Raw genomic sequence first — 72,089 nt, 5'->3', positions numbered from 1 at the left:
TCCAAAGGCATCCTTAGTTATCCTTTATCTCTTAGTAGTGTTTGACAGTAACTTTTCCATCTTTCTCAATATTTTTGCTAAAACAACATGTCTCTTTCTGATGTTCTGATGCTTTCCTCTCTTTGGCCTCTTTTCTTTTTTCTTTTGAGACAGAGTCTCACTTTGTTGCCTAGGCTGGAGTACAGCGGTGTGATCTTGGCTCACCGCAATGTCCGCTTCCCAGGTTCAAGCGATTTTCCTGCCTCTGCCTCCCTAGTAGCTGGGATTACAGGCACCCGCCACCATACCCGGCTAATTTTTGTATTTTTTTTTAGTAGAGATGAAATGTCACCATGTTGGCCAGGCTGGTCTTGAACTCCTCACCTCGGGTGACCTGCCTGCCTAGGCCTCCCAAAGTGCTGGGATTACAGGCATGAGCCACCACACTTGACCTCTTCAACCTCTTTTCTAATCCATAACTATGGTCATGTCTCCTGAATTTCATTCTTAGAGCTCTTTTTTCCAGCCACTTCTGTCTTAGTTGTCTGTCAGCTCCATGGCTTCAAAGATAGTCCCCAAAGGAAGAGGTTCCAATCCATAGGGATAGCCTCGATCTCTCTTCTGAGCCCTAGTCTGACATTTCTAATCACTTGTCCACTTCAAACTCAGTATGCCTGAAATCCAACCTGCCTTGCCTCTCAAACCAATTTCCCATCCTGAATTCTCTTTTTCTCTCTTTTCTACTGTTTTCTTAATCATTATGCTTGAGATCTCACGTTCATCTTGTACCCCTTTGTATGCCTCATTTACCATCTTGTTGTCATCAAACCTTCTAAATTAATCTGCCAGAAATACTGCCCCTTTTATTCTGTTTCCACAACTGATATTTAAGTCATTATCACACCACATCTGACCTACTGCAATACTAATGATTTTGGAGACATTTCTTCCTTTTGAGTAGTTTCGGTAGAGTACCTAACACTGATGTAAGCACCTTCTACACGACATTGACACATATTTATTTCTCATAACAACACTATAAGGTAGGTCCTATTATTAGATCCATTCTACAGGTCATAAAACTGAGGCACAGAGAAAACCGAGGCACATGCCAGAGGTCACACAGCTAGTAAGTGACACCAGAATTATGAACCCCAGCAGCCTGGTTCTAGCACTTGTGCTCTTAACCATTAAGTTAAACTGCCTCAAGCTGGTGCTTGGCTGCGGGTGACATCACGTTTGTCATCTTCATTATTATTGCTCTTTCGTACAAGCCGGAACAATCCTTCACTGTCTCTTGTAAGTTTAATTTGAAGTGTGCCTGTCTTATTTTCCCAAGTTGATTGAAAGCTCTCTGAGGGCAGAAACCAAGATATCTTATTCTTCTCTGAACCTTGTTGTAAACAGCAGGAATTTCAGTTTGGTGAAATTCATTGATTGAATTGTTTGAAATATGATGTCAGTAGCCTCCCAATGGGCCTCTCAGATTTCACACTCGCAGTTAATTCTTGTTGCACACAGAATGGTCTATTTAAAATGGAAAACACATTTAGTTAATTCTCTGTTCAAGCCGCTCCAGTGGATTACTGTAAAATCCAAAATTTTTACCATGTAAGGCTCCACATCATTGGGCTCATTTTTAAGTTTCAGTTCATCACTCAGCTACCCTGGCCTTCTGCACTGGTAACTACTCTGTGTACTCCCCGACCCCCGCCTGCTTTCACACTTGCTCCGCCCCTTGCCTGGAGGCTCCTCCTACCAATTTCCTCCTCTTCTTCATTTTCTTTATTCAGTTCAATGTTCAGTCTTCTGTCTAAAAATAGCATCCTCCTCCCATCACTCTCTACTTGTGCTGTGATTCATAGCTTATCTGATAGTATCAATCTCTATGTGACATTATAGTTTATAGTTATTTGGTTTTCTTTTCCTTTTTATTTGTTTATTTATTTTGAGATGAAGTCTTGCTCTGTCACCCAGGGTGGAGTGCAGTAGCGTGATCTTGGCTCACTACAGCCTCTGCCTCCTGGGGTGCAAGTGACTCTCCTGCCTCAGCCTCCTGCGTAGCTGGGACTACTGCTGTGCACCATCACCCCTGGCTAATTTTTTGTATTTTTAGTAGAGATGGAGTTTTGCAATGTTGGCCAGTCTGGTCTCAAACTCCTGACCCCAGGTGATCCACCCACCTCGCCCTCCCAAAGTGTTGGGATTACAGGCATGAGCCAATGGGCCCGGCCAGTTGAATTCTTTTTTTGCAGTGTAAACTCCAATAAGGCAAAGACCTGTCTGTCTTGTTGAACATATTATCCCCAGAGCCAAGAACAGTGCCTGGCACAGAGCAAGCCTCAACAAATATTTGCTGCATGAATGAATGAATTGGGGGGAAATAAAGGGTTTGAAATTATGGCCATTGGGTCCATTCAGGTCTCTTCCTACTTTAACCAGCAGGGGGCTCTAGGCTCTAGAATTCAGAGGCGTAGACCGGCACCTTCACAGTGGTTTACCTGAAATCCCGCCTCCTAAAGCCAGAAAAATCCACCTCCTTCCTCCCCCGCCCCTGCGCCCAAGTAGGATTGTGCCAACCCAGGCAAATATTGAACCTTGTGTTAACAAAGTTTTTTTATAGGTGGCCCTTTACGACTTTCTTGGTTTTGGGTTTTGAAATGTGTAAGGTTTGCTGCTAGCAACTCCATATTTTTTTATTCACTCACAAAGACACATGGTCATAAATAAAACGCATGGAACGAGGGAGACAATAGCACAGCAGTAACGTCATTTTATGTAAGTACTTAAACACCGCAAATTAAATGGCTGACTGAATGAAGCCCATCAATTATCTTTTGTGTTTACATCTTTTTGAAAGGAATACATCTCTCTCTGCTTTTGTTTGTTTGTTTTTTGCTTGTTTTGTTCTGAACACCTTCTCAATTACCTGGCACTATAATATTTCTTATTGCGAACAGATGTCAGAAATACATTGGTAAATATAACATCTTCTTTTGGAAAATAAATCTCCCACTCCCTACTTAAAATACGTGGTTTTAAAGTTTGTATCAAGTTAGAAATTGAAAAATCCCTGCTGGAAGAAATTGCTAGTGCATTTGAATGGACTTATTGTCTCTGGTTCATTTCCTTTAGAGTAGATTCTGGCAGGAGTGCCAGCCTTATTGCCAAGACAAAAAGAACTATATATTACAGCTCCTGTTCTGCCAACACTAAGAAATCCAGTTTGGCGACACTTAACCATTGTTGACAAGGCCCAAGTATAGTCATAAAAACATTAATATGGCTTATATTCTGTTACTTATGTCTGTTTCTGTGCAAATGGTCCTTAATTTTGTACACAGAAAATTTGCCTCCCTCATCAGGCAGCAGTTTCCTGGAAAAACCACAGTAACCTTCTGTATATGAACCAGAGTAGATGGATTCCTGTAGAGGCAGGAGCAAAGAGGAGCCCATGGGAAAGGACAGCTCACGTCTGCAGAGAAGGCTGCCTATCAGTGTTTGTAACAAACAGACCCCGCATTGCATTAGTTTCCAAACAGGGAAATCTATTTCAGTCCAGATACTTTTATTTCTTTCTGGAAAAGAAATAATTGACATTGCCAACTCTAGGCAGGAGAGAATGAATTGCATGGCTCATAGGGACTGAAGAAGCAGATAAGAAAAGGTGTGTGCTGAGTCTGGTGACCTAACTCAGCAGCTTTTGGCTAAAGGGATTCCTTGGAATTCAGGGCTTCCTATCTAATTGTATTAAAAAAAAAAATGATACGCTTAGTCCATAGCTAATGTTTGCCCAGTGTGGGCAGAGTTCCTTACAAGTTAGTGTGTAGGTAACAATAACAACAACAAAATAGGCACAAGTCCTGACCTCAGAGAGCTTATGAAACTGTGCATTTATTAGGTTGGTGCAAAAGTAATCACAGTTTTTGCCCTTTTTTGGGGGGCAAAAACTGCGATTACTTTTGCATCAACCTAATAGAATATCACACACTTGAAAGAGGCTTAAGGTCATTATGAAGCATGCTACTAATGACTGTGACCCCAGACTCAACTACATCAGGAAGGCGTGGGTCTCGATCCCGTTTTTTTTTTTTGAAACAGAGTCTTACTCTGTCACCCAGGCTGGAGTGCAAGTGGTGCAATCTCGGCTCCATGCAACCTCTGCCTCCTGGGTTCAAGCTATTCTTGTGCCTCAGCCTCCTGAGTAGCTAGGATTACAGGCATGTGCCACCACATCCAGCTAATTTTTCTATTTTTAGTAGAGATGGGGTTTCACCATTTTGGACAGGCTGGTCTCGAACTCCTGACCTCAGGTGATCTGCCCTCTAAGGCCTCTCAAATTGCTGGGATCACAGGCGTGTGCCACCACATCTGGCCCCCTTGATCTGTTTTTAAAAACTGAAATTGGGCCGAAGCTTGGGTATATCTGGTCTGTAGAAAGCATACCAGAATTCTGTTGCATTCCAAAGTATTTAGGAACACGGCAGCCCTCCTGAGCACAAAGGCACTGCTCCCTAAGTGAGATCTGGAGGGGCCAGAGGGTAGGTTAGATCTGTGTATTTTAATAAGTATTAAATAGCCATTCACTCATTTTCCAAGGTGTTTACTGAGTACTTAGTATATGTGAGCCACAATGCGAGGGCCCTCGAGTTACTTCTGATTGAAAAGAGGATATGACATGTATATAAACTGCTAAAATCGGATGGACACAGGGATGAGGGTCTCGAGGGAGGTATGTATAAAATGGTGAGGAGTTCAGGGGAGAGTGAATGACTCGTAGATGAGAAGCCTGGGAAGGGTGTCAATGGCAGGTGCATTTTTTTTTTTTTTTTTCCGAGGCGGAGTCTTGCTCTGTCACCTAAGCTGGAGTGCAGTGGTGTGATCTCAGTTCACTGCAACCTCTGCCTCCTGGGTTCAAGCGATTCTCCTGCCTCAGCCTCCCAAGTAGCTGGGACTACAGGCACCCACCACGCCCAGCTAATTTTTTGTATTTTTAGTAGAGACAGGGTTTCACTGTGTTGGCCAGGCTGGTCTTGAACTCCTGACCTCGTGATCTGCCTGCCTTGGCCCCCCAAAGTGCTGGGATTACAAGAGTGAGCCACTGCACCCGGCCAGCAGGTGCATCTTATAGGACAAATAGGACTTGACCAATTTGGAGATGGGCATGAGCCTGGGCTCAGTCCAAAGCCGTAACAGGCTGTGAAACTTTGTTCCTCTGTCTTTGAGTATCAGATGCCCAGCTAGAACTCCACATTAATAAGTTAAACACAGGACATCAGTTGAACCTCCAGTCAAGCATCTTCCCACATTCCTAATCCTCTGCCTATCTAACTTCAGGAATATTTCTTCACATTATTTTAGTTCAAGGACTCAAAACTCATTTCTTCTAGTAGGAGTTAGTGAATAAATGGTGTCTATTTCCCAGATTCTTTTGTATCCTTCTTATAGACCATGACCACTCATGCTCACATGATCAGGGGCCTTTCCCCAGATGCAGCATGGCCCTGTTTTGAGCAGAATGATGGCCAAGGAGCTTTATGCTTCTGCACCGCCAGCTCACACAATGGTCCGTGTACTGCCCCATGGAAAGCCGGGGGTGGAAAGCTGTCTCTGTGTTCTGCTGCCAAAGCAGCAAGCTGATTCACACATCTTGAAGGCAAAGTGGTACATGGAAGGGAGCATATGAGACTTGATTTTGGCGATGAAACTTCCTGTCTGAACCGCTAAGTCTCCCAGCAGTGGTGTAAATGCCCCTGTGAGATGCAGGCTTCCCAGAGACACACCCAGGTTGTGAGTGGATTCAACATGGTCACAGGAGCTTCATTTACATAAAATAGTAAGACAGCAAGATCTGGGAGCATACAGAGACCACCAATCAGGAATGGAGGCTTGCTCCCAAGTCACTAAACATGGACTTGTCTCTGACATGGAAACAATATGATACACAGAGAGCTTTTGAGACTTAGAGGCACTCCAACAATGATACTTGAAAACTGGAAAAGAGTTTGACACAGATGGATGCTTTCCAAATGTCATAATGTCATTTTTTCATATGTCAAGGGTGACTTTACAGAGAGCTTCCTGCTACTGTCCCCCTACTGACTAATGCCCTCGATGGTCAGTATCTTCCAATAAATCAAGCTGTTCCCACACATCAACATAATGCTAACTTACTGGTTCTCCAGACCATATGGTTTTGTACCCATTTTACGTGTTTGGAATCTCTGCAGAATCCTGTTAAACCATTTGATGGGAAACAGAAACAGTGAACTTTGCTGACTGCCAGTGGACTTTAGCTATCACCAAACACCCTGACTCTTGCACGTTTTTCTGGTTATGTCTGCATTTATGAGAGTGCCATCCACGTTCACTGCCCATCAGCTGTGCTGCAGTAAGTCATTATTCCACCTGGGTTCTTCCAAAACCTGTTTCAAGATGTAGAGTCACAGATCTACCTGGGTTTGTCCCTTGGCAAATCTGTACCTACTGCTTTTTCATACCTTTGTTGAAGTCTCATCTCTACTTCGATTGATTTTCCTCTTGACCCAATGTTTGCTTCCTGTTCCCCAGGTGGGTTTTCCATGGGGACTGCTTCTAACCCCCAATCCCCCCACACTCCACCTGGGCTGAAACTACTGCCTCTTTCCCAATACATAGAAAGAGGTGTGGCTCCACCCTGCATTTCTGTAAGACTCGGCTAGTTACAAATTTAGAACCTTGGAAACAATGATAAAACATTCTTCAAGAGAAAATAATCCCCAGGTTTTGTTTCACTATCTGTGAGAGTATTCAGCACTACATCTGCTGAAGGGCATAACAAGCATATTTTTGTTTTAAAAATGGGTCTACTTTGATGCAGCACCCAAATTTAATTACCCTTAAAGCTTTTTAGGATCCCAGATGAAAGATGCTACTGCAGTGTAAAGTTCTAATATTATTTATTTCCCTAGTCATCAACATTAGTTGGTTTTTCCTTTCTTGAAACCTATTTATCATTTGTATAAATATAGTATTTGGGGAGCTTCCTGCATTAGATCATCTCCTGTCCTTTCAGTGCCCTTGATGCTCATTACGCTTTCCTGGTGAGGCTTGCTGAGACATTAATGCAGTGGCCTCTCCTGTTTTAATATTGCTAGAAGGGCTTTGATGTTACTTATTGCTATTGAGATGAAATTTGACAATTATTGTTCTTGTTTTTGCCTCATGTAAAATACGATCTTCTTTCTTATCAAGGTGACCAGACTTTTCTCCCGAAGTCAATACTGTCATTCACAAACATTTGTTGTTGCCTCCTATAATGCTAAACATTGACTAGGTTCTGGGGCTGCCAAGCAATTCCGGGGCCCTTAACCTTCTTCAAAAGCCAGCTCAGATTGTGTCTTCTCTGAGAAGTTACATCTGGCATGTCCTCCCCAGCCACCCACCTTGCCTAGTATGGTGGACAGCCTCTAAGGCACTCCCATGACCCTGTCTCCTGGTGTTCGCCCTTCATCTCCTCCCCTTAAGTGTAAGTAGCATGTGTGACTTGCTTCACACTAATAAAACATGGCAAAGGAGATGTCACTTCCATGGTTACATTACATAAGACTCTAATATCTACCTTGCTGAGAAACTCCCTTGCTGGCTTTGATGAGCAAGCAGTCATGTTGGGGAGGCCCATGTGGCAGGGAACTGGGGGTGGCCATTAGTTGACACCAGCAAGAAGAAACTGAGGCTCTAAGTCCACCACCAACAGGGAATTAAATGCATCCTACAATCTTGTAAGCTTAGAAGCAGATTCTTCCACAGTTAAGCCTTCAGATAAGGACCCAGCCCTGGCCAATACCTTGATTGAAGGCTTACAGAAGACCCAGTTACGTGGATGCCTACCCCCTGTGGATACCTACTCCCTGTGGATACTTGCAACTGTGGATAGTACCGTACTATGCTTTTTTGACCTGATAACCAAGACAGCTACTAAGTGCCTAGCAGATGGGAAGTGTATACAGTGTGGATACATTGGACAAAGGAATGATTCATGTCCTGGGCAGGATGCAGTGGCATGGTGCAAGATTTCATTATGCTCTTCAGAATGGTGCATAATTTAAAAGTTATGAGTTGTTTATTTCTGAAATTTTCCATTTAATATTTTTGAACCACAGTTGACTGTGAGTAACTGAAACTATGGAAAGTAAAACTGTGGATAAGTAAAACTGTATTGGTTTAAGCTGCTAAGTTTGTAGTAATATTGTTATACAGCAATATAAAACTAATATATGTAGCTAATTTCTGCCTTTTCTGTGGGCACCATGTATATTGTATATAGCTCAGTTATTGTATTTAGATTGAACTATAATCTTTTTTTGCATGTTCAGACTTCCCATATACAATAAGGACCATAATAATAACTACTGAAGCAGAGTAGAGATGTACATAGAATCTCTCAAATATGCAAAAAAAAAAAAAGGTAGTTTGCTTTTATTTTCTCTAACTGCTCTCATCTTAGTCTCAAGGCCACATTTTCATGTGAGCTGTGTGTGTGTGGGGAGGAGCTGTTTCTCTTCTTTAAAAGCTTTCCTCCTATCCTTTCTCCAGAGGTGTAGAGAAGGTTTACACATCCTCATGGCAGTAGGGGAGGATGGCTGGTTCAGGTGATGGTTATTGTGCTGTCGTCTGTGTTCATGCCCTCCTCCTCAGAATTGTGAATTAATCACCTCATTTCCAGGCATCCTGCTGGCATCTGCTGCTGAAGGCTGCAGCCAACATAACTCATGGCCTATCCTTTGGCCTGATCAGGAGCTGGTAGGCTTCTTTTTGCTGATTGAGCTCCACATTGACCCTTGCTGGCTGTGCGGATGCTCTAATCCTCTTCCATATTATCCATCCAATTCTGGCCTGGAATGTCCATTCTGTGGTCTCTGCTATGGATCACTTTCACACTAGCCTTGCCAGCCGTATGGCAGTCCTCTTGGCCCTCCGTAGTCAACTAGCTTCTGTGTCACTCAGTGGGAGAGCCCACTGGACCATCTGAATTCCCTTCATTCTACAAAGGAACTGGAGGAGACTTGGAACTCTTTGAGTCACATCTTGACAAAGGAATACCCTGTGAGATGGTCTTGTTCCACAGTTTCAGAGAAGTGGCACAAACTCCATTCACTTTCAGCTTCTCTCTTATTTTTGGATTATGTTCTTTTGGCCGGTGTAAGGCCCAAGGAGGAGGCAGTGCTGAGTCTCTGAGAGATTCAGGTAGCATCTTCTCTTTGCCTCCTTCTCTCCAAATCTCTCTCTATTACCACCGCCTCTCCAGGAAGGGCTTCAGATTCCTCATTCTCCCTGGTGGGAACTCACCCTTACGTCATTTCCTTCTGCTTTCTTTCCCTACCCTAGATGGGACTTGCCCTTTCTTCCCTGGGACACTAAGCCTCGTGGCTTAGCCTTGATGATACGCAGGCTTCAGGAAAAAAATTGCTTAACAATTAAGAGAGATGCATCAGAAGTGAATTGAAAACTATTTTCATTAAAAAATTATGCCATAAAGAAAAAGATGAATATATTTTACTCCACTGACTTTAAGAACTTATGTTCATCAAAAGATTCCATAAAGAGATTGAAAAGACAGGCCACAAATTGGGAAAGGTACTTGCACATGTACAACTGACAAAAGGTTAGTTTCCAGAATACACAGAGTGTGCCTAAGAATAGAGCCAAAAAAGACAAATGACCCAATAGAAAATTAGTTACAGGACACAAACAGGAATTCCCCAAAAGCATGAATGGTCAATAGACATATAAGAAGATTTTCAATCTTCCTAGTAATTAGGGAGATGAAAGTTAAAATCACAGTGAGATACTATCTATACCCATCAAATTGGCAGAAAATGTAGTCTGGTATCTAATGTTGGGCACAATGTAGACTCTCATATACGGGATTGGGAATGCAAACTAGTGCAACCACATCAGAAAACAAGTTGTCATTACCTAGGCAAAGTTGAATGTGTGCACATCCAGTAATTCCACTCAGAGATCTTGAGAAACTCTTGCATCGAAACCTGCAGGAGACCTGCAGAAGAATGTTCACAGCAAAGATTTGGAAACAATTGAAACGACCATCATCATGAGAATGAATTAATACTTAAGTTGTGCATATTTCTACCATACAATGCCATTCACCAGTGAAAGGAAATGAATGAACTAGAGCTGCACAGTCAATATGGATGAATCTCAAAAACGATTTGAGTGAACAAAGGAAAGTCACAGCATGAGGGAGAAAAAGCAAGCGTGAGTCCTTTTATCTAAAGATTGAAAGCAGGCAAAACCAAGCAACATTTTCTTTTTTTCCTTTTAAATTGAGACAGGGTATCATTCTGTTGCCCTGGTTGGAGTGCAGTGGTGTGATCTCAGCTCACTGCAACCTCTGTCTCCTGGGCTCAAACCATCCTCCCACTTCAGCTTCCTGAGTAGCTAGGACCACAGATGCACACCACCACACTTGGCTAATTTTTTGTATTTTTCATAGAAATGGGGTTTCACTGTGTTGCCCAGGCTGATCTAGAACTTCGGGCTCAAGTCATCCACTTGCCTTGGCCTCCCAAAGTGCTGGGATTGCAGGCATGAGCCACCATGCGTGGCCCAAGCAATATTTTCTTTAGGATACAGACATTAGAGCTAAAGAGAAAAAGAAAGTAATAAGATATAAAGATCACCTCTTTGTGGGGAAGAAAGGAGGGAGAGGTAATTAGGAATGGGCAACCCAAGGCTTCAAAGGTTGTGATAACTTTACATTTCTTAAGTCAGTCTATTTTATGTCTTCATTGTACAAGGCACTATAGTGGGGTTGTACATAATTATTTTTAATTCCAGCAATATTCATGAAAGCTAGGCTCTTTTTATTCCTCGGATGAGATCAGGTGCATTCAGGGTGGTATGGCTATAGACTTTTTAAATTCCTTTGAGATGATGAAACTAAGCTGCATGAGGGTTAAGTGATTTGAACAAGGGCCCACAGGAAGTAAGAGCAGACTAGAGAGGTTGAGCCCAGGTTTGTCCCAAGCCCACATTCTATACATTTGATCACTCTATGTCCCTGAAATACAACCTATATTTTACTAATTTCTGCATTCCTGTGCCCAACTCAGAGCCTGGCACATAGAAGGCATTCCTTAAACATTAGCAATATGCTGTTTCCTCATCCCTTGTTTTCTCTTCTAGATAGTTTTAACCATTTTACTTAGTTAGAAATTATTATGAGTGTTTTAGTCCATTTGTGTTGCTATAACAGAATACTACAAGGTGGATAATTTATAAGGAAAAGAAATGTATTTGGCGCACAGCTCTGGAGGCTGGGAAGTCCAAGGGCATGGTACCATAATCTGCTTGGCATCTGGTGAGGCTCTTGTTGCTGTGACATTCGATGGTGGAAGGCAGAAGGGCAAGAGAGCTCAAGAGTGAGCAAGAGGGGGCCAAACTTGCTTTTATAGCAAAGCCACTCTCATCATGACTAACCCATTCTCACCATAATGATATTAATCCACTCCTGAGAGCAGATCCCTCATGGCCTAATCACCTGTTGATGGTTCCATCTCCCAATACCACTACAATGACAATTTAAATTAAATTTAACAATTAAATTTCAACATGAGTTTTTAAAGGGATATTCAAACCATAACAATAGGATTGGGTTTTAGTATTTTTTTTCCCACATGTCTCAGTGGAGTTCTGGTTGTCAGATACCCAACTGTCTCTGACTAATTCAAGAAAAAAGGAATTTTTGCAAAGATGTTGAATATCTGTGCAGATAGAGTTGAATCATCAGGTCTTGGGAAGAGAAGCAGACAGCAGGAATGAAAGAACATTCTCTCTGTGGATCTTTCATTAAAGTGACTCATCCCTATCATTTTCACCTCTGTGTTTCCTTGTTTCTGGGAGGGTGAGTGGTTGACCTGTCTGGGTTATATGCTCATGCTTTGGATGAGAACAGACACTGTGCCTGCTCATCCTACCAAGACCACACAAGACCACATAGGATGGGGGAAGGACTAGCTCTCCAAAGGTAAGGTAGTTGCCTGTTACCCCTGAAAAGAGATACTCCTATTTCTCTGCTCACAGGACAGGCCATTGAGAGTTATTAGAAAAAACATTAATTCTTCACCACCACTCTTGGAGGAGGGGCTTAAAGCATTGGCAGCAGCATCTTCATGTTGGAAAGACACTTAGAAAGTTTTTTTTTTTAAATTAATAGACTTTATTTTTCAGGACAGATTTAGATTCAAGAAAAAATTGAGCAGATAGTACAGACAGGTCCCATGAAGCCCCACCATCCACTAGTTTCCCCTGTTATTAACATCTCACATTAGTGTGGTACATTTGTTAAAATTAACAAACCAATATTAACACATTATTATTAATTAAAATCCACAGTTTACATAAAGTTTTACTCTCTGTGTTGTACAATTCTACAGGTTTTGATAAAAGCATAATTCTTGTATCCTACAGAATAGTTTCATACCCTAAAAATTCTCTGTGCTTCACCTATTCATCTCTCTCCCCATCCCATTTGAATCCCTGGCACTAAAAATTAACTCAAAAGGGATCAGAGGCCTAAGTGTAAACACAAAACTATAAAACTCCTAGAAGATAACATAAGAATAACTCTAGATAACCTTGAGAATGGTGATGATTTTTTAGATACAAAATCAAAGGCATGATCCAAGAAAGAAAGAATTAATAATGTGAAGTTAATTGTAATTTAAAACTTCTATGGGCTGCGTGCAGTGGCTCATGCTTATAATCCCAGCACCCACTTTGGGAGGCAGAGGCAGGTGGATCACCTGAGGTCAGGAGTTCAAGACCAGCCTGGCCAACATGGTGAAACCCCATCTCTACTAAAAATACAAAAATTAGGGAGGCATGGTGGCACAGGCCTGTAATCCCAGCTACTTGGGAGGCTGAGGCAGGAAAATTGCTTGAGCCTGGGAGTTGGAGGTTGCAGTGAGCCGAGATCATGCCACTGCACTCCAGCCTGGGCAACAGAGTGAGACTCTGTCTCAAAAAAACAAAAACAAACAAACAAACAAAAAAATGTCTGCTCTGTGAAAGACATTGTCAAGAGAATTAAAAGACAGGTCATGTACTGGGAGAAAGTATTTGCATATTTTTGATAAAGGATTGGTATCCAAAATATGCAAAAGACTCTTAAAACTCAACAATAAGAAAACGAACAACTCGACTTAGAAAATGGGCAAAAGATCTGAACAGATACCTCACCAAAGAAGATAAACAGATGGCAAATTAGCACATGAAAAGACACTCAACATCATGTCATTAGGAAATTGAAAATTAAAATAACAATCAGGTATCATTACACAATTATTAGAGTGGTCAAAATCTAGAACACTGACAATATCGAATACTGGTGAGGATGTGGAGTAGTAGGAACTCTCATTGATTGCTGGTGAGAATGCAATATGGTGCAGTTATTTTGGAAGACAGTTTGACAATTTCTTATAAAACTAAACATTTTTATCATGCAACTCACCAGTTGTGCTCCTTGGTGTTACCCAAAGGAGCTGAAAACTTACATCCACACAAAAACTTGTGCATGGATATTTACAGCAACTTCATTCATACTTGCCTAAACTCGGAAGCAATCAAGATGTGCTTCAGTGGGTAAATGGACAAAAAAACTGTAGTACATCCAGACAATGGAATATTATTCTGTGCTAAAAAGATATGCGCTACTAAGGAGGTAAAAGGTCTTCTCTATGATGAAAACTAAAAAACACTGATGAAAGAAATCAAAGAGGGCACAAAAAAAGAAAAGATATCTCATGCTAGTGGATTAAAATAAATAATATTGTTAAAATGACCCTACTACCTAAAGCAATCTACAGATTTAATGTAATCCCTATGAAAATACCAATACTAATGACATTTTTTCATAGAAAAAGAAAAAAATTCTATAATTTATGTGGAACCACGAAAAATTCCAAATAGCCAAAGCAATCTGAGCAGAAAGAAAACTGGAGGCATCACACTGCTTGTCTTCAAAAAAATACTACAAAGCTATGGTAACCAAAACAGCATGGTATTGGCATAAAAGCAGGCAGATAGAGCAGTAGAACAGAATAGAGAATCTAGAAATAAATGCATCTATTTACAGCTCACAGATTTTTGACAAAGGAGTCAAGAACATACACTGGGGGAAAGAATATCCTCTTCAATAAATGGTGCTGGGAAAACTATATAAATAAATGCAGAAGAATGAAATGAGACCCCTGTCTGTCACCATGTACAAAAATCAACTCAAAAAGGATTAAAGACATAAATGTAAGACCTAAAACTATAAAATGACTGGAAGAAAACATGGGGGAAATGCTTCAGGACATTGATCTAAGCAAAGATTTTATGGGTGATACTTCATAAGCACAGGCAACAAAAACAAAAATAGACAAATAGGATTACATCAAGCTAAAAAACTACTATACAGCATAGGAAACAATTGATAGAAAGAAGAAACAAACCCGTATAGTGGGAGAAAATATTTGCAAACTATTCATCTCACAGGGCACTAATATCCAGAATATACAAGGAAATCAAACAACTCAACAGAAAAAAAAAAATAATTCAACTTAAAAAGTGGGCAAAAGATCTGAAAAGACATTTTGCAAAAGACTTGCAAACGGCCAACTAGTGTGTGAAAAACTTGCTCAACATCACTAATCATTAGGGAAATGCAGACCAAAACCACAATGAGATATTATTTCACCCCAGTTAGAATGGTTACTATCAAAAAGACAAAAATAACAAACGCAGGTGAGGATGCACAGAAAAGGAAACTTTTATACACTGTTGGTGGGAATGTAAATTAGTATAGCTATTATGGAAAACAGTATGGAGATTTCTCAAAAAATTAAAAATAGAACTACCATATGATTCAGTAATCCCATTGCTGGGAATTTATCTAAAGGAAAGGAAATCAGTATACCAAATAGGTATCTACACCCCATGCTTATAGTACAACTATTCATAATAGCCAAAATATGGAATCAACCTAAATGTCCATCAGCAGATGAATAAGTAGGGAGAATGTGGCATATATACACAATGGAATACTATTTAGCCATAAACATGAATAAAATCCTGTCATTTGAGTCAACGTGTATAAACCTGGAGGACATTATGTTAAGGGAAATAAGTCAGGCACAGAAATATAAATAATGCATGTTCTCACTTACATGTGCGAGCTAAAAAAGTTGATCTCATGGAAGCAGAGTAGAATTGTAACAAAATTACAGCTAGATAGGAGAAATAAGTTCTAGCATTCTGTAGCATTATAGGGTGAATATAGCTAACCGTAATTTATTGTATATTTTCAAAACACTGGCAGAGAAGGTTTTGAATGTTCCCAACACAAATAAATGATATATATTTGAGGCGATGTATTTGTGAATTACCTGGATTTGATCATTACACATTGTATACATGTATTGGAGTATCACTGTGTATCCCATAAATACGTACAAATACCTGTGTCAACTAAAAATAAAAGGGAAAAAATTAATAAAAAAAGAACAGAAAAAAAGAGAATGAGCTATCAAGCCATAAAAAGACATGGAGAAGCCTTAAATGGATATTACTAAGTGAAAGAAGCCAATCTGAAGAGACTACATACTGTATGAGTCCAACTGTGTGGCATTCAGGAAAAGGCACAACTCTAGGACCGTAAAAAGATCAGTGGTTGCTAGGGGTTGAGGGGAGAGGGATGAACAGGTGGAGCACCAGGCATGTGTAGGGCAGCAGAACTACCCTATACAAGTAGTTTGTGCATTTGTCAAAATTGCATATGGAGAATTTGGAAAGAATCAGAGTGAAAAAAAATAAATCTTAAAATGCACAGTATTTTGCTTCATTTCTATATGCTGAGGAAGACAGAAAGAACATTCTGAAGGGTCATGGGGAGAGAGAATAGTGACATGCTTGTGCCTTCTTCATGACCTCACCAATTATATCTCTGTATCTCAAGGTAGTTTACTAATATCACCTATTATATTACACCAATATAATTATATTCTAGTATATAACTTATTAGTAAATTATATAATGATTTAGTAGATGAAAATTTGAGACATAGATTTGGGGATACATAGATTTGACAAAGACTAGATTATGTTTAAATCAACAAAAGCTGGGTATAAAATGGAGAGTAGCCTGAATCTTTAGGATAATGATATTGTTAACTCTAATACATTCAACATTGAGAGTAATTTTTGAAAATACAACACATATAATAAACAAAAATATCCAAGAGAAGAATACTGAAGGTCACAAGATTTGCTGAATGCCAGATAGGAGAGGGTCTGGGTACAATAATGTACAATAATAATGGGTTCAATAAGGTGTTGTCTTCAGCAACAATACAAAGGCAAATTCAAATAGCTGAAAATGATCTGCTTTGAAAAAAGAAACCTAATCCCGAAGTACATGATTTAAAATATTAGAAGTCTTACTGCTCTCAAGGAATGGAAAAGGAAGAAAAAGTTAATCACAAAAGTGGCACTGAGTCATGCTGGTGGGCCATGTCCTGAAATTCTGTCCCTGCAGTGACTCTGAAGGGTGTTTTGTGTCAGGTCAAGCCTGGCCCTGGGCTCCCAGGTTACAGTTATTGACCTATTATTTATGAAATGATATAAATGTCTATTATTTATATTTTCACCTTGTGTCAGCTTTGGTCTAATGGTTTCTACTGATAATACCTTATATTGTACCCAAAGCTAGTATTTTCAAACTTTAAATCATGTCTTCTCATTTTAGAGTCCTGGAACTTAAAGAACAAATCTCTGTTCCATGCATCTGTTTCTTCTATGATTTTGAGATTAAAGGGCAAACTTTAGTCTTAAATACTCTCAGCTTTAAAATCCAAGCCCTCTCTCTCTGTCCCATGTATAGAAATTGCACCACCCGTTTAGACTGTTTCGATTTCTTCTCCCTGAATCTTTTCCGTGCCTTTTACATCTTTCTTGAGGTCTAACCATAGAACTCATAGAGTTTTTCAGGTAAAGATGCATCGTGACTTTGAATAAGGGTGGACTAATGCCATGCTTAAAAGTTTAATTCAGGGACTTAGTGTTCTGCAGCACTAACTGTGGGTCAGATGGATTGGACTGTGTTACCCAGGTGGTCTTTGACAGCAGGGTGACCTTGGGCAAGTCGTTTGACCTCCTTTGAGCCTCAGTTTCTTCTCCTGTTTTACATACCTCCCAGAGTAATCACAGGACCAAATAAGACAAAGTATAGACCAGTGTAAAGATACATATCTTTATTTTTTTCTGATTTAAAATTAATATGTGTGCCAGGTGTCGTGGTTCACACCTATAATTTCAGCACTTTGGGAGGCCAAGGCAGAAAGATGACTTGAGCCCAGGAGTTCGAGACTAGCCTGGGGAACATAGGGAGATTACCTCTACAAAAAAATTTTAAAAACTAGCCAGGCATGGTGACACATACCTGTAGTCTTAGCTACTTTGGAGGCCGAGGTGGGGGGATCACTTGAGCCTGGGAGGCTGAGGTTGCAGTGAGTCATGATCGCCTCACTGCACTCTATCTTGGTCAATAGAATGAGACCCTGTCTCAAGTTTTCTTAAATTAATATATGCTTGTAAAAAAAACAAAGTATAAAAGGAATATGAAATGAAAGGAAAATTTCTAAAAATAATGACTAGGGGGCCGGGTTCAGTGGCTCATAACTATAATCCCAGCACTTTAGGAGGCCAAAGCAGGTGGATCACTTGAGCCCAGGAGTTCGAGACCAGCCTGTGCAACATGGTGAAACTGCATCTCTACTAAAAATTTTTATATTTTTATAAATATAAAATATATAGCTATAATATATAATTATATAATTATATATTATATAATAATAAATATATATTATGTAATAATAAATATTATATAATATATAAATATAAAATATATTTTATAAAAAATATAAAATATAAAGTTGGGCATGGTAGCTTGTGCCTGTAGTCCCAGCTACTCATGTGGCTGAGGAACGGGAATTGCCTAAATCTGGGAGGCGGAGGTTGCAGTGTCCCGAGATCACACCATTGCACTCCAGCCTGGGTGACAAAGTAAGACTCTGTCTCAAAAAAATAAAAGAAATAATAATGACTAGGACTAACTTGGTTATACACAGATTTTTTTCTCTCAGACTAATAACATGTAATATGATTATTATTTATTTCTTACAAAAATGAGATCATTCAATTTTTTTCTTCTTTCATTTCATACATTGTGATTCTTTCCAGGTCAGTGCACAGAGAACTACACATTATTTCCATGCCTCCATAGGACCCTAATTGCATGGGTGCCCCATAAATTATGTAACCAATTTAACGGTGGTAGCTGTTTGAGCTTGTCTCCAATTTTTTTTTTTTTTTGAGACGGAATCTCACTCTGTCACCCAGGCTGGAGTGCTGTGGCCGGATCTCAGCTCACTGCAAGCTCCGCCTCCCGGGTTCGCGCCATTCTCCTGCCTCAGCCTCCCGGGTAGCTAGGACTACAGGCGCCGCCACGTCGCCCTGCTAGTTTTTTGTATTTTTTAGTAGAGACGGGGTTTCACCGTGTTAGCCAGGATGGTCTCGATCTCCTGACCTCGTGATCCGCCCGTCTCGGCCTCCCAAAGTGCTGGGATTACAGGCTTGAGCCACCGTGCCCGGCTGTCTCCAATTTTTTACCATTGGAAACAATGCTGCAACAAACAGTGTCATGCTACAGTATTTTTATATACTTGAGTGATTATTTCTATATATTCCTAGGAAAGAAATTGCTGGGTCAAATGTGTGTGCACTTAAATTTTGAAGGATATTGCTAATTTGGACAAGTGTTTTAAAGCCATGGGGGTTCTCCGGAAATACTAATTATTCAGCTGGATTCTAGAAAGCAAGCAGTGAATAGAGGTCAGAGAATAAGACTCGCAACGAGACTGGGAACAGAGTAGGTGCAGGCACAAGTCACTTATCCTATCTGTGACTCAATTTCTTTATCTGTAAAGTGGAGATAAGAACAGTTCCAATCTGGTAGGATTGTTGTGAGATTAAATGAGCTAATATATGGTAAGTGCTAAGAATCCTGAGCAGCATAGAGAAAGCACTATGTAATGAGAGATGTTGTTATTAGGATTATTTTGGGCCAGAACTGTAACCCTGGCATGGGCCGTTCATTGCCTCCCAGAGCAGGGCTGAACTCAGCAGATAGCCAGGTACCCTGGGGAGTCCTCCTGGCATGAACTCTCCACCTACCTTCTTCATTATTACTTATTTTGTTTTATTTATTTTATTTTTTTGAGACAGAGTCTTGCTCTGTTGCCCAAGCTGGAGTGCAGTGGCATGATCTCAACTCACTGCAAACTCCACCTCTCTGGTTCAAATGATTCCCATGCTTCAGCCTCCCAAGTCACCTTTCTTCTTTAGACATGATCTGATTCGTTTCTTCCTCTTCCATGACCCTGTGAAATCATTTTACAGTTTATCTGTGAGCTTGGCATGCGGGGAGCCAGAAAACCTTCTGTCACTGGCTTTTTTCAGACCCTTTAAAGATAAGTCCAGCTCTGATCCCCATGAAGGGAGAAGCAAACTACTGTTTACTGAACCCCTGCCATGTACTAGACTTTACCACACTTACAAAGATGTAGATATATGACTTCCTTGAATCCTCACTCTACCCCATGATGTCAGTATTACTATCACCAGTTGAGAGAGGAGTAATTGGAGGTATAGTGATCTTAATGAACTTGCCAAAGCCATGCAGTTAATAAGTGGCAGAATTGGAATTTGGTCCAGAACTGGCCTCAAAGTCTCTACTTGTTCCATGGTGCCTACCAGCTCTGAGCCGAGAGATGTCCTTAGCCATATCCATACTCTATATCCTGACTCAGAACCACTTCTCTGTCTATAACTTTTAACAGCCTTTGGTGGAGAATCTTGTCTCATATCCTTTGAAGTTGAAATGACCTTCAGAGCTATTTATTCCAGTAGATCACAGAAGCCTTAGTGTGATTGGCCCAATGGGCCCTTCCTTTTCCTTTTCTTTTCTTTTTTTTTTTTTTTTTTTAGAAGGAGTCTTGCTCTGTCGCCCAGGCTGGAATGCAGTGGCACAATCTTGGCTCACTGAAACCTCCGCCTCCTGGGTTCAAGTGATTCTCCTGCCTCAGCCTCCCGAGTGTCTGGGGCTACAGGTGTGCACCACCATGCCTGGCTTATTATTTTTTTTTTTTTTTTTGTATTTTTAGTAGAGACAGAGTTTCCCCACATTGGCCAGGCTAGTCTCGAACTCCTGACCTTACATGATCCTCCTGCCTCAGCCTCCCAAAGTGCTGGGATTATAGGCGTGAGCCACCGCACCTGCCCCCAATGGGCCCTTTCATAAGCATTCAAGGGTCTCAACTGTTTCCGTGTACAGCACCGTGCAGAAGGGAATGGCAATGTGGCTGCCCCAGTCTTCTTTGGACAAATGACCTTTGTCCTTTGTCACAGTGATCATTGTTGGAGTTGTTTACTTCCGCCTATTTAGATATAGGACTGTTCCACTTTCCTCTTAAGATCAAAGCAGAACATTCAGAATCCACTCTCCTTTACGTTACCCTGAGCAATTTTTTTACATTGTGATGATCAAATGGCATTGATGCACATCTCAGCTATTAGGTGTCTTTGATGCATTTAAAGGATTATTTTGTATCTTCTGTATTTAAAGGATATTTTTGTATCTTCCTCAATTCTTCTTTGCTCTTGAAGGAGCACACTTTCCCTTGCTTCCTGGGGATGAATTTCAATTGTTAAGCTGCCTGCCCCCTGGTCTTAGCAGCCTAATATAACTCTTGAGTCAAATGAGACATGACTGGTCTTTGCTTTGGGGGGTTTGGGTATGGTGATGTGCACAACTCTCTTTTCAGATCTTTTAATAAGCAGTGCTAATATAAGCTCAGAATTTTCCAGCGATTCTTTTTCAAACTCCTTCTTTTGGAGTATCTAAAGAAGTAGTTGGATATTCTTGATATTTCTCTCAAATGGAGCGAGGGCCTGGTGACGTTTTTCCCTTTCCTTTTCTATCCCGAACAGCAACTCCAATGTTCCTTTCATACTGAACTTCCTGCAGGCTTTCCTGTCTGTTACTTGGAACTGTGTCTAGGGTAATTTCTTTCCTTGTAGTTTCTAAAACTACCTGTACTTGGAAGCCGTCATTTATATCTTTCTTTTACATAGGACTAACTGACCTTGCCCATTGAGGAAACTGGCTGCAGCGATAGGTATAATTTGAAAGGGGCTGAGAAGGACTTCTCCCCAAAACCTACTATCCTGGGTTTTCATTCATTCGATAAATATCAATTAAGCATGTTATGTGTGCTTAATACAAACTGAGATGTAGTAATGAACAGGACAGACCAGATCCTCGCTTGCATGGAGCCTCCATTCCTGAGGATGTTTATTGGAGGGTGGGGCATGAGGGGAGATGGATAAGCAAGCAAGGGGGCCTAAAGGGTGCCAAGTGTGGTGAAGTCAATAAAAAGGGAGCTGTGGCAGGGCATGATGGGGAGGAGAAGGCTCTCTGAGGAGGTGATCTTTGGCTGACATTTAAATGATACAAAGAAGCCAGAACCTTTGGCAAGCCCAGGCAAAAGAAACAGCAAGTGCAAATGTCCTGGGGCAGGACGAGTTTGGTTGATTCGGAGACCTGAAAGGAAAACAGGGTGGCTGCAGCAGAGGCAGCAAGGGCAGGAAAGACAAGAAATGAGATCAGGGAGGTTGGGGGGCCAGATTGGGTAGCCACCTTGAGGTCAAGACGAGAAGTTCAGATTTTACGTCTACCACGCAATGCAAAGTCATTAGAGGAGAGTGCCACGATTTAATTTATGTTTTCGAGAGGCTTCTCTGGCTGCTGTGTAGAGAATAGATTATAAAAGGACAAGTTGGAAATCACAGACCAGTTGGGAGGATATTTCCATTCCTAATGTGAGATGATGGTGGCTTAGACTAGGAGATGGAGAGAGGCGTCTGGGTTTGGGAGATATTTTGGAGGCAGAGCAGACAGTCTTACTGATGGATTAGACATGCAGGGTAAGTCGAGGGAAAAATCATAACCATCACTTTGGTTTTTGGTTTGAGACTGAATGGACAGTGGATTTTATTTACTGAGATGGGGAACACGGGAGGAGGAACTGGCTGTATGTGTGTGGAGAGAGTGAAAGCTTTGTTTAGGTTGGAAGTGTCGAGCAGACATTAGGCTGGATGATCCTGCAGCTCAGAAGAGAAGCTCTGTGGATGCCTCACTTTACGTTCCCCCATACTGGGAGTAGGACTCTATTTAGAGTCTGCAGCAAGAGAGAAGAGGGATCACGGCGGATGGGAAGCAGGACTAGATTGCAGCTCCCACATGGATGGACGGAGCAGTGTGTGGAGACTCACATCGTGATTTTTTGCTCCAGAACTATTGTAAGAATAAACCAGGAAGGCTGAGAGGACCCACAAACTCTCTGAAGGAAGTGGGTTACTCCTGCAGGACTTGGGAGATACCCCAAATGCTGTGCTGATATCCACGGCTGAGAGACCTGCAGACGATTCACATCACAGGACTGTGCACACAACTCCCAGTACCAGCCTCTGGAGCCTGGTAGACCTGCTGCGTGGCTAGTTGCAGAAGAGAAATAACAATCACTACAGCTCCCAGGAAGCCACATCCTTAGGAAAAGTGGGAGAGTACTACACCAAGGGAATACTCTGTGGGACCAAAGAATCTAACAGCAGCCTTGAACTCTTCCCTCTGACGTAAAGTCCACAGCAGGAACACAGGGCCTGGACATGAAGATACTTCCTAAGTGCTTAATGGATTGAGTTGCTCTCATTAAAACATAAATATGCTCCCAAAGTGATAACTCATTGCATGTCTTTAGTCATCTCAATTAGTATGAATTTACGTGTTTATTTTATGACAGCTATTTGAAAGCTGATGTTTAAAAAGGGATAACAGAAAGACTTGCAGCACTGGGCTCCTTTGAGAGACAAGCTGAGCCTTGTGAGTATCCCAGGAAGGAGAGGAAGGATGATAAAGGGGAGTTAAGAAAAAACTGTGGCAAATGTAACTTTGCCTAGGGCTACTGTAATTCCTTCATTTCCAGGAATTATACATTTTTTAAATGTATACATTGAAATTATGCATTTTTCAAATGTACAATTACTGCTTGCCTTGTTTTTTAAAAAACAAACACCAAAAACAACAAGAAATGACTAATTTTGCAGAACATTTCCAATTCATTTTCTTTATTCTAGTAAGGCGTTCTACTGCATAAGTTGGATTATGATGTGTTTATAATGTATAGAATTTCTACCTACAGACAGATTCATAAAATGCTTTGCTACTTGGGAACATTTTTGTATAATACTACAGTTAAAACCTGATGAACTTGTCTTCTGTGAGCTGCTGGTGTATCCCATTTTTGAGAAAATAGTCTCTGATAAGCATTGAATACTCACTCTGTGACAGCACTCATTTCTGAGTTCCTTGGAATAGCAGCTGACCTGAATCTCAAAGTCTCTACAGGCTGGCCTTGTGGAGACTCCATGAAGCTTTGAATGAAAAAAAATAGATTTAAATTAAGGCCAATAACAATGAATGAAACTGTTCTTTGTAGTTTTGTTCTTTTGAATCAAAACTAAATAAAACAGCCTATAATTCCAGCACACTGGGAGGCCAAGGTGGGAGGATCACTTGAGCTCAAGAGTTCAAGATCAGCCTGGGCAACACAGTGAGACCTTGTCTCTACTAAAAATAAAAAAAAATTAGCCAGGCATGGTGGTGCGTGCCTGCGGTCCCAGTCACTCTGGAGGTTGAGGCAGGAGGATTGCTTGAACCCAGTAGACTGAGGCTGCAGTGAGCTATGATTGCATGACTGCATTCCAGACGAGGTGACAGAGCAAGACTATCTCAAAAACAAACAAACAAACAGAAAAATAAAATAAACCAGAAGCTTCCACGTTAGGCTTTTGGGTAACTCTACCCATCGGGCTGACTTCTCCTTGTGGTGGGAGTGAGTTTTCCTCCATGTTGGGTGCAATCATGGTTACATTGCTTCCATTTTCTAAGTAGAATTAAATCTAACTCTGTGTTTCTGTGGTAAGGAAGTAAAGAGAAGGAAGTTTTGAGGAGCCCGTTGATTTGTTCAAGGACAATTTAAAAATAAATGTAAAATCATGACTCTCAAATAAATATAAAAATGAACAATGTGAAAGATTTTACTTAACTCATTAATGAGGAAACAGGAAGATGTCACTACTGGCTGAAAGGAGAATTCAAACCATACGCTATATCGGCCATCAGGAATTCTGAAATGAAATTACAAATAGGCGCAAATCTGGTCAATATCCACAGGTCGATAATCAACTGTGTTCCACCAGAAAAAATTCGTTTGCATTTCAGTGGGCAAGAATCATCCACGTTACTACCTGTATCAGTTTCCTAGGGCTGCTGTAACTAAGTACCACAAACTGGGGGGCTTAAACAACAGAGAAGAATTGTCTCCTGGTTCTGGATGCTGGAAGTTCAAAATCAAGGTGTCAGCAGGGCCTGTTCCCTCTGCGATCTGGGCAGGATCCTTCCTTGTTTCTTTTGGCTTCTGGTGGTTGCCGGTAAACCCTGGCACTCCTTGGTGTGCAGCTGTGGCACTTTCACCCCTGCCTCCATTGTCCACATGGTGCTCTCCTGTCATGTCTCTGTACCTCTTCTTCTCTTCTTCTTCTTCTTTTTTATTTTTTTTGAGATGGAGTCTCACTGTGTTGATCAGGCTGGAGCGCAACGGCACAATCCTGACTCACCAAAACCTCCACCTCCTGAGTTCAAGCAATTTTCCTATCTCAGCCTCCTAAGTAGCTGGGATTACAGGCACCCGCCACCATGCCTCGCTAATTTTTGTGTTTTTGGTAGAGATGGGGTTTCACCTTGTTGACCATGCTAGTCTTGAACTCCTGACCTCAAGTGATCTGCCAGCCTTGGCCTCCCAAAGTGCTGTGATTACAGCATGAGCCACCACACCTGGCCTTCTTCTCTTCTTATAAGGACACCAGTCATGTTGAATTAAGCGTCCACTGTACTCCAGTATGCCCTCCTCTTAACTAATTATACCTGCAATGACCCTATTTTCAAATAAGGTCACTTTCTGAAGTACTGGGTGTTAGGACTTGGACGTATCTTTTGGGGGACACAATTCAACTCACAACACTACCTATTTTCTTTCTTTCTTTCTTTATTTTTTTTTTGAGACAGAGTCTTGCTGTTGCCCAGGCTGGAGTGCAGTGGCTCACTGCAATCTGCGCCTCCCAGGTTCAGGCAATTCTCCTGCCTCAGCCCCCCAAGTAGCTGGGACTACAGGAGCCCACCACCTCGCCCAGCTAATTTTTTGCATTTTAGTAGAGACAGGGTTTCACCGTGTTGCCCAGGCTGGTCATGAACTCCTGAGCTCAGGCAATCTGCCTGCCTCGACCTCCCAAAGTGCTGGGATTATAGGCATGAGCCACCATGCCCAACCAACACTACCTATTTTTTACAATACAAAATATTAATAGTAAAATAGCTCAAAGGTCAGGAAAGATGTGATAGACAAGATAACCCAGTACCATATATATATTTTTTTGCCCGTTTCAGTCCTTTAACGTTTTTCCTGACATTCTTCCTAAGGTTGCCCCCAAATTTGGCGATCTTTAGTCCACACTGGTCCCCACTGATATGCTTGCATAAAGGTTTACTGCTCTGGGCTAGCTGGGCACGGAGACTTGGTCGAGGCTCAAGGCCCCTGTGTTAAATTCAGGTGCTGACTCAAACTTGCCAGGTAACCAGGCACATGTTTTTGAGGTGCTACCCCAGCCCAGGTGCTGTGTGGGTAAAGCAAGTGTTTGGTCTTTTCCAAATGGACAAATTCCTCTCCCGTCTCAGCCTCAGGGGCATCTACTGCCTGCTCCGCCCTTCCAAAGCTCTGAGCATTCCTCACCACTCCTTTCCAATCTCCCAGGGTGCCTGTGGAAACTCTCAGTCTTTCTCCTCTGAGTTTCTCCTCCTCATGCATCCCTGCTACATATATTCAGGTCACCTCCATAGTGCAATTGTGGGATGGCTTTTGCCATTGGAAGAGTCAACAGCAACATGCACTTGGAGAGTGGAAAACAGACTGATGAATTCAAGGAAGGTTGATGTGGAAGGGAACAGGAGTTTCCATTTCCCTTTGGGTCGGGAGCAGAGGATCCTCTTCCCTGTGCATTCTGATGATGATGGTTTTATGATATTTCTGCTTAAATTGCTCCCCTCACAGTAAACTACCTCCCATTCTCTCTGCTCTGCTTCTCTTTCATCTGAGGAGCAATGGTGTCCAATTGGTAAGCACGGGAGTCCAGTTCCACCAATTCAGATGTTTTTTCAGACTTCTGCAGGAACACCTCTGGGCTCTGGCCATGGGTAGGGGCCAGTGATGCTGCTAAACATCCTGCAGTACACCAGACAGGCGCATGTTTTGCCCATTTCAGTCTTTTAACACTGAAATCAAGGTGTCAGCAGGCCCCCCCCCAACACCCGCCCCCTGCCACCAAGCCCCAACAAAGCATCATCAAGTCCAGAATGTCAATAGTGCTGAGGTTGAGGAACCTTACTTTAAAAGAAAGAAAAAATGAAAACTACATTTTAAAATGACAAAATAATACTTGCTCCTTATCAAAAAAATGGAAATACAGGTAAGCCAAAAAAAAAAATGCAAGCTTCTTGAATTCCCAGAAAATCACATTATTTACTAAGTTAAATAATTTTTTTCTTAAAGATATATTAAGAGTAAATTGAATCCTTTCTCATTCTTGGTAAAACTCAGAGGCAAAATATTTATTTCTGTTCATTTATAAAATTCAATGGATTGAAGCAAGTTGGCTCAAGGTTTTACAGGATATCAGGAAGAAAAAGCAAAGTTAGAAATAAGGACTAAATCTTTAATACACTGGACTGATTCCAGAGGTATTTCTAGACACGAAAATGCACCCAAAATGCAGAGAGGAGGACCTTGTCAGAGGTAGAGGGAACTTCTGAGCCTCCTCCCTTTCCGGCACCTCGCTGGAGGGTGAACACATTTTAGACAACGGTGCTTCAGTAGAAGGAGCTGGCGATAGTTGCTATTTTTAAAACAGAAGGCTTCTAAAATAGTAAGATGTTAAAATAATGATCTGTGAAAGGGGAGAAGCCCTTTTGTGGAGTTGAAAGCTGGAGACAATGTGGCACCAACCTGGGAGTGTCTCTGAGTGACGTTTTGGCTGTGTGGGATACAGGAAAGTGGGTGGCTTCATGTGCATGGGGGTGTGGACTTCAGTAGGACTCTGTGCCTGGCAGCAGCTGAACACTCTAGATGAGTGTGAGCTGACGAGTGTGGTTACAGTGAGAAGCAAGCCCCTGTTAGCTCGCTTCTGCTCTGGAGGATCTCTGAAAAAGTGGAGTGTTGAGGCAACCAGACACATGCCCTCCACAGGAACTTGTTGAGCTCCCAGTCTGTGGAAGGCTTTGTGCCGGGCTGGATGTCAGGGGACACAGAGATGAATCAGGTTTTTGTCTAAATCGAAGAAGACAGAATTCGTTGGGTCTGGGGCTACCTCTTTCTTTTCCTAAACAGGATGTTGCCTACTCTTAAATCTAGGGCTGGTGCAGAACTTTTAGAGCTGCTTTTGTTTGAGTAGGTTGTACCAACGTAATTAGTTGTGAGTGAATCTAAGCAGAAGCTGTCAGAAATTAATCAAAAGGCCTTTTTCTTGTAAGTGGGAAGCAGGATAGGAGGAGTCAGGGCTCCTTAGCGAGTTACATTCTGTCGGCTGAAAAGTGTCTCAAGCCCTACGAATGGAAATGGCTGCAGAGAACAATGCGGACGTGAATAAAAGCAAGTCAGCATGGAAGGGGTGAGTTGCTGAGGGCTGAGATGGGTGGGTAGAGCTCAAGCAATAGCTTGTTTAAGTTAAAAATTTAGGTGGTATCCTGTTGGTGGGAGTGTAAATTAGTTCAACCATTGTGGAAGACAGTGTGGCGATTCCTCAAGGATCTAGAACCAAAAATATCATTTGACCCAGCAATCCCATTACTGAGTATATACCCAAAGGATTACAAATCACTCTACTATAAAGACACATGCACACATATGTTTATTGCATCTCTATTTACAATAGCAAAGATTGGAACCAACCCAAATGCCTATCAATGACAGACTGGTTACAGAAAATGTGGCACATATACACCACGGCATACTATGCAGCCATAAAAAGGATGAGTTTATGTCCTTCGCAGGGACATAGATGAAGCTGGAAACCATCATTCTCAGCAAACTAATACAAGAACAGAAAACCAAACACCGCGTGTTCTTATTCATAAGTGGGAGATGAACAATGAGAACATGGACACAGGGAGGGGAACATCACACACTGGGGTCTGTTGTGGGGTGGGGGACTAGGGGAGGGATAGCATTAGGAGAAATACCTAATGTAGATGACAGGTTGATGGGTGCAGCAAACCACCGTGGCACATGTATACCTATGTAACAAACCCACATGTTCTTCACATGTATCCCAGTATATAAAAAAAAATTTAGGTGGCGTCAGTGTGGTTTGTAACAAGACACTGTATACTTGCAACCTATCTAATTGTTGTATAATTTAAAAAGATTATGGAAAGTTTCAAACGTAAATAAAAGTAAAAAGAATAGTAGAAAGAACCTGACACATTTGTCACCCAGTTTCACCAATTTTTAATAAACACTGATTTTGTTTCTGCTGTATCCCCACCTACCTAATACCTCAGTAATTTTGAATTCCAGACAGTATATCTTTTTGTTTGTAACTATTTCAGCCTCTTTGAAAAGAAGTAAAATGTAATTTGAATTTTAGGTCTTCAAATAGTACATAGCTATGCTTTGTTATTTATTTATTTATTTTGAGACATTGTCTTGCTCTGTTGGCCAGGCTGGAGTGCAGTGGCGCAATCTTGGCTCACTGCAACTTCTGCCTCCTGGGTTCAAGTGATTCTCCTGCCTCAGCCTCCCAAGCAGCTGGGATTACAGGCGTGGTGCCACCATACCTGGCTAATTTTTGTATTTTTAGTAGAGATGGGGTTTCACCATGTTGCCCAGTCTGGTCTCGAACTCCTGACCTCAGGTGATCTACCCACCTTGGCCTCCCAAACTGTTGGGATTACAGGTGTGAGCCACCACACCCAGCCCAGAGAGCTCTCTTTTACGTGTTTCCTGAAACCCTATTCTAAGAAGCGTATCTTATATTATTGCTTCTCTTTATCTACAGATACATATATAAAACTAAGATTTATAGGCTGGGCGTTGTGGTTCTGTACTGTAATCCAAGTACTTTGGGAGGCCAAGGCAGGTGGATCCCTTGAGTCCAGGAGTTTTGAGACCTGCCTGGGCAACATAATGAGACCCCGTTTCTACAAAAAAAAAAAAAAAAAAAAAAAAAAAAAATTAGCCAGGTGTGGCGGTGCACACCTGTTGCCCCAGCCACTTGGGAGGCTGAGGTGGGAGGATCACTTGAACCCAGAGGTAAAGCCTGCAGGGAGCTGTGATCATGTCACTGCACTCTAGCCTGGGCAACAGAACGAGGCCCTGTCTCAAAAAAACAAAAAACAAAAAACAAAAAACACCCCCAAACAATTTTAAAAACCCTAAGATTTATGAACAAGTGGGTAATCATCTCTGCATTCCTAGATTTGGGAACTTTCTTGCACCTTCTTGTACCCATTAACATCACCCACTTCAGCCCTTCCTGTTTCTCTCTTGTACCCAGCCTCACTGTGTGCCTCCCCTGTGCCAGGTACTGTTTCTTGGTGCCATGGATACAGCAGTGAGCAAGAAAGGGCACTATTCTTGTCCTGGAGTGAACAGTCAGTGAGAAGACAGTTTCCACACAGAGTAGCAAGTGTTGTGGGTACAACCTGGAGGGCCCTCATTTAGTCTAGGGGTAAGAGGGAGTGACGCCTAGAGAGAGTAACTCCAGCAGATCCTGGAGTGTTAGTCAGGGAAGGGGTTGTATCTTTAGTATCTTCTTGATTGTGTCTTTAGCATCATCTTACCTCATTTCAGCTTTGGACTCCTCTTAGGTTTTTTTCCATGGTGCTTTGTGAACTTCCTCCTGCACTTGCAGGGAAACAGATGATCATCCAAAGTATATCTGGGAAAAAGCTCATAGTCTAGTTCCTACCATTAGGGAAAGGTCTCTGGGAGACACACCCTGCAGAGTCGTGCAACATATGTAATATCAAGAGCAATCCATGTGCAATTCTGACAATTTCACTCTGAAGCACACTCGATGAACCAAATGTCAAATATATTACCCTTGTTCCTGGACAGAGCATCACTGGGAGATGAGAAAGGAGGAAATTTTCATCACCGCCACTTTGTCATTTTCTTTTCTCATCATCTTAATATGGTTTCATCAAAAATTTAGCAATAATAAAATTTCCTGATCTTCTTATGGATCCGTCTAGAAAAGATGACCATATGGCTACAGAGAATGCATCTGTGTGCATGGAGAACTGCAGTTAACATTCTAAAATCAACTTCAGCTGTTACCTAGTTAGGTTTGCAGTTGGGGGGAGTTAAATTTTTTTACAAAGTGCAACATGGTTTACAAAAATTCTGCAGTTCCCATTTAGTTTTAGCCAGACTCCTTCGGTATGTGAAGATAAGTCTAACCAGTTGGGAGCCTCATCCCAGACTGGGCCTCAAAGAGTCTGACACCAGGCTGGGCTCCACCCAATGGAGCTGAACTTTGTTTTCTTCTAAATTGGCCCATTCCCTTGGCTAAAGGTTGAGACCTGACCTTAGCAACATGCCAGGAGTTATGCTAACCTTTACAAGAAACTATCTCCTGGTTAGCCGTGGCAGAAATGGGAACATTTCTAAAGAACACTCTTTTTGCACTTGGCCCACGTTTGGGAGAAGAGGCTTATTAGGTTGAGTGATGTGAGGGAAATTACAGGGAAATTGCTGCTTGGTGCCTCCTTTGCTCTTCTCCTTTAAATTCAGTGGTGCTTTAAAGGAGACCAGCTTTATTCCCCAACAGAGTGGATTTTCAGAAGAAAGGACACCTACTTCTTCTATTAAAATGCCTATAACTGTGATGCTACTTCTGCCCACCACAGCACAGAGCAGTGGTGAACACTCAGCAGGAAAGGCAAAAACATGAGTCATTTTCCTCTTTTCAAAAGTGTTTTTTTCTCTAGCTAACCATTTCTACAATATAGAATAGGACTTAGAGATGTAATGGAGTTATTTCTAGATGGGAAGCAAAGGTAATTCATTTTATAGTCATAAATCTTTAATGTCAACATATTTTTGTTTAAAGGGCATATTATTATAATCTGTTCTACAGAAATAACATGCCCCAGCCAATAAGGATAGATGTATGACAAATAGTGAAAAATTGAAAAAATATTAATGCTTATTGATGGAGGACAGTTAAACAAATTGTGATTTATTCACACATGGGAATATTATGCAACTGTTAAGAAAGAGAGCTCAATCTACACATATTAACTGGGAAAATGTTTAAGACATGTTGTTACAAGAAAAAAAATTTTTTGTAGAGTACCTTGTAAGTCATAATCCAATCATTTTAAAGAGACAAATCCCACATCTGTATTTACGGGATTATATATATGTATTATATTATATATGCTTGTATAAACCTAGAGAAAGTTAAAGAATATATTCCAGGCTGTTACCTTGGCTTTCTTTTGTGGTGGAAACAGAGCTGGGAAGAAAAGTCTATTTTTCTGCAAACCACTTTTGTATTGATTGATTTGTTTCAATGGAGATGTAGCAAAAAATAATCACAGAAAAGTTTAAGTTAAAATTAGAATACAAGTATGAACAAATGGGTTGAGATAAAAATGCAGCATTAATCTTCCATTGCTTATACATTATTGCTTACAAATAATTTTTATTCCATTAGCTTGTGGATGTGAAGGTCACAAGTATAAATCTAAGATGGAGACTTTCAGTGACAGGACAAACCATGCAAAGTTAGAGGCTTTAATTTACAGAGAAGGAGAAACAGCTGGGAAGGGATATGACATGGGGGCATTTAAGGTGAGGGCATGCATTATCAAAGAGGGGAAGTGATGTGTAGGATTACGGCCAACGTGGATACATAGAAATTGTCACTGACTAGAAAAGCCAAAAACAGGGCCAATCATGCTACTTTCACGTCAAAAGAAAACTTGTCTGATTGGTTCCAAGGACTAATGGATAAGTATTACAGACACAGTTTCTGAAACCAGAGCATTTACTGAGAGACACAGCAAGGAACAGACATGGAGAGGACTTGGGGAAGAGGGTGGGCAAAAGGTGGCTCCCTGATTCCTAACATGAAGAGATATGAAGAGAACAATACAGAAATAAAATCTTTGCTCCAAAGTGCAGCATTCAATGCCTGTCTCTTCACTCTACCACCTCTATGATCCCTTTCTAGAGTGGCAAGAAGCAGAAGCCCATTCAAACCATCTCAGGTGAAGAGAGTATTCATTATAAAACATAGGACAATTGCATAAAAGCTGGTTGTAGAAAGTACACCTGCACCTCCCAGATGCTAAAATACACAGAATGGCTCCCTCTGTCTCTTACTCTTTCTCCATGTGGGTTACCCTGGCCTTTCTCACAAATGCTTCTGCTTTTCTTTCTTTCGAAATCTCTCTCCCTACTTTGGCTTGAACATGACTATTCCACATTGCATTTCAATTCAGAAGTCACCACCGGCATCTCTAAGATGTATCTAGTCTCTGGGTCTCTTACGTGAGACGTGAGGTGAAGCACCTGATTGGCTGATGGTCAGCCAATGAAATAGTTGGCTCTGAGGAAGGTACTCACCCTTCATGTTGCCTGTTCTGTCCTTGGCAGAGGCAATGGGACCCAACAGAGCTTCGGAGAAGGGGCATGGGCAGGTAGACAGGGCATGTGCAACATATCTGGGGCTTCTCATGCCTCTTCCCCACCACCTGCTTTCACCTATTTTATGTTTGGACCGTGGTCATCCCACTCAATAGAACACTGAGTTTATTCTTATGCCTCTGCTTGTGCCCAACGTGTTCCCACAGCCTTGCATATTCTTCCTACATTCTTTTCCCATCAAGTTTTTCATATTTTCATACCTAATTTAAATATCATCTCTAATTTGTAACATCCCCTGATATCTCAATTCAAGATTTAGTGATTTCTTTCTTTGTAGCTCCAACAACTTTTATTTCTACTTTACACCCCCTGTTTTTTGTGTGTTTATGTTTCCATCTTTGCCTTCCTCTCCTCGAATGGGAGCATGCACTGTTCATCTTTGTCCCTCCAAGCCTTTCCCAGCACCAGGAGCAGGTGCTTATAAGTGTTTACTGCATTTAGGGCCCCTAACGCTCATTGAGTCATCAGTGTCTGCATGTATGCCTTGATGGCGTCATCATGAAACTGACAGAAAAGATTTTACTGTTCTCTATTAAATTCAGAGATGTCATCTTCTATATCTGAGGTGATTTTTCCTTATTAAGGCATAAAAAGATGCCGGGCGCGGTGGCTCAAGCCTGTAATCCCAGCACTTTGGGAGGCCGAGACGGGCGGATCACAAGGTCAGGAGATCGAGACCATCCTGGCGAACACAGTGAAACCCCGTCTCTACTAAAATACAAAAAACTAGCCGGGTGACGAGGCGGGCGCCTGTAGTCCCAGCTACTTGGGAGGCTGAGGCAGGAGAATGGCGGGAACCCGGGAGGCGGAGCTTGCAGTGAGCTGAGATCGGGCCACTGCACTCCAGCCTGGGCGACAGAGCAAGACTCCGCCTCAAAAAAAAAAAAAAAAAAAAAAAAAAGCTAGGAACAACCATGTGTTTACATTTTTGTTTCCCAGAGAAAAGGATAAATACAAAAAAGATAGGGTTTTAAATGATTTCTCAATAAATCAAAATTATTTTGAAAATAGCATCCTAATGCCCAGTCAGAGGGCTTAGGGTTGCTCAATGCTTCACTTAGACGGTGTAAACAATGATGGTTTACTTCTTCGGTGTCTGTAATGTGTTGTTGGTTTGTTTCATGCTGCTTGAATTGTCAAAGGGCCAAGTCCCCTAAGCTGAGCTGCTCTCTGGTTGTGTTACCCTCCGTGCATGTCAGTCATCCTTGACCCTTCTTCTCCCCTCACACTCCACATTCAACACATCAGCAAATCCTACCTTTGAAATCCATGGGGAATCCAACCATGTCTTGTCCCTTTTACTGTGGCGATAGTCACCTCTGACCAGTATTACTGCAAAGGCCTTCTAACTGACCTCCTTGCAGCTATCTAATTTATCCTCAGTGCAGCGGCAGTGAGAGACCTTTTGGAACACCAGTCAGATCTTACCACTCCCTTGCTCACAAACCCATTTCACTAGAATAAAATTCAAGTCCTTACCTTGGCCAACTGGGTCTCTCATGGGCCCTCAACTTCCTCCCAAAGCCTTCCTACTCCACTCCTCACTTCACCCCTGCCACTCTCCTCCAGGCCACATGGACTCCTGTGTCCTGAACACCGGATTAGTTTCTAAGACCGCCGTAACAAAGTCCCCAATCTAGGTGCCTGAATCTGACAGAAATGGATTTTCTCACGGTTCTGGAGGCCAGAAGTTGGAAGTCAAGGTGTTGGCAGGCCACGTGCCCTCTGAAGCCTCCATGGGAGGATCCTGCCCTGCTTCTCCCAGCTTCTGGAAGCCCAGGCGTTCCTTGGCTGAGGCAGCATCACTCTAGTCTCTGTATCCATCTTCCCATGGCCTCTTCCCTCTGTGTGTCTTTGCATCGCCACACGGCCTTCTGGCTGGGTATCTGTGGCCAAATTTCCCTCTTCTCAGAAGGATACCAGCCATTGGATTAGGGTCCATGCTCGTGATCTCATCTTGACTATGTATGCAAAGTCCTTGTTTCCAAATAAAATTACATTCACAGATGCTGGAGGTTAGGACTCCAACATATCTTTTTTGGGGGATGGCACAACTCAACTCATAGCCAACACCGAGGCAGCATCCTCTGCCCCAGGTGTCTACTTGGCCCGCTCCCTCACCTTCTTCAGAACTTTGCTTAAACGTGCTTTCTTCTAAGTTTATGTTCTCAATGAAGCCTATTCCAAATTCCCCCATCTTAATACTCCAATCTGCCCCACTCCTCTGCACCAAATTCTAAGTCCCTTTAAGCTGCTCCTTTTTTTTTTTCTTTTTTAAAAGCACATATTATCTTAGAACATAGGCAAAACCTATTTATTCTGCCGTAAACCAAAAACAAATTCTAAGGCCCCCCAGTCATCTCAGTGGACTTCCTCCTAGGCCAGGGCACTCTTAAAATGTAACCTGAAAGACTGGTTCAGGCCATGATGGGAAGTGGGGGTCGGACATGCCTCATTATGCCTCTCTAGAATTAATGTCTACACAGACCTTAAGTCTGATAAGAACCATTTACAATCTATCCTCTCTGAAGCCTACTACCTGAAGGCTTCCTCTGCAAAATAAGAACTTTGATCCCACAATCCTTTATCTTAACCCAGACATTTCCTTTCTATTGATCCCAGGACTTTAGATGAACTCAACCAATTGTCAACCAGGAAAATTTTAAACCTACTTATAACCTGGAAGCCACCCCCCCACCTTGAAGTTGCCCCACCTTTCTGAACTGAACCAATGTATTTCTTAATGTGTTTGGTTGAAGTCTCATGTCTCCCTAAAATGTATAAAACCAAGCTGCATTCTGACCACTTTGGGCACATGTTCTCAGGCCCTGAGACCTCATAGGCCATGGTCACTCATATTTGGCTCAGAATAAATCTCTTCAAATATTTTACAGAGTTTAACTCTTTTTATTGACATGCTTATAGTCAACTGTCTGTCCCAATACCTGACCTTCAGGAACAGCATAGACCTTTGGCTATTATTCAGTGATATCTCCCATCTCCTACCGCAGTACCTGGCACAGAGACACTCGGTACTTCATAGAACTAATTGATTGTTTTTTTCAAACAAACAATCCTGTCAAGAAGTGGGCTAAGGACATGAATAGATAATTCTCAAAAGAAGCTATACAAATGAACAATAATCATAAGAAAAAATGCTCAACATCTCTAACGATCAAGGAAATGCAAATCAAAACCACCATGCAATACCACTTTACTCCTGCAAGAATGGCCATAATCAAAAAATCAAAAAACAGTAGCTGTTGGCATGGATGTGGTGATCAGGGAACACTTCTACACTGCTGGTAGGAATGTAGACTAGTACCATCACTATGGAAAACAGTGTGGCGATTCCTTAAAGAACTAAGAGTAGAACTACCACTTGATCCAGCAATCCCACTACTGGGTATCTACCCAGACGAAAAGAAGTCATTATTTGAAAAAGACACTTGCACATGCATGTTTATAGCAGCACAATTCACAATTGCAAAATCATAGTACCCACCCAAATTCCCATCAGTCAATGAGTGGATAAAGAAACCATGATATATATATATATATATATATATATCATGGAATACTATGCAGTCATAAAAAGGAATGAAGTAACAGCATTTGCAGTGACCTGGTTGAGACTGGAGACTATTATTCTAAGTGAAGTAACTCAGGAATAGAAAACCGAACATCGTTTGTTCTCACTGATATGTGGGAGCTAAGCTATGAGGACACAAAGGCATAAGAATGATACAATAGACTTTGGGGACTTGAGGGGAATGTGGGGGGGGGGGGGCGAGGGATAAACTACTACAAATATGGTGCAGTATATACTGCTCAGGTGATGGGTGCACCAAAATCTCACAAATTGCCACTACTGAACTTACTCAAGTAACCAAATACCACCTTAACCCCAATAACTTATGGGAAAAAAAAGTAACTTTCTCAAGGTCAATAAAATAAAATAAAATATAAAATTCTAAAACAAAGAACTAATTGATCTTTTTTTCAAAGGCAAAGGTAAATCTGTACTTTTGGCATTCACTATTTTCTAACAATATTGTCTGTTTAAAAAAAGAAAGTACAATTTCAGGCTCATGCCATATGCTTAATCACATATGGTATGTGATTAAGACTTATTTTAAACCTTTTCTTAGGCCATATTTCCATACATTTATTATTTGTTCTGGGTGCTTTAAGAAATGGCAACCCACGTAGTTCCATTCCTCAATCCCATACTTAGGACAAAGTATATAATAGTCTTGGGATGTGGTTTCAATTAGCATAGCAAACCTCGTACATACTTTCTTCCTGGCATCCAGATTAAAGAAGCCGTTTTCACTTTCTAGCCCAGTTTTTATTTCTGCTTTCTCTTTTTCTCCCTAAAAAATCTATGGTATCCACAATATGTTGGTAGGTTTAAAAAATAAGTCACCAAAGAGAATCTACATTATTATTTAATTTTTATAGTTTAAAAAGCAGTATAGATGTATATCCTATATGTTTTTATATGAAAAGGTGAGTCTGGAACCATGCATATTAAACATGGGGTGGAGAAAGACTATGTATTTTGATATTGTTTGGATTTTTTTTTTTAATGAACAGGCAAGTAAAAACTAAAACAGCCATCCTTGAGAGAGTAAGTTTTCCATGGCACAAGGAACAAAAGCTGTTGGAGGCTGAAAGCCACGTGCTCTGCTGAGAGGAACCTGAAGAAACTGTGCTTTTCTGTTTACTGTCCTGGAAACTAGCTGTTAACATGAAAACAGATCTCAGGCTTGTTTTTAAAATGTGTAGAGAGGCTAGGCATAGTGGCTCACGCCTGTAATCTCAGCACTTTCGGGGACTGAGGTGGGTGAATCACTTGAGGCCAGGAGTTTGAGATCAGCTTGGTCAATATGGTGAAACCCTGTCTCTACTAAAAAATAAGATAGAAAACATTAGCTGGGTGTGGTGGCACATTCCTGTAATCCCAGCTACTCAGGAGGTTGAATCCTAGGTTTCTCATTTAAAATTATTTAAATTTTTTCCTGAGATATCTATTTTCCATATTATTATTATTATTATTATTATTATTATTATTATTATTATTTGAGATGGAGTCTCGCTCTGTTGCCAGGCTGGAGTGTAGTGGTGTGATTCATCACATGAACAGAACTAAAGACAAAAAACACATGATTATCTCAATAGATGCAGAAAGGCGGAGGTTGCAATGAGCTGAGATCGTGCCACTGCACTCCAGGCTGGGCAACAGAGTGAGACTCCACTCCAAAAGATAAATTAATAAATTAATTAAATTAAATAAAAAAAGAGGTGGGGGGGTCTAGGAGGCAATTAAATCATGTGGATTCCACCCTCATGAATGGGATGGGCACCTGTGTGAAAGAGCTAAAGGGAACCAGCTAGGTCTTTTGCCCTTTTTCTACCTTCTGCCATGTGAGGACACAGTGTTGGTCCCCTCTGGAGGATGCAGTCACAAGGCATTATCTGCAGAGCACAGCCCTCATCACCCACTGAATCTGTCAGCACCTTGATCTTAGACTTTCCAGCCTCCAGAATTATAAGAAATTAATTTCTATTGGGAGGGTGGATCACAGTGCCTAGTACTGTGCTGTACATTTTACACATTATCTCACTTAATTAATAGAACACCTCTAAGGAGTAGATAATCATCTTCCCTATACATAATTTTAGAGAGGAAGAAAAATCACATTTTGGGGCTCTCCTGGCAATTGTACCCTTAAGTCTCCAGACTTCATTTCCAGGGTCCTGACCTTTAATTCCTGGGGCACAGTTATGAATTTTCCTGCATGACCTCTGAGACCTCATGGGCCCACAAAGCAAATCAAGCTTGGATGAAATTTTAGAGTTGGAAAGAACATGAGAGATGGTCTAATTCACCTGCATTCAAATAAGGATTCAGAGCCAAGATCCCAAATTAGGGAATGGGAGGTGACATTTCTAGAATACCTCCTTCCATCACTCTGGGCCTCTCCAGCTTTGGTTTCTCCTGGGCCAACAGGTGGTCCATCAGAGAGGCAACATTCGTGGTGAGTGGTGTCTGATCCAAGACGTCTGCAAAGGCTGGCCATCCTGAAGTGTTCATTTAGATACTAAGGACCAATGGTCCCTGCCTCTTGCCTTCATCTGAACCCGACACTCCAAATTGATGCCTAACAGATCTTTCCATGTTTACATCAGACTAACCAATTAAAAACAACCAAACCTATGTGTATTCGTGGCAGGGAAGGGGAATGGAAAGTACTGATGCATTTGTTAGAAGAAACCTTCAAATGTACCTGAACTGGATGAAAGTTATGAGGTTCCCTATGCACACAAACTAGAAAACCTAGAAGAAATGGATAAATTCCTGGACACATACACTTTTTCAAGTCTGAACCAGGAAGAAATTGATTCCCTGAACAGATCAATAACGGTCTCTCTAGTTTAATTAGTAATAAATAGCCTACCAACCAAAAAAGCCCAGGACCAGATAGCTTCACAGTCAAATTCTACCAAATGTACAGAGAAGAGATGGTACCATTCCTACTGACACTATTCCAAAAAATTGATGAGGAGGGACTCCTCCCCAGCTCAGCTCATTCTTTTTTTTTTTTTTTTTTTTTTTTAGATGGAGTCTCATTCTGTCACCAGGCTGGAGTGCAATGGTGCTATCTCAACTCACTGCAACCTCTGCCTCCCGGGTTCAAGCAATTCTCCTGCCTCAGCCTCCTGAGTAGCTGGGACTACAGATGCACACCACCACACCCAGCTAATTTTTGTATTTTTGGTAGAGACGGGGTTTCACCATGTTGGCCAGGATGGTCTCGATCTCTTGACCTCGTGATTCGCCCACCTCAGCCTCCCAAAGTGCTGGGATTATAGGCGTGAGCTACCACACCTGGCCCTCTCCAGCTCATTCTATGAGGCCAGCATCATCCTGATACCAAAACCTGGCAGAGACCCAACAAAAACAGAAAACTTCAGGCCAATATCCTTGATAAACATTGATGCAAAAATCTTCAACCAGATACTTGGAAACCGAATCCAGCATCACATTCTAAAGCTAATCCACCATGATCAGATAGACATCATCCCGAGTATCAAGGTTGGCTTAACATGCACAAATCAATAAATGTGATTCATCACATAAACAGAACTAAAGACAAAAACCACATGATTATCTCAATAGATGCAGAAAAAAGCTTTTGATACAATTCAACACCACCTCATGTTAAAGACTTTCAATAAACTAGGTATTGAAGGAACATACCTCAAAAGAATAAGAGTCATATATAACAAACCCACAGCCAGCAGCATAATGAATGGGTAAAAGCTCAAGCATTCCCCTTGAAAACCAGCACAAAACAATGATGCCCTCTCTCACCACTCCTATTCAACATAGTATTGGAAGTCCTAGCCAGAGTAATCAGGCAAGAGAGAGAAATAAAGGGCATCCAATAGGAAGCGAGGAAGTCAATGTATCCCTGTTTGCAGACGACATGATTCTACATCTAAAAAACTCCACAGTCTGGTCCCAAAAGCATCTTAAGCTGATAAACAACTTTAGCAAAGTTTTGGGATATAAAATCAATATACAAAAATAACTTGCATTCCTATACACCAACAACAGCCAAGACAAGAGCCAAATGAGGAAGGCAGTCCCATTCACAATTGCCACATGAAGAATAAAATACCTAGTAATACAGCTAACTGAGGAGATGAAAGATCTCTACAATGCGAACTACAAAACACTGCTTAAAGAAATCAGTGAAGACACAAACTAGTAGAAAAACATTCCAAGCTCATGGATAGGAAGAATCAATATCATTAAAATGGCCATACTGCCCAAAGCGATTTACAGATTCAATGCTATTCCTATCAAACTATCAATGACATTCTTCACAGAATTAGAAAAAAACTATTTTAAAAGTCATGTGGAACCAAAAGAGAGCCCAAAAAGCTAAGGCAATGCTGAGCAAAAAGAACAAAAGTGAAGATATCACAGGATCTGACTTCAAACTATACTCCAGGGCTACAATAACTCAAACAGCATGGCACTGGTACAAAAACAGACACATAGACCAATGAAACAGAACAGAGGGCCCAGAAATAAGGCCACACACCTACAACCATCTGATCTTTGACAAAACTGACAAAAACAATGGGGAAAAGACTACCTGTTCAATAAATAGTGTTGGGATAACTGGCTAGCCATATGCAGAAGATTGAAGTTGGACACCTTCCTTACACCATATACAAAAATCAACTCAAGATGGATCAAAGACTTAAGTGTAAAACCCAAAACTAAAAGAACTCTGGAAGAAAACCTAGATAATACCATACTGGACATAAGAACAGACAAAGGTTTCATGACAAAGATGCCAAAAGCAATTGCAACAAAAGCAAAAATTGACAAATGGGATCTAACTGAACTAAAGAGCTTCTGCACACAGCAAAAGAAACTATCAACAGGGTAAACAGACAACCTACAGAATAGAAGAAAACATTTGCAAACTATGCATCTGAGAGAGGTCTAATATCCTGCATCTATAAGGAACTTAAAGAAATCTACAAGAGAAAAACAACCCCATTAAAAAGTGGACAAATAACATGAACAGATACTTTTCAAAAGAAGACATATGTGTGACCAACAAGCATACGAAAAAAAAGCTCAATATCACTGATTATTAAAGAAATGCAAGTCAAAACCACAATGAGATACCATCTCACACTAGTAAGTATGGCTATCATTAGAAAGTCAAAAAATAACAGATGCTTGTGAGGTTGTGGAGAAAAGAGAACACTTACACACTGTTGATGGGAGTGTAAATGAGTTTAACCATTGTGAAAAGCAGTATGGCAGTTCCTCCAACAGCTGAAAGCAGAGCATCATTTGTCCCAGCAATCCCATTACTGGGTATATACCCAGAGGAATATAAATCATTCTACCATAAAGATACACACTCATGAATGTTCATTGCAGCACTTTTCACAATAGCAAAGACACAGAATCAACCTAAATGCCCATCAGTGGCAGACTGGATAAAGAAAATGTGGTATATATACACCGTGGAATACCATGCAACCATAAAAAGGAATAAGATCTTGTCTTTTGCAAGAACATGGATGGAGCTGGAAGTTATTATCCTTAGCAAACTAACGCAGGAACAGAAAACCAAAAACCGCATGTTTTCACTTATAAGTGGGAGCTAAATGATGAGAACTTATGAACACAAAGAAGGGGGCAACAGACACGGGCCTCCTTGACGGGGGAGGGTGGGAGGAGGAAGAGGAGCAGAAAAAATAACTATTCGGTACTGGGCTTAATACCTGAGTGATGAAATAATCTGTACAACAAACCCCATGACATGAGTTACCTATATAACAAAACTTCACATGTACCCCTGAACCTAAAATAAAAGTCAAAAAAAAGTTACGAGGTTCCCAGTGAAAACTAAGGGATTCTCTTCAACTCTTGCCACTGGTGAGGTTAGAAAACCAGAGTGGAAAAAAGACAGGGTTAAACTACTGGTTGGCTAATCAAAATAAAGACACACTGTTTAACTCTCACTTTTAAGTGTATAAGCATTTGTTGTGATGTTAAAAAAACAAATCCTGTGGGAAGTGTAGTTACATGGGGCAAGTTTGGATAGACTGCACCCCTTCCCCCCATCCCCAGAGCAAAGCCAGCCAACAACAACACGAATCCTACAGCTGGAATGCATTCTGGATTTCTAATCTGATTATTTACCCGTGATTATATGTTTTTTTCCCCCCACAGCATTCTCATACCCATAAACATCCATTTAAAATCAAGACCCCAAATCCCTTCAATAAAACCTATTTCATGAGTCACACTCTTCATCTAATTCAAGCTTAGTGGCTTAAAGAAAAAACAACCACTAACTACAATCTGAATTCACAAGCAAAGCCCTCGAATCGCGTTGACTCACCAAAGCCTTATTTTATGAACAGCAAGATGTGATCTTTTGTGTGTGGGCTCTTCCAGAAGAGGGCTCTGATAATGCCAAGGATTGTTCGGTTTGACTTTGGAAGTAATCAAGTGGCCTTTCCGTTGTGTGGTTATTAGCAGCAGATTTGCCCTCCAGATTAAGTTTGCTATAAGATGATGTTAAAAATCATTCTGCTTTCTCAGGGTTACTCATGTCACAAGCAGTAGAGAGGAATTTATGCGACAAGAGAAAACACCACTGCACAGTGGGGATGGAGAACCTGATGCACAGTAGGACCCTATAGGTTTGGAAAAGCGTGATTCTTGCTTTGAACCGAATTTTGCCTCAGGCTTTATCCTGTTGCTAAGAAATAAGAGATTATCTGCAACAGGCGCTGGAGAAATATAAACTGTACATTTGCTTCAGGGCTTTTCCTCAACTATCTGTACCCGGACAAACAGAAAATTGCATTTCTTGGATTCCTGCCCATTTGGAGTGGGGAAGCATCCTGCTACATTGGCAAGACATCAACCGGAGTCTACAGGAGAATGAACAAAAAGAATGGCCTCTTATCCACGTCTGGAGAAAAATCGCTCACAGGATTTGAGGTCTGCTGCACACCACCAAGAGAACCCCCCATCAGAAAGCGTAAGAGAGCCTTCTCTGCCCTTTTTGGACCGTTACCTCCACAGCCCAAATGTCACCCACGCTTTAGAAACCCAAAGCCTTGGCTAAGGGCCAAGAAGAAGGCTGATAAGGAAGTCCTCATTTTTTACCAAAGCGGTAGAACTAAAGAATCCTGATTGTATTACAATCTGACACCAAGAGGTTTCCCACCACTGAATGGGCACATCTGGGTGTTTACTGAGGTGAGGGGTTGCCAGACATCCAAAGGCTTCAGAGCAAGGCAAGAGGACAGCTGCTGGACGAGGCAATCGGAGAATACAGGTAGGTCCTCAGAGGTCCTTGGAGAACACAGGTAGGTCCTTCTCCACATGCATTCACATTCAATTCAAATGAAACAGCTGCGGCAGCAGCAGCAGTGACAACAAAACATTGTTCCAGCCCTTCCCTATGTGGCCTCTGCTCTGAATTCAGACATCTATATCTTCCCTGTCACTGAGGCTGGTGCTCTTGGAGGTGGGCAGGGAAAATCTGGTCAGTGGAGGATTGCCACATATTTTTGTCTTAAAATGTCATTAGGCCAGGCACGGTGGCTGTAATCCTAGCACTTTGGGAGGCCGAAGCAGGTGGATCACAAGGTCAGGAGTTCGAGATCAGCCTGACCAACATGATGAAACCCCATCTCTACTAAAAATACAAAAATTAGCTGGGTGTGGTGGCATGTGCCTGTAATTCCAGCTCAGGAATTACTCAGGAGGCTGGGGCAGGAGAATTGCTTGAACGTGGGAGGCAGAAGTTGCAGTGAGCTGAGATCGCGCCATTGTACTCTAGCCCGGGTGACAGAGTGAGATTTCGTCTCAAAAAATAAAAAAAAAATTTTTAAAAAGTCATTAGCTCCATGTTCTGCTCATACCCCAGTGATCAACCACCCGCAGATGCTGCTCATAACCCTGTGCTGAAATAGAATCAATAACTAACACAACAGTGAGCATGGCCTGGCCATGCATTTTGTTCCAGGCCCTACACTATGTGTGAGGATTCATCAAACCTTCCTGATAAGCTTGTGAGGCTGGCACTTTGACTGACCCAAACTTACAGATGAGGAGGCCAAGGCTCAGGGAGATGGGGTGACCTGTCCAAGGTTCCATAGCCAGTGCCTGGCAGGGCTGTGGTTTCACTTCCACCTGGCTGGCCCCAGGCCTTGTGTTCTGAACCATGGGTGTGAGGATGAGTTTCCTGCTCATCACATCATTCCCAGTGATGTTCCCTGGTTAGCCCATGCTGGGTATTTCTGATATGCAGGCAGCACTGGGGGGGATGTCTCCATGTGTCCAACATGGTCCCACAGCTAGACGTCCTGTGAGAGCCTTTTGATGTCCTCTCCAGAGGGAAGGCTAACCTGCTGCAGCATTTTGGAGCCGCTGCATGGTGGATCTTTGAAGGCAGGGTGCAGGCAGGTAGCAGATGCTTAAAAAATACTTGCCAAATGACAGAACTACTTTTCCATCACATGAGACCTCCCCAGTCCCCAAACTCCATCTCTGGAAATAGGGGTCATTGCCGGTGTTCTGGGGGAGTCACAGGATGCTCTCTGGAACTTTCACTGATAAATTGAAGTACATGAAGATGGCAGTGCCAGAGTCATGTTGGCAGAGGAAGAGATGAGCTCCCAAGATGAACTATCAAGCTGCACTTTCACCCAACAGCCAATTTCACCTCAGCAGGAATCTGGGTGAAAAACTGGACAGAGACACTAAAGGGCCTGAAAATCTGGGATTATTCTTCCTTTTTCTTCAAAGCCCAGAGGAAGAGGTGATAGGTGTTTCTAACTTTAGAGTTGTGGCTGGATTGAATGAATTCTGAATAATCCAAGAATGATAATCCATTGAGCACAAAACAGCGGGAAATACAAAGTGGGTTTCCATGCACGTTCTTCAGTCTCAGCTTTGTAGTTAAAAGTGATCTGTGTAAACAAGGACCAAGTGGACCTTTCTTTTAAAACCTTCAGAAATATTTGTTTCCTTTAGCAGGCAAAGCCCTTCATATCAGTATTTTAACACAAGACCACCAAAATTTCACAAAAGAATCCAGTTTTAAAATTAATGAAACATTTTGTAACTAAAACAAGAGTAGAGGAAATTGCTTCAGGAAACAAGAAAATGCAAAGAAGCACTTGTGGTGACTTCTATGGCAAAAAATACAATACAAATGCAAAATACTTCCTATGTGGTTTTGTGAAACTATTAATATACATTAGAAATCTAGTTAAAGCAACCTGTTAGAACAGAGTGGATTTCTTCAGTACTTACAAGTGGCTAGAGAAAGACATCTCACAGGGAAGCGAGGCATTTCACATGAGGACAGGAATCATCTGGGGAAGGACTGGCCATAACGCTGATCCCTATGGAAAGACTCCCGGACAGTATAAAGACAAAGCTGATGGCTTACACTGGGGGGCAGCAGGCCAAAGAGACTGCGGTTTCAATATTGCAGGTGTTAATGCTTTGTCTGCCTGCAATATGGTCCTGGTGGCGGGACACTCTTTTTTGTAACCAGTGGATCTGTGTGTCTGATTCTTCATTTTGTTGCCATTTGCACACTACACGATGGTGTGTCCCATTTTCTCCAGTATTGGTCTCCCTTGTTGCTGTTTCTTCATGAGGATTTGCTTCAGTTGACTCTGACCCCATCAGTTACTCCTCAGCTCTGGAACGGCATTGGGCAGGCACTACAGTGGGGGGAAATATGACTACCTTGGCTTTAGCCACCACCTTCTCTCTCTTGGATTACTGCACTAGCTTACCCTTGCCTGTTACAGGCTATTCCTATGTATAGCCTGTTACAGGCTCTTCTGTCTAAGAAAGATCATGTCATCCCTATACTTTTTTTTTTTTTTTTTTTTTTTTTGAGACAGAGTTTTGCTCATGTTGCCTAGGCTAGAGTGCAATGGCACGGTCTTGGCTCACTGCAACCCCTGCCTCCCGGGTTTAAGCGATTCTCCTGTCTCAGCCTCCTGAGTAGCTGGGACTACAGGTGCCTGCCACCACACTTCGCTCATTTTTGTATTTTTAGTAGAGATGGGGTTTCACCATGTTGGCCAGGCTGGTCTTGAACTCCTGACCTCAGGTGATCCACTTGCCTTGGCCTCCCAAAGGGCTGGGATTACAGGCGTGAGCCACTGCGCCTGTCCCACCCCTGTACTTTTGACCTGGCAGGGGCTCCCAGTCTTACTGACAGTAAAGGGCCCAAGCCCTTCCAACTGCCCTTTATGATGTGACTCTCCAGCCTCTCATGCTCTTACCTCATGTTCTACCATGCCCTCAGCCTGAGCTTCCTCCATTCCAGCCACACTGATGTCCTTGCTGTGCCTTGAGCTCCAGGCTTCCTCCCCATGTCTGTGTGGCTTTCTCTCTTACCTTCTTCAGTCTTGGCTCAAGTGTCATCTTTTCTGGTTATCCCATGTAAACTACAAACCGCCCTACTCCTACCCTCTCCCATCCTGATCTCTCTTAGACTTGCCTTTGTTTTCTATTTTTTCCAAGACAGGAATTATCCTCCAACACCCTATAGAAGTTACTTACTTGTCTCCCTGAAGATGCCAGCTCTATGAGGGAAAGGATCTTTGTCTGTCGTATTCATGATGTGTCCCAAGCCCCTAGAACAGTGCCTGGCTAGCCAGGTGTGGTGGCTCACACCTGTAATCCCAGCACTTCGGGAGGCTGAAGCAGGTAGATTGCTTAAGTCCAAGAGTTCAAGACCAGACTGGGCAACATGGTAAAACTCCATCTCTAAAAAAGTTTTAAAAATGAAAAAATAAATATAAAAGAATAGTGCCTGGTGAATGAGTACTTATTGAATGAATGAATGAAACACACGTACAAATAAGCCCCCACCTAATACCCCACACATGAGTCAGTTGCCCTCACCAACCAGGATGTGGATTGCATTTCCTAAGATCCAGAATTATTGCTGGCTACACGTTTTTACAGTCAGTGGCCACCAGATTCCATCGTCAAGGTGCTCACTGAGGGTGGTGCTGAGCTGAGCTTTTATCGAGGAAGGGAATAATACAATTGTGTTCCCCATCTCCTTAGTGGTATTAAATCTAAGATGAGGTCGGGGGCAGTGGCTCACTCCTGTAATCCCAGCACTTTGGGAGGCAGAGGCAGGTGGATCACCTGAGGTCAGGAGTTCGAGACCAGCCTGGCCAACATGGTGAAACCCTGTCTCTACTAAAAATACAAAAAAATTAGCTGACTGTGGTGGCGGGCGCCTGTAATCCCAGCTGCTTGGCAGGCTGAGATAGGAGAATCGCTGAACCTGGGAGGCAGAGGCTGCAGTGAGCTGAGATCGTGCCACTGTACTCTAGCCTGGGTGACCAAGCGAGGCTCCATCTCAAAACAAAACAAAACAAAAACAAAACTAAGATGAATATGCTAATGTGATACAGATTGCCAATGACCAAACCAAGGAACAAAGAGGGTTAATATATAGTCGACTGTGAAGTGACTGCATCTTACACACAACAGAGACAGTCATTTAGCAAATAGCTTTTAAGCTCTAGCTTTTGCTACAACATATCCTGAATCTCTCAACCTGCCACTGCCTAAGCCCTACCCTGAGTTATTATGCAGATTAAGGGTATGAAGAAGGAACCCTGGTGCCTTCATCTCCTTTTTAGTGTTGTGCTTATCACTTTGATCACATTACATGCCAGGAAGGGATAGGGACTGGCAGCGAACAGGATGGGTTCTTGGGGCATGCAGTAGCCTGGGTGCCCACCCTGTCCCATCACTTAGGAGTCATGTGGCCTGAGTACCTTCCTTAAGGCCTCAGGGATGCTGAGCTCTCCCAGATTTCCTCAGTTGGGAAATCAGCCTTCCACGAATGAAGTAATCCCTGCAAAGCGCTTAGAGCAGCGCCTGCATATGGTAAACCCTCAATCAATCTTAATGTCTGTTATTACTGAGGAATCCACTGCATAACCTGAATGTCTTGCCTGAACTTCAGGCTCCTCATCAGTGGCACCTCCATCCACGCCATGCCCTCACCCCGCCCTGATCTTGCCGTCTTGTTTCCCAGTACCAGTTCCATTTTTTTTTGCTCTGTTGCCCAGGCTGGAGTGCAGTGGCTCAATCTTGGCTCATTGCAACCTCCGCCTCCCAGGTTCAAGCGATTCTCATGCCTCAGCCTCCTGAGTAGCTGGGATTGTAGGTACACACCATGACCCCAGGCTAATTTTTTTATTCTTTGTAGAGATGGGGTTTCACCATGTTGGTCCAGCTGGTCTCAAACTCCTGGCCTCAAGCAGTCCACCCATCTCAGCCTCCCAAAGTGTTGGGATTACAGGCACCTGCCACCATGCCCAGCTAATTTTTGTATTTTTAGTATAGACAGGGTTTCGCCATGTTGGCTAGGCTGGTCTCAAACTCTGGACCTCAGGTGATCTGCCCGCCTCGGCCTCCCAAAGTGTTGGGATTACAAGTGTGAGCCACTGCACCTGGCTGCTCTTACTTCTTGTGCCAACTCAACTCTGGAGTGTTCTTCTCCACTAATTTTCTGGTCCTTTCAAATTGAGCCCAAGTCACTGCTCAGGGTCCCACATCTCCTGCCTAGCTCCTACTGCTCCCTCCCATCTCTCCCTGCTCTGCAAGTTCATTGAGCTTATCTCTTGACGCACGTATTAGTGCTGTTGACTGGAAGCCAGCTGTACATTATTTTTGCCTCGCTCAAGGATCTCTGAGAAGGAACATTGGTCCTGCAATTGTTAGCCTTTGCTTTATCTTCATTCTTGTTTTTCCAGGTGCAGCGAGGCCTTGGGAAACAGCCTGCTTAGCCCAGAGGTAAAGGAGAGGGTTTCATCCATTCATTCATTCAGCAAATATTTATGAAGCACAAATGACAGGCTGGCATAGAGGCATATATCATTCCTTCCCAACGGGAGCTCACGTCTTCTTGAGATGACACTGCAATACACATGAAGTTCTAACTTGGCACTCTGTGTGAAAGGGAGTTGTTGCCTGGCTTATAGGAATGAGCATGATTTTGGAGGGAGCCTCGCTGGTGTTGAATGCTGGCTCTGCCACTAACTGGGTGTGGGACCTTGGGTGGTTTGCTTAACCTCTTAAAGACTCAGTTTCCTCATCTGTAAAATGGAGTGATGACCTGTTCTTCCCAGAATTGTTATTTTCTATTGCTCTTGAGCACCCACTTGGTTTGGATGGGTGGGTGGAGGTGGAGGGGTCAGGTCCCTCAACTTGCCACTGATGGGATCTTACTTTCTTCAGGCCTTGGGATCTCGGTGTGAAATAGCTGTCTCTGGGATAGATGCTCAGTTTTCCAGCCTCTTCCCTTGCTATCCTCTCCAAGCAGTGTCTAGGGCTGATGCAGTTGTTCTCAACCTGCAGAGTTTGTCTTCAGGGGGCATTTGGTGTCCGGAGGTGTTTTTGATGATCACTACTGAAGAGGGGAGAGGAGTGCTACTGGCTTCTGGTGGGTAGGGGGCAGAGATGCTGCTAAATATTCTGCAATGTGCAGGCAGCCTTCATCCATGAAGAATTATCTGGTCCAAACATCAATAGTGCTGAGGTGACCACAGAGTAGGAGATCTCATGACGGGGATCTTAGCTGCAGTCCATGGAGCTGGTGCAGCTTCTCTCTCCTGTTTACCTGGCTCTCCACCTTAGCTCTCCCTGGCAATGCAGATCTTTCTGAATTTCAGCTTTGCCTTTTAACTGACCGGTCTGGTAGAGTTGCCTCATCCCTTAGCACCTTATCTCCTGGACTCTGTACTCCCCTTTGCTCCATAGGAACCAGTGTTGTTGAGGGACACTTACTCAGGACTCTTCCCTACCCGACTTACACTGTGCCTACCCTGTATTGGCAGGGTGACACCCAGGACTGGGAGTCACCTCCTGCAGTTCCCAATGAAGAACAGAGTATCAAGACCCCTCATCTTCCAGCCCTCCCCTAATCCATTTGAAGCTTGGCTCCACCCCGTACCAGGATTCCCAACCAGAGGTGGATGAGGGGGCAGGATTCAGGGTCCAACTGTCTGCTCCCGTCCATCAGCCCATCTTTCATCGGCTCCATCCTCTTCCTCTTGGACCCGGGAGACTTGCTTTGACTTCCTCTCCTGCCTGGCTCGTATTCTTGTCCGTCCAGAATGGCATTTCTTCTCCCTCTTCCCTGGAGCTATGGAATGTGTGCAGAGAATGTGACTAGGGCGTGGGATGAAAAAACACACCGCTCATAGTTTCCAAATATTATTCCTGTTACAGTCTACGTGGCATATATTCTCCCAGGCTTCCTAGCACAGGCGAGACCATGAGACTGTGGAGTGCCTTTGGTGAGTTATTGTTTCTCTCGCTCTGGGAACAGAGCAAAGGAAGTGATAGAGAGATAGGATGGCAGCTTCTCAACTTATGTCTGCGAACGTATCATTCCTCAGTTTCTCCAGGAAACTCATTCTTCACTTCCCTGAGTTAGGGTGGTGCCCCTGATGACGTCATGTGGCCCTTTCCGGGACTCTGAGCAGCAGCAGGTCAGGTCAGCACCTGTGCACTGTTTGCCTGGTTTATCTTGTTTTCTATGGGAAAAGTTGCAGCTGTTAACTCTTAATAAAGAGTTAATAGCAGTCACCTCATGACAGGGGTTGAGACTTTGGCCATGTGTTTTATTTAATAACAGTGCTCTACTCTGCTTCTGCCAAGCTATCTTTGGGAAACGTGTCTCAAGCATTGTGCTAATCTTACTGTGAACTCTTGAAATCTTAAAATAAGAAAAGATATACACATATATATCTGTTAAGAAAACATTATTTCATTACATTATAATTTCTGATTTCAGTAATTATGATTTGGCAAATTTATTTTTATCTTGCAAGTGGCAAAATGCAATTAAATGATATCAAGTGTAAAAGAGAAATAATGATGTTTTCCTTCCATAAATCATTTGGAAAAAAACTGTAGGACTTTTAATGGTTTTTGTAATTTAAACCTGTTTATACTACTTTATCTTTATGAAGGTGTTTTTTAAAAAAGCATAAGTTTATTTTACTATAAATTATAATTCTGTAAACATCAGAAATCCAAACTTGTGAACTTCTGTTCATGTTTATATGTCAACATACTTAAGTGCCAGCAGATGTTCTGTGATCAATAAGACACAATTTATATGCATTATTTTGAAGTGTCCTTGGCTGGAAATGTTGGTTGGCAATATTCAAATTATGGCTGAATATGAACGATGATAATCAATAAGAAGGGTACCATCAACATGGCTATGGTGGCAAGCTCTGTTTCAGCAGGGGAAGTAAAGCAGCTATTGATTTGAATTAAGTAGATAAACCTAACCACAATTTTAAGTAGACTGGTGGGTCCAATTGAGAATTTTATGATGCTAAAATTAACCCTTGTGTTGCTAGGGGCATGTAATTGCTGCAAGCAGTCTTGCGTGATTTTGCATAAAGTTTGCCCCTAGAGTTAATTTAGACCCGGTGAAATAGCTGAAATATTTCATTTGCCTTTGGAGTTAACAAATAAAATATACCATACTTTTCCTCTGATATCTAGTAATGTCAATCAAGAAGATAAACCAATGCAATTTATTAAATATCTTGAATTTAGGTTGCGTTTTAATCTTAGGTCAATGATTTCCATCTCTGACTGCTATTACCTGGAGAACTTACAAAACAAAACTAAGCAGCAGACCAACTGAATCAGTCTCTCTGGGTCCTGGGCATGGGTATTTTAAAAAAATAAACAGATGATTTTGATGCGCATCGGGGATTAGAACTTCTGACAAATAATCTTGTTAAGGAAAGCTTTAAGTAGTTCAACTAGTTTGCAATCCAATTAGTTTTTATTATAGTTTAATTTTAGCTAAAGTACAGGTAGTCTTTTTTTTTTAAAAGCAATCTGTGTAAGATCAAAGGAGGGTGTAACTTAGATATCCTCAGGGTGTCTATGGCATTCACAACAATAGGTGAGCCTCATGATGGTCACCTGGAAATATTTGAGTTGATCAATCCATCAAGATGGTGAGGATCTGTGTTCTCAGTGAGCCCTTTCCTCCTCGTGAGGTTGGAGTTGCTTCTGAGGTATTCCCTGAAAGAGCTAAAGGACTGTGAGTATGAGGAATCAGGTTTTGTATCTCAGTCCTGCCATTTCCTTGTCCTGCCCCAGGGCTGTGGTCTGTAGATCCCCAGCATCACCAGGTGCAGGGTAGCAATTCTGAGTGTCGGGCCCTACCCAGAACCATGAACCCCACTCTGCTTTGTAAATCCCGTCTGCTTCCTCGCAGGGTGTTTGGGAGGATCAAGTACATGATATAAAAATCTTTGTATTTTTTATTGTAGCAAAACACACATAAAATTTTACCATTTTAACCATTTTAAAGTGTGCGGTGGCATTATTCACGTTGTGCAGCCATCACTACCATCCAGCTCCAGAACTTTTTCTTTTTCTTTTTTTTTTTTTTTTTTTGAGACAGAGTCTTGCACTGTCGCCAGACTGGAGTGCAGTGGCGCGATCTCAGCTCACTACAACCTCTGCCTCCCTGGTTCAAGCAATTCTCCTGCCTCAGCCTCCTGACTAGCTGGGACTACAGGCATGTACCACCACGCCCAGCTAATTTTTGTATTTTCAGTAGAGATGGGGTTTCACCATATTGGCCAGGATGGTCTCAATCTCTTGACTTCGTGATCCACCTGCCTCAGCCTCCCAAAGTGCTGGGATTACAGACGTGAACCACCATGCCCAGCCCAGAACTTTTTATCTTCCCAAACTGAAGCTGTGTGCCATGGAATGTGAACTTTAAATTCCCTTTTCCCCTCAGTCCCTTGCAACTGCTATTCTGCTTGTGAGTTTGACTATTCTAGCTGGCACATCTATGTGAAATCATATAACATCTGTCCTTTGATGACTGGCTTATTTCACTTAGCATTATGTCTTCAAGGTTTATCCGTGTTGTAGCATGTGCTAGAATTTCATTGCTTTTTAAAGCTGAATAATATTTCAATAAATGTATAGACCACATTTTGTTTATCCATTCATCTTTGACATTTGGGTTATTTCTATATTTTGGTTATTGTGAATAATGCTGCTATGAACACAGGTGTACAAATAACTGAGTCTTTGCTTTCAACTCTAGAAGAGGAATCGCCGAATCGTATGGTAATTCAATGTTTAATTTTTTGAGGAATTGCCAAAATATCTTCCACAGCAGCTGTACCTTGTACATTCCCACCAGCAAATGCCCAAGGGTTTCAATTTCTCCCTATTCTCACCCACACTTACTTTCTTTCTTTCTTTTTTTTAATCATAGCCATCCTAATGTGTGTGTAGGGGTATCTCATTGTGGCTTTGATTTTTCATTTATCTAATGATTAGTGATATTGAGCATCTTTACATGTGTAAAGTTTTTTTTTTGTTTTTATTTTGAGACAGAGTCTTGCTCTGTCACCCAGGCTGGAGTGCAGTGGCATGATCTCGGCTTACTGCAAGCTCCACCCCTCCGGTTTCATGCCATTCTCCTGCCTCAGCCTCCCGAGTAGCTGGGACTACAGGTGCCCGCCACCACACCCGGCTAATTTTTTGCATTTTTAGTAGAGACGGGATTTCACTGTGTTAGTCAGGATGGTCTGGATCTCCTGACCTCGTGATCCACCTGCCTTGGCCTCCCAAAGTGCTGGAATTACAGGCGTAAGCCACTGCACCCGGCCTACATGTGTAAAGTATTTTTTAATGCCATATATTCTGTTGCAATTTTGAGATTATTATACTGAATTTTGAAAGCACTCACTGCTTGTTTAAGAAATCTTATAGATGTCCATCAGCTGTTTTAGGAGTAAATTAGCCAGATTTTCTTCTGGAGCATAAGTGAGCTATAAATATTATCTGAGACTTGAATTACACAGTCCAAAAATATTACAGTGTTTGCCTCAGTTTCCTCATCCATAAAATGGAGGAAATAATCCTACCTCATAATTTTGAGGAGTGAGATAATACATGAAAAGTGCTTAATGAGCATGCAAGAAGTGTCAACTGTACGAGGTGGCAGGAAAGGGTCATTACATGATGGTTCTGAGAAGAGGAGGGACCTGAGCTGGCTGATGCAGAATGTACCCGATGGGGAGGGGCAGGGGAAAGAAAAGGGAGTATTTGGAGACCAGGAAGCCGGTCAGTGCAGTCATGAGTTGTTCATGGAGTGTTTGGTGAGCTTGTTCATGGTAGTGAAAGGCATTGAAAGATAAGGCAGGGAGGGTGGGCTGGGACCAGGTGGTAGGGGCACAGAGGAGTTTGCCAAGAAGTGTGCCCTTTTGAAGGCAGTGGGGAACCACTGAAGGTTATGTGTTGGGAGTGAGATGATCAAAGCCAGCCTGCGTTTATTGTTCTTCCAGGCAGCCATGACCCTCGAGCCATAACAGTTGCATTCTATACCCAAGGCTTTGATCTTGACCATTGCCGCTGTTTATCTTTTGGGGAGTACCTTAGATATTTATAAAGTGCCATGTAATCAGTTTCATTAGTCCAGAGATAAGATTAATTAGATGTTTAAGGCAAGTCAGGACTGGACTTGGCTTTGAAAAACTCAGGCATTAAAGGAAGGCTCAAATGGTGAGTCTCTCTGCAAATCTGTGAACTTGTGACTTCCTCAGTGATATTTTTAGTATGCAGAACACCATACCAAGAGTTCCTCCAACCGGACAAGCCTGGTTCCTGTCTTCAAGAAGCTTACAATCTCATCAAGGAGGGGTGGAGTGCTGCTTTAATACAAAATGGAGTGCAGACATATCTTGTTTTGTTGCACTTTGCTTTAATGCACTCCACAGATGTTGCACTTTCTACAAATTGAAGTAACACAAATTTGTGGCAACTCTGTGTTCAGCAAGTCTGTCTATGCTATTTTCCAACAGCATGTGCTCACCTCATGTCTGTGTCACATTTTGATAATTCTCACATTATTTCAAACTTTTTCCTCATTACTATATCTGTTACAATACTGTTGGTGATCAATTATCTTTGATATTGTTATTTTAATTGTTTTGGGGCACCATGAACTGCACCCATATAAGACAGTGAACTTAATTGATAAATGATGTGTGTATCTGACTGCTTCAGGCATTGGCCACTCCCCTATCTCTCTCCCTTTCCTAGGGCCTCCCTATTTCTTGAGACACAACAATATTGAAATTTGGCCAATTAATAACCCTACAATGGCCTTTAAGTGTTCAAATGAAAAGAAGGTTGCACATATCTCACTTTAAATCAAAAGCCAGAAATGATTAAACTTAGTGAGAAAAACATGTTGAAAACTGACATAGGCCAAAAGCTAGGCCTCTTGTACCTGTTAGCCAAGTTGTGAATGTGAAGGAAAAGTTATTGAAGAAAATTAAAAGTGATGTAGTGCTATTCTAGTGAACACACGAATGATAAGAAAGTCTTGTTGCAGGCCAGGTGCGGTGGCTCACGCCTGTAATCCCAGCACTTTGGGAGGCCGAGGCGGGTGGATCACGAGGTCAGGAGATCTAGACCATCCCGGCTAACACGGTGAAACCCCGTCTCTACTAAAAATACAAACAGTTAGTCGGGCACGGTGGCGGGCGCCTGTAGTCCCAGCTACTCGGGAGGCTGAGGCAGGAGAATGGCGTGAACCCGGGAGGCGGAGCTTGCAGTGAGCCAAGATTGCGCCTCTGCACTCCAGCCTGGGCGACAGAGCGAGACTCCATCTCAAAAAAAAAAAAAAGGAAAGGCTTATTGCTAATTCGGATAAAGTCTGAGTGGTCTGGATAGAAGATTAAACCAGCTACAACACTCCCTTAAAGCCAGACCCTAATTTAGAGCAAGGCCCTAACTTTCTCCAATTCTGTGAAGGCTGAGAGAGGTGAGGAAGTTGCAGAAGAAAAGTTGGAAGCTAGCAGAGACTGGTTCATGAGATTTAAGGAAAAAAGCCATCTCCATAACATGAAAGTACAAAGCAAAACAGCAAGCGCTGGTGTAGAAGCTGCAGCAAGTTCCGAAGATCTATCTACAACCATTGGTGAAGGTGGCTACACCAAACAGCAGATTTTCCATATAGGTAAAACAGCCTTCTATTGGAAGAAGATGCCATCTAGGACTTTTATAGCTGGAGAGAAGTCAATGTCTACCTTTAAAGGACAGGCTGACTCTCTTGTTAGGGTATAAGGAAGCTGGTGACTCTAAGTTGAAGCCAGTGCTCACCATTCTGAAAATCTTAGAGGTCTTAAGAATTATTAATATACTCTGCTTGTGCTCTAAATGGAACAACAAATCCTGGATGATAGCATATCTGTTTACAGCATGGTTTACTGAATATTTTAAGCCCACTTGTAAGACATACTGCTCAGAAAAAAAGATTCTTTTCAAAATATTACTTCTCATTGAAAATGCACCTGGTTACCCAATGGCTCTGATGGAGACACAGAAGGAAATTCATGTTGTTTAAATGCCTGCTAACACAGTGTCCATTCTGCAGCCCATGGATCAAGGAGTAGTGTCAACTTGCAAGCCTTCTTGTTTAGTAATACATTTCATAAGGCCACAGATAGTGATTCCTCTGATGGATCTGGTCAAAGTAAATTGAAAACCTTCTGGAAATGATTTGCCATTCCAGATGCCATTAAGAACATTGATGACACATAGGAGGAGGTCAGAATATCAACATTAACAGGAGCTTGGAAGAAGTTGATTCCAACCCTCATGGATGACTTTGAGGGGTTCAAGACTTCAGTGGAAGAAGTCACACAGATGTGGTAGGAATAGCAAGAGAACTAGAATTAGAAATGGAACCTGAAGGTATGACTAAATTGCTGCAATCTTATGATAAAACGTGAATGAATGGGAAGTGGTTTCTTATGGATGGGTAAAGAAAGTGCTTTCTTGGGGGGGAAACTATTCTTGGTGTAGATGCTGTGAATACTGTTGAAATAACAACAAAGGATTTAGAATATTACATAAACTTAGTTGGCAAAGCAGTGGCAGAGTTTGAGAGGATTGATTCCAATTTTGAAAAAAGTTCTGTAGGTAAAATGCTAACATCGATAACAGCATCACATGCTACAGAGAAATCTTTTGTGAAAGGAAGAGTCAATAGATGCAATGAAGTTCATTGTCTTATTTTAGGAAAATTTCACAGCTACCCCAAGCTTGAGTAACCACTACTCCAATCAGGCAGTAACCGTCCATACTGAGGCAAGATTCTCCAAAGAAAAACATTTTGACTTACTGAAGGCTCAAATGATCATAACAGTTTTTAGCAAAACAGTATTTTTTTCAACCTCTGGGAGCACAGAACAAAATGTATTTTTAAAATTAAGGTATGCACATTATTTTTAAGATAATGCTATTATGCACTTAATAGACTCTAGTATAGTATAAATATAACTTTTATATGCACTGGGAAACCAAATTATTCATGCGACTCACTTTATTGCAGTGGTCTGTAACCAGATCTGCAATATCTCTTATCATATGTTCAAATATATACTATACACTACTTATGAAAAGTGCTGGGATTGAAAGTAGGGGGTGGTTTGAGACGGGCCTGGAACCATCTTTTATCCTGCTATATTTTAGCAGAATTGGCAAAGAACGATTGTGTTTGTAACAATCTGTCTGACTTTTCTTCTGTCTTTAATGGAAATAATATACAAATTGTTAGCAAATTTCTGTTACTTGAAGATGAGCTTTCTAGTTCTCTCAAACTAAATGAGGGAATAATAAACAAACATGTAAGGTATTTACATTTACATTTAGGAGAGCAATCACTTAAAGTTAAAGGTTTGTCTTGAGGAATGACTATTAATGGCTCTTCATAAATGAAAATGCCATCGAGTTTCTAAATGTATGTTTGAATTTTATAAATTGTACTCTTCTCACCAAGAAACCTGGTTCAGCCTATACTTTATATAATTCTATAAATAAGGTGTTTGAAATGGTCACATGAACCAAATAAATGGATTTTAAATCAAAGTGCCATTAGGATGATTAACATACTTGTTAACTTATCTTCATTGCCTTGGAATTCTGAAGTCTTCAGTTTTATAGACGAATCCGTAACAGCTATGCGCATGATGAAGGACCTCCACAGGAGTGATTAATTCAAAGATCATTTCTATAAAAAGTACTTTTGGGGTATAAAACTTATGTACACTCTGGTAGATCTCATTCAGGGTTCAGTTAGAAAAACCTAAACCAGCCGGGCCTGGTGACTCATGCCTGTAATCCTAGCACTTTGGGAGATCAAGTTGGGTGGATCACTTGAGCCCAGGAGTTTGAGACCAGCCTGGGCAATATGGTGAACCCCTGTCTGTACAAAAAATACAAAATATTAGCTGGGCATGGTGGCGTGTGCCTGTAGTCCATGCTACTCAGGAGGCTGAGGTGGGAGGATCACTTCAGTGCGGGTAGGTTGAGGCTGCAGTGGGCCGTGATTGTGCCACTACACTCCACCCTGGGTCACAGAGCGAGACCCTGTTTCAAAAAAAAAGAAAAAAAGAGAGAAGAAAAGCAGAAACCATCTTAGATATTTCATGTAGGAAGAAGTTTAACAGAAGGAATTAGAAGTTCATTAAAAAAAAAAAGTTTAAAAGGCTGAAGGAGCAAAAGTCAGGGGAGGCACCGTGAGCTTTTAGGTTCACCCATACAGTCTTACTATAAGAAACTGCTGCCACCACTGAGATGAGGAAAACAATAGGAAACTGCTGCCCATGGTCACTGCTGGTCATAGCCGCCCTGAAGCACCCAGGCTGATAACTAGGAAGGGAAAACTTAGAAGTTGCTATGAAGCTCACATCTGCTAAAGCTTGAACTTCCGAAACTTGCACAGGGGCGTATCATTGGCAGAATGTATTTATATACGGTTTTAAGAACCATGAAAGAAATGGAGATGGACATGTAGTAGTTGCCAGACTTCCAGTCCTGGGTTATAGGAAAAAGTATTGAAAGAGGTAGGGGGTGATTGTGGTGGCCAAAAATAACAGCCAGCAATAAAAAAAAAGAAGCACAGAATAATATTCTCATTTTACAGATGAGGAAACTGAGGCATGGGATGCAAGTAATTTGCCCAAAGTCACATAGTATAAGATTCAAAACCAGGTCTACCTGATTTCAGAACTAGAGTTTTTTTAACCCTTAATTATACTGGGGGCTATCTGTTACAGGGCAGATAGCCCAAAAAGCTAATTTGCTTCCTTGGCTTTGACCAACTCTCATAAGCTCACATTCTACTAGACTATATAATTTAAAACAGAACTGTTAAAAAAGGATTATTTTGACAACTTCTTTTTTGGTTTGGTATTTCCAAATTTGCTAACCTTTTCAAGTCCTTCCAGAAAATGTGATGTGGTTAGCTCTTGCAATTATGGTAAACTTCCTAGATAAGAAGTCTTGGTTTGATGATACTTTAGGGAGTAGGTGAAGGATATTTGTGCCAGAACTCCTAAGTCCAGGCTTTAAGCCAAATTATATCATAGATAATATCTATGACATCTCTAAAACATGCCCAATTTTTCTTCTCTATTTTACTCTTTGAGTGCTGATATGGTTTGGCTGTGTCCCCGCCAAATCTCATCTTGAACTGTAGTTCCCATAATTCCCACATGTTGTGGGAGGGTCCCGGTGGGAGATAATTGAATCATGGAGGTGGTTATTTCCAGGCTGTTCTCATGATAGTGAGTGAGTTCTCACGAGATCTGATGATTTTATAAGGGACTTTTCCCCCTTTTGCTCGGCACTTCTTGCAGCCACCATGTGAAGAAGGAAGTGTTTTCTTCTCCTTCTGCCATGATTGTAAGTTTCCTGAGGCATCCCCAGCTCTACAGAACTGTGAGTCAATTAAACCTCTTTCCTTTATAAATTATCCAGGCTTGGATATGTCTTTATTAGCGATGTGAGAATGGACGAATATCAGTGCCTTATCTATCTTGGCTGAAATAAAGTTATAAGCAAAGGAACAAAGTTGACATTTACTGATTATGATCCCCCTGCCCCCTGCAAAGCCAATATGCTAAGTAGAGATAATGCATATTCAATATAATTGATTTATTCATTCATTAGCAAATACTATTACTATAACCTTGCTAAAGACCAGTGGGGATTCATTTATTCATTCAACCAATATTCCTTGTGCTGTGTACTGGTTATTCTTCACTTACCATCCCACTTCCCCATGTTCACACATATCCGGTCTCCTCCCTTCTCTGCCCTTTGCTGGCCCCCAGCAGACTGATTCCGGCATTATCGGGGTCTGCTTGCTTGCTGGCTTCCATTTGGGTTTGTTTAATGGGAGGAACCAGCAGGCAACTGAAGGGCAAAAGAAACAGAGGCAGTGTTCCCTCCCTACTCCCCCTGATTTTTGATGGTGGGTGTGGGCCCCCATGACTTCCGCTTTGGCTAGGCAGCCGTGACTCTACAGTCCCCACTCTTGCTGGGTTCCACTGACACTAATTCTTCCCCTTGTCCCTTCAGCCCTAGGGGAGGCAATGGCTTTCCACTCTTGCTGGTCCCTGGACACCTCACCATCCCTTGTGTATCCCAGTAATCTTGACTTCTGAAGGGAGCCTCTTCATTACATTTCCTTCATTTAATCCATCTGGGGTATCTGACTCTCCTAAAAGACCGTCAGAATACTCAGCTGATCAAACAAAGCTGAGTTTATTATTTACTATAATAAGGGAAGTATCACCTTGGTGGAGACTTAGTAGTGTCTCAGAAGAAAAATAGTCATCGAGTTTTGGGGCCTGAGTTCAAGTGGTTTAATTTTAATAGGAATCTGATTAGAATTAGGTAAAGTTTATGATAAAATTGTTTAGAGTTGATGGATGCAACAAAGAAGAGGGTTGTAACGTGAGTCTTCATGAATAGCTGTTTGATAGGCACTTGCCTATAGGATTTGTCCAGGTGAGTGACCTACTGTCTTGGGAAGGGGACTGTTTACCTGTATGAATAACCTATTGTCCTGAGAAGATGGCTGGTTGAGCAATCTATTGTTGATAAATGAGTACTGGAGGTATCTTATTGGTTTACGGCCTTATCTTCCTGAGCCAGAATTTCTTTGAACAAATAGTAAAGTCACATTGATATAGAGGCTGTAATCTTAGTGCTAATAATTAAGCCGTGGGGCTTCAGACACCTGACAGGCAATTTAGTGCCCACTTGTGGTCATTCTTCAGCCTGAGTTGGAGGCTAGACCATTACCATCTGGGAGTGTGAGCATTGTGGATCCCCACTGCTGCTTGAGTTATGATTGTGTATCGGGCTTCTGGGGACAGTTATTTCGATCTCTGTAGGTGCCAGGTTTTCAGGTTCTTATTGATGGATGATCATTTGTTAGCTCACTTGATGAGACAATGGCTGCAGAACAGCATTAATGATTCTGAAGATCACAAATGTAAATATTGCAACACAAACTAACACTAAGAGAAGGATTATGGTCAGAGCTTATAGTGTATTTCTGTATTAGGAATCAAGAGCACTCAAATTAAACTGAGAGAACAGATCTCATTCCTAGTGTGAATAGTCCTCAGAACCAGATAGGAGGATATTAGCTAAATCACCTAATTTTATGTTATCTTTTTCTTCTGATCTTTTCTAGTAATAGCAAAGAACGCAAAGAGTTCTGCAGGGATGTAAGGACATTCTTCTACTGATGCAGACCCTGCTCCCCGTCAAGAGCCTGGTGTTAGATCTAAAGTGGTCCTATTTGACAGATGATGGGAGAAAACAGCTTGGAATAAAATGTTATACTGGGTTAAGAGGAAAACAGAAAGGGCTGTGGTTTGGCCTGGAAATAAAAGCTGGATTTGATTAAGAAGCTGTTTTCATTATGGGTGGCTTAAGCATGCCAAAATTAGCAGGGAAATGTTCTTTCTTTTTGCTTCTAATACTTGCTCCTTTAGTCCTAATACTTGTAATCTGCTCCTTGGTGAGACTGTTTCCGTATCCACAGTTTTAAGGCATTTTATACTCACCTCTTACATGGACCTTCTAACAGTAACGTGACAGTGTTTAATTGTAATTATTTGCTTCCTGGTCTGTCTTCCAACTGGACCTGTGAGGTCCTCAAGGGCAGAAAGTGTGTCTTAATCATTGGGTTCCTGCAGCTCTTAGCTCAATGCCTGGCATGTGGGAGGTGCTCAGGAAGGCAGTTAGTAACCACTGCGCTCTTCTATCTCCGTAACCCACTGTTACCTAGGGCTCAAGGGCAGGCTGGGTCCTTAGCCGCTGCCTACCATGGAGAAGGAATTTGTCACTTTTCTTGATTCCCCAAATTAAAAAGTACCAGAGAGAAATGAACATTTTCCCCAAGCTTATTGCTCTTGCTGGTGGTGAGAGTTCCATGCACAGCATTCTCAATGTCACTTCCATGAGGCAGGTCACCTCTCCTAGCATTCCCTCCTCGAGGCAAGTGCACCCCACACTCTGCCACAGCAGCTGTGCTGGAGAAACCACCTCTCCAGAGGCAGCCTTACCTCCTCCACACCTTCAGCAAACAAAGGCCCTCCTGATTACCAGGGTCTGCCCTCCTGAAAATGAGGCTAAGGGACTGTAAATAACTAATGAGTTTCCCCTTTCACAGTGTTTTTCCCTGTCTCACTTAGATGTCTGAGTGGCCTTTGCTCTGCTCCAATTCCCTTCCCCTTTCTTCTTCTCTTGTTAAATTGCTGCTTACCCTTAGAGACAGTTGCAGGTTATCACATCTCCTTACTGGGACAGTGAAAACAACCAACATTCATGCCCTGCCTACCATGTGCCAGGCACTTTCTCTAAGCACTTGAGATGTATTTTACTCATTAAATCCTCATAACGACCTTATAAAGTAGGTGCTATTTTACAGATAAAAGGACTGAGGCACAGAAAGGCTGCTCCATATCCTCACCAACACTTGACATGGTCAGTCTTTTTTTTTTTTTTTTTTTTTTTTTTTTTTTGAGATGGAGTCTCGCTCTGCCGCCCAGGCTGGAGTGCAATGGCCGGATCTCAGCTCACTGCAAGCCCCGCCTCCTGGGTTTACGCCATTCTCCTGCCTCAGCCTCCCAAGTAGCTGGGACTACAGGCGCCCGCCACGTCGCCCGGCTAGTTTTTTGTATTTTTTAGTAGAGACGGGGTTTCACCGTGTTAGCCAGGATGGTCTCGATCTCCTGACCTCGTGATCCGCCCGTCTCGGCCTCCCAAAGTGCATTTGTGTCTTTTCTTTTATGGTCCTCATCACTTTTGGCCATAGGTTTGCCAGTTTTATTGATTTTCTCGAAGAACCAGCTTTTGACTTCACTGATTTTCTCTATAATTTTTCTGGGGTTTTTTTTTTTTTTTTTTGACAAATGATTTTTTTTTTAGAGGCAGAGATAAGGGACAGAATGAAAAAAATCTTGATGGTTTCCAATAGATTCTGTCCTTGGTTCTGATATATTCTTCTTTTTTGCTTAAACTAATTGTATTAGTCTGTTTTCACGTTGCTATAAAGATACTACCTGAGACTGGGTAATTTGTAAAGAATGGAGGTTTAATTGACTCACAATTCTTCATGGCTGGGGAGGCCTCAGGAAACTTATAATCATGGCCGAAGGCGAAGGGGAAGCAAGCACCGTCTTACACGGTGGCAGGAGAGAGCGAGCTCAAAGGAAACTGCCACTTTTAAACCATCAAATCTTATGAGAACTCCTTCACTATCACCAGAACAGCATGGGGGAAACTGACCCCATGATCCAATCATCTCCCACCAGATCCCTCCCTCAACACATGGAGATTACAATTCAAGATGAGATTTGAGTGGGGACACAGAGCCAAGCAGTATCACGGATGCTTAATGCATAGCAGATACTCAATACGTGGTGGCCCCCTCTCCTTTAAAAATTTTTTTCTCTATATCAGTACCTTAATTTTTTAGGAACTGGCTTAATATACACAATATATCCCACTGGCCAGTCCCTGTTTACTATTTTGATTGAATAGACTCATGTATTTATTAGCATATTTCTTGTTTCTCCTTTTTTAAAAAACGTTTGAGACAGTCTTGCTCTGTCACCCAGGCTAGAGTGCAATGGCACTATCTTGGTTCACTGCAACCTCTACTTCCCAGATTCAAACAATCCTCGTGCCTCAGCTTCCTGAGTAGCTGGGATTAAGGTGTGCATCTGGCTGATTTTTTTTTTTTTTTTTTTTTTTTTTAGTATTTAGAGACAGAGTTTTACCATGTTGGCCAGGCTGGTCTTGACCTCCTGAGCTCAAGTGATTCATCCACCTCAGCCTCTCAAAGGGCTGGGATTACAGGTGTGAGCTACTGTGTCAGGCCTATTTCTTGTTTCTCATGGTTATATGATTACCTTGCACTAACCTTGGTGAAGTCATTTACCACCTTGACCTCTTATTTTTCTCTCTCTTTTTTAAAAATTAGAGACAAGGTCTCAATATGTTGCCCAGACTGGACTGGAACTCTTGGGCTCAAGGGATTCTCACCCCTCAGCCTCCCGATTAATTTGAACTACAGGCAAGTGCCACTATGCCCAGATGATTTTTCTTAGTTTTAAGAGATGAATGAGCTAGGAATTTTTTTTTTAGTGTTTCTCAAACTGTGGGTTGTGATCCATTAATGAACCATGAAATCAATAAGATGGGGCACAGCCAACTTTTGAGAAATGAAATAGAATAACAGCATCAAATCATCTTACGAATAGTAACTGTTATCTTGTGAATGTATTTATGGCAGATCAGGAGAAACAAGTTTACAAAACACTGGATTAGATAATTTCTAATGATCATTCATTCGTTTGATTCTCTAATTCCCATAATGAATATGTTTCACACTCTCATTGCATGGTATAAATTTCTACATATTTCTGAACAATGTTTTGCACTAAAATAAACAAGATAAATAGCCCAGTGATTTGGAAGGTTTGGGTCTTAAGGAATTTGGAGTACTTCATCAGACTGACTTTTCTAGGTTTTCACTACAAAACTTCTACTTTAAAATATTTGGTGTGATTGAAAACCTTTAAAACCATTATATATGTGAGCAATTTTATTTTTTAAAATTTCTGTATTTGCAACACATCTTGCTCTTTTGAATTCTCTTCTGATTGTTGTTCATGTGTATTTATACATGTTGCCTGGTTATTCTTTAAAAAAACATGTATTTCTGTTTGAGGTCGAACATTGTCTTACGAAGATTTCTGTGTAGTTAAAGTCAATACAATTTAGGATTGTTGCAGCTATATAGTACTTAACTGTGTTAACATGTAAATAGCTTGATTTAACACAGGACAATAATTTACACTACAGGAACTTTGGAATGACCATCTCTGACAAGGTGAGTGTTTTGCTTGGTCAAGCACTTTGCAAATGTTAAAAGCCAATAATTTATGAAGTTAGACAGTTAAGGAAAATGTTTAGAAGAGCAAGGATTGGCTATCCTACCCTTGGAGCCATGCTAAGTGGTTTCTGTCAAAAAGCTGAGTATCATACTGGGACAAAGGCACTCTCAGGTCCCGGAGGGAGGCTCAGATGAAGGCTGTGGCCAGGAGGATTGAAGTCAAGGGGAGAAAAGTCTGGAGCCACATCATGTCAGAGCTAGGAACAATCTTGAGTATCTCCTAACAGAATTCAACACCCATTTTACAAATTGAGGAGACTGAGGCTCAGGTGCTGACTTTCGCTGTTTACATGACACAAGTTACAAAACTTGGATCTTCTGATGAAACAATCTTAGCTTGATTTGGAAGTTAGGAGGTAAAACCCTGAGGGCACCAGAAATGCAGAAGAGGCAAGAGAATACAGAAGTATGCAGTCTAGAAAGGTCAGACTTAGGTCAGGAAGTGGGCTATTTTTTATGGTCAAAGTGAGAGAGGGAGTTTGAAATACAGAGATCCTTCAACCCGGAAGTTGACGCAGTAGGTGTAAGATAACCACAAGTGAGCTCAGTCCTGGGGCAAAGAGTTTTGGGCCTAGATGACCCCTTATGCCGACGGAGCTGGGATCAAGTCATGAGCTCGCCCAAATTTGCAGGGAAGCCTTGGCTGAGGAAAGAAAGGTGAATCCTTCCGCTATGTGGTTCTGACACAGAGATAAAAGCAAAGGAAGTTCTGGATTGGTGGGGACAGATGGGGGAACAAATTTCTTCTATTACATTGGACTGCCAGATAAAATACAAGATGCTCCATTAGATTTGAGTTTCAGCAAGCCATGAATAATGTTTTAGTGTAAGTACGCCCCATGTAATGCTATAATCATAAAATACTATGTAATATATAGTACAATAAATGATAATAAACTAAAACATTATGTGTGGTTTATCTGAAATTCATATTTAACTGGGCATCTAGTTTCTTTAATTCCTAAATCTTACAACTCTACTATTACAGCCAGAGAAATATGATCACTCTGTGGTGGTGTAGGTTCAAAATAAGGATTTTTGGAGCTCTGCAGCTCTCTCTGGCATCTTGACACCCTACGTGCTTGCACTCATCAAATATACAAACATTTGCTGGAGTTTCACCTTCCTGGTTGAATAAGTAGGTTGCAGTTTTATAAAGGAATCCATTGCTCAGATGGCTTTGAGGCTGAATGTTCATACTTTTATGCAACTCTGTAAGTTTACAGGAACCGGTTACAGAGCCTGCAGATGGGGAAAAAATTGTTCCCAGTGTGGAAAGGCTACGGGATGATCAAAGGCCTGCAGGACAAACACTTCCTGCCTCCAGCAAGGAGCAGCTGCTGCTCTAGTTATACAGAAAGCTGGCTCAGGGTTCACTGGCACTCAGCTCAATTGATGTAAAAACATGCATTAAAAAGAGAGCGAGAAAGAGAGATAGCGAGAGAGAGAGATGGTAGTTTACTCCAACAGGTATCTGTTCTCTATTAATTTACAGATGAGGAAACTGAGGCACAGGCGATGACTTTTCCTGTTTATATAATGCAGTCTACAAAACTTGGATCTTCTGATGACACAACCTTAGCTTCTAATTCTTTTAAGGAGAATTAGTATACAAAAATCTAAACTTTGAAAGTAAGCACAAGAGTCCCTGGTCCTACAGGCAAGACGATACCAGCATGCTGCTTGCAGCTTGGTTTGTGGCAGGAAAACAAAGAAAAAGAAAAATATGGAACATCCATCTAAAGGGGCATGGTTAGCAAACCATTATATAGTTATACTATGTAAATATTTGATAGCCATGGCTGTTACCAAACAGTGAGATGGAACCATATGTAATGATCTGAGGGATATCTGTTCTACCTTGCTAAGTGAAAGAAAAAATAAAGGATAATGTGTGTAATCTAATTTGTTTTAATAAGAAGAATGAAAACAAGAACTGCAATTCCATCAAAAACTCAGTAAGTGTATGTGTATGTCTGTATATATTTTTGTGAGAAGAGTGTAGAAGAATCTGCCTCCAACTGTCAATATTAATCACATGGGGGAAAATAGGAGCTGAGATATTAGGGAGTTGGTAAGATTATTAGCTCTTTTTTGGAGACAGGGTCTTCTTGTTCTGTCACCCAGACTGGAGCACATTGTCACAATCACGGTTCACTGCAGCCTCAACCTCCCAGGCTCAAGTGATCCTCCCACCTCAACTTCCTGAGTAGCTGAGACCACAGGCACATGCTACTATGCCCAGCTAATTTTTGTATTTTTTTGTAGAGACAAGGTCTTGTTATGTAGTTCAGGCTAGTCTCTAACTCCTGGGCTCAAGTAACCCTCCTGCCTCAGCCTCCCAAAGTGCTGGGATTACAGGTGTGAGCCACTGTATCCAGCTGATTATTAGCTTTTTGTTGGTACCTCTCTGTATTCTTTGGCTTATTTAAATAAGTGTGGATTATTACTACTTATGAATTTAAAAAATCAAATAAAATATAAAAAGTTATATGACATGTAGGTTTAAAAATTTATGGAAGGGCTTTTTAAAACAGTAGACTCCCCACCAAACTCCTTGTTTTTCATTTCACTTTATCCATTTAAAATATAGTTTAATTCACAAAATTTTAGTTGATAAACAATTCTTTTCTAGGACTAGGCTTCTGCACTGTGGTGTGCTTATACCTTTTATCTGGAAGCTAACCAGAAATAGGATTTTAGCTTACTGGAGAAAATGCTGGATGATATGAGCATACTGAGATGGGTTAATGGTAACAAAATGAGCTGTCACAGGAATCCCAGTACAAATGCTCAGGCTCAACACTCTGTGAAGTTGCCCAGCAGGAGCTCTGGACGTCTTCCATGCAGTGAAAAGATAGCACACGTTGGCATACATTAGGTTGGTGCAAAAGTAATTGTGGTTTCTGCCATTAAAATTAACGGCAATAACAATGACTTGTAAGCTTTACTTTTAGTGATGGGTCTATTCTCTCTTTGCATCATCCCTTCATTCAGCCAGCACCTGAAAGCCCAGTTTTGAGGTCCCTATTCTCAGTACTAATCAGCATGCTCATTTGTTTTATAGGTTGAGCCTATAAAACAAATTAAGCTTCTGCTCTAGAAAGTTCTATGTTGTTAGATTCAAGAACAAAAAGCCCCGCATGCTTTTTTATGTATGTAAATATTTTATATATCTACGTTAAACATTTACATATTTTTTCTTTGTGTTTTCTACAATCATCACAGATTCTTTGGGAATGAGATGCATAAATAAAAATAAATATAAAATGTGTAACAATGTGGCTAATGGGAAAAGGGTGGATGTTTGATATGGTTGGTAGGTAAGTAGAATGAATGTTACTACCTTTGTATCTTCTTTAATTGCCAGCGGAACTGAAGTATTGAGTTGATTTTGGGTAAGAGAGGACTTTCTGCTTCTAATTTATTGCAGATGACTAAATTTTTTAGGCACCTGCCCAGTCCATAAAATTTCAAAGAGAGGATGTCAATACCAAAACTCAACCTACCTAGACAGTTACCGTGAATAAAATGGGATAAAATGTATAAATTGCTCTGAGATCCTTGGAAATGGCTATATCAATCCAAGGAACAATGGCTGTTGCTAATTAGTAGCCCTGTTGGCTTCAAAAACAAAACAAATAAAACAACTGAGGTATATATTAAACAATATTCTATTTTGCATTCATCAAAGGTATTTGTCATTTATGTGAAATTTGACAGGACACATAAGGACTCTGGGCTTCCTCTGGATGAAGTGCCAGGGCTCTCGGGATGAACTTGACCCACTGCAGCCTTTAAATAGTGCAACACAGAGCATCTCATGCTTAGCTTTCCTTCAGTGTGGTGGGACTGGACCTGACCTGTTTGATATGCAAAAGTCCCTTTCCCCTGAGGGCCTTTCCACAACCTCCTGGAAGTTGTGCTTCTGGACCAGACCACTTCTCAGCACATCTATATGATTTCTAGAATCAGATTTTGAATCCATGGCTTAAAAAAAGAAAATTCCTTTGACTAAACTTTTGGAGGAAATTGAAATATATACAGCTTTTAAAATGCACTTTACATATGTGAACCCATTTTATGGACATAACAAGATAACACTGGAATGTACTAACTTTGTTTACTCATGAAGTTGCTAGATTTGGTATTTTTGAGACTAAAAGAACTGCAGATGTTTTTGTGAGAATGTGGGCTTTCTTTTAATCGCAAAGTCCAAGTAAAAATTTCATTTATTTAATTATTCAATTTTTGCCAAAGTTTATGATCAAGCCTCCTTTTTCTCCTGTGCGATGAGAAAGGGTTTGAGCAGGGACAGGTCTCCCTGGTAGAGGGGCTGCCTGGGGTGGTTGTGTCATTCTGAAACAAGCTCCGCCTTCCCGTGGCTGTGTGTGCTCCCTCGCTCTTTTGTTCACTGCACTCTATTCCATTCTGTACTCTTAGTGGTAGAAGAGAGGGGTGGTAAACCCATTAACAAAACCACCTTACTATTAGCTGAACATGCACATGCATGAAGTCCAGAAGAAAGAACAAAAGAGCTCTTTACACCAGTTCATATCTGTTCCAACCCATAAGGGTCTATGAGGCAAAGAACTGGGAGGGTCGTCTTTGCTCTGTTTAACTCACACCAGCTCCTGAGTAGAACTGGATAGAATACAGGACATCCAGTTACCTTTGAATTTCAGACAAACAACGAATGCATGCAGTATTTGGGGCATATACTTATACTTAGCTAGCATTGCATGCATTCATTATTTATCCCAAATTCAAATATAACTGGGTGCACTGTGTTTTTCTGTGTAAAATGGCAACCCTGCTCTGGGGTCTTCATTCTGGACTCCTGGGGCAACCCCACATCTCTTCATTTACTCACTCATTCCTTCAACAAAACATTTATGGAGCATTTACTCCTGTGCCAGGCTCTGTTTTAGGCTCTGTGGACACAGTCTCAAACAAGATAGGCACAGTCTCTGTGCTGTGCTAGAACTTTCAGTCTTGTTGAAAAACAGACTTAAAAAAAAAGGTAAGAAGAATGGGCAAGATAACTTCAAATAGCTATGAGTGGTATAAAGGTGAAGAAGAATGAGGCTGGCCCAGGGCAGTCAGAAAAGGCTACCTGGAGGCAGTTACACTGAGCTAACTTGAGGAATGTGAAGGAGACAGTCATGGCAGGAGCTGCAGGGAGAGCATTCCAGGCAGAGACAACAGGAAGCTCGAAGGCCTTAGGGCAAGAATGTGATTAGCTGTGCAAAGAACAGAAAGAAGGCCAGTGTGACTGTATGAGTGAGCTAGCGGGCAAGTGGAAATATCTAAGGTCAGGGAAGAACTTGGGGTCAGATCACATAGGCATTGTTGGTGCTGTGGGAAACCATGATGTGATTTATGGTTTAAAAGACCATTCTGGCTGCTTGTTGAAGAGTGAAATTTCTGGAGAAATGAGTGGAAGCCAGGAAACCATTTAGGAGGCAAGGGCCCTAAAATGGGTGATGGGGGTGCATTGGACAGGGTGGAGGGAGGAGGTGATGGGTTGAAAAGCACACAGGTCTGGCTGGTGGGTACAATGTGGTGGTGGGTGAGGCACACAGAAGATCCAGGTTGATGCCCCCACTGCCTCTGTAGGGGAAACATTTCTTTTCACTCTTTTTTTTGAGACGGAGTTTCATTCTTGTCCAGGCTGGAGTGCAACGGCATGATCTTGGCTCACTGCAACCTCCACCTCCCAGGTTCAAACGATTCTCCTGCCTCAGCCTCCCAAGTAGCTGGGATTACAGGTGCCCACCACCATACCCAGCTAATTTTTTGTATTTTTAGTAGAGACAGGGTTTCACCATGTTCACCAGGCTGGTCTCGAACTCCTGACCTCAGGTGATCCACCCGCCTCGGCCTCTCAAAGTGCTGGGATTATAGGCGTGAGCCACTGCGCCCGGCCTTCACTCTTTGTCTCTTCTTCTCCCCCTCCCTATTGATCCTGCCATCCTCCTTTCATCACTGGCCACCCCTGCCTCAGATGTGCCGGCCCTGTCCAACTCACCTGGGCCAGGTTTTCAGTGCTTAAGTCCCAGACCTGCTTTTGGTGGCTGGTTGGGGCTGGGACTCAGTGAGAAGGGACTGTGGAATGTAAGGCCAGGGGAGGAGAGGGGAGAGAGAATCCTCCCTGACAG

Source organism: Rhinopithecus roxellana, chromosome 6, assembly GCF_007565055.1.
Source record: "Rhinopithecus roxellana isolate Shanxi Qingling chromosome 6, ASM756505v1, whole genome shotgun sequence".
NCBI lineage: Eukaryota > Metazoa > Chordata > Mammalia > Primates > Cercopithecidae > Rhinopithecus > Rhinopithecus roxellana.
Note: the sequence above shows the minus strand (reverse complement) of the source record.